At 41.1% G+C, this 72,089-nt stretch overlaps 1 non-coding gene and 2 pseudogenes across 1 annotated transcript; all 3 read left to right on the forward strand.

Moving 5' to 3' along the window:
• Positions 1 to 24,262: 24,262 nt before the first annotated feature.
• Positions 24,263 to 25,934, forward strand: LOC110141949 (chromodomain Y-like protein pseudogene; annotated as a pseudogene).
• A 23,079-nt stretch (positions 25,935 to 49,013) lies between these two features.
• On the forward strand, positions 49,014 to 50,630 carry LOC110141947 (chromodomain Y-like protein pseudogene; annotated as a pseudogene).
• Positions 50,631 to 71,459: 20,829 nt separating this feature from the next.
• On the forward strand, positions 71,460 to 71,566 carry LOC139034216 (U6 spliceosomal RNA). Its single transcript, XR_011486640.1, has one exon. It is a non-coding gene; the product is annotated as a U6 spliceosomal RNA (small nuclear RNA).
• The last annotated feature ends 523 nt before the right edge of the window (positions 71,567 to 72,089 follow it).

Genomic DNA, 72,089 nt, shown 5'->3' on the forward strand with positions numbered 1-72,089 from the left:
AGTCCCTGACACACCATCAGTCATACTTATCACATTGTGTCCCCTGTTGTCTCTGAGAGTTTTATCTGTATTCCCCATTGGAGGGTTTGTGTCTGACCACTACTGGTTTGTGTCTGGCATGTGGGTCCTGAGTAGTTGCTTAAAATCTTGCTTAAAACCTCAGGATCTGCAGTCCATTCTGAATTCCTTTGGCATGCGTAAGTGTGTGTTTTTGTGTTTTAGCAAGAGATTTCTTGGTCTTTGATCTGCTCCCTAGCTTCACAAGGGGTGTCATGGATGTTTTGGAGTGATCTGGCACTAACTTCCTAGGAGGACCCCGACCCTTCCACCTCCACCTGGCGTGTGGACAGTCTCCTGCTTTTACACTGCGCCAAAGGGAACAACCACTGGGGATCAGACTGACTGGGATGGGTTATGGGACTCTGGAAATCTCTGCCACTGTTCCAGATAACCCATAATGTTAATAATAACTATCATGGAATGCTACTGTGGCACATCTCTGGTCACATGTGATATACAGTTCCTGTCCCCAGGTACAGCTTCTGTTCATGCAAGCCATAAGGAGTCACATGAAGCAATTTGCTGACACCCATACAGGTGTAGCTAAGCCCAGGCTCTGCTGGTACTGTGTCCTTGTAGCCTGTGAGTCTCCATGCCCACCCACTCATTTGCCCCCCCATCCTCCCTGGGCCCTTGCCAAGCAGGTGCACTCACAGCCACTCCTCTTTCTGTTCCTGTTCCTTCTCCTCCTCCTCAGCTTCTTTAAGTAGCATAATCATTTCAGAACTATAAAATGTTATAGTGTGTATAAAAGCATTGTACATTTGATGGCCGAATAATATTTCATTGCATGATTTATTTATTGCATCACCTGTTGATGGATAATTCTGTCATTTCAGGTTTTTTTCCCCCCATTTTTTGTTTAGTTCCTTTTAAGCATTCATTTTAATATAACATTTTACATATTTAAATGTAATGTTTCTTTTCTGCCTGTATTTTGGGTATCATACACTTTTTACCTTTCATTTGGTAAATATGAACTACCATATTGATTGATCTGTATATATTGAAGAATGCTAGCATCCCTGGAATAAACCAAACTTGATCATGGTGTATGTGTTTTGATGTGTTTTTGAGTTCTGTTTGATAAAATTTTGTTGAAGGTTTTGCCCTCTATGTTCATCAGAGATATTGGTGGCTGCTGTCTTTCTCTGATTTTGGTATCAGGGTAAGGTTGGCATTGCAGAATTAGTTTGGAATTATTCTTTCCTCTGCAATGTCTTGAAAGAGTTTCCAACGGATTAGCACTATATCATCTTTAAATGTTTGATACAACTCACCTGTGAATTTCTCTGCTCCAAGGCTTTTGACTTTTGAGAAATTTTTCATCACAGCTGTGATTTAGAGCTTCTAACTGGCTTCTTTGTAATTTCTATTTCTTCCTGGTTCAGTCAGAAGATTGAGCTTTTCTATCCTCTCTCCTTTTGGGGGGCTCCAAAATCACTGCCTGTGGTGATTGCAGCCACGAAATTAAAAGATGCTTGCTCCTTGGAAGGAGCGTTCTGACCAACCTAGATAGCACATTTAAAAGCAGAGACATGACTTTGCCAAGAAAAGTCCATCTGGTCAAGGCTATGGCTTTCCCCAGTGGTCATGTATGGATGTGAGTGTTGGACTGTGAAGAAAGCTGAGCAGCACAAAATGGATGCTTTTGAAATATGGTATTGGAGAAGACTCTTGAGAGAACCTTGGACTGCAGAGGAATCCAACAGTCTATCCTAAAGGAGATCAGTTTTCGTGGGAAGGACTGACGCTGAAGCTGAAACTCCAATACTTTGGCCCTCCTCATGAGAAGAGTTGACTCACTGGAAAAGACCCTGATGCTGGGAGGGGTTGGGGAAAGGAGGAGAAGGGGATGACAGAGGATGAGATGGCTGGATGGCATCGCAGACACGATGGGCATGAGTCTGAGTAAATTCCAGGAGTTGGTGATGGACGGGGACGCCTGGAGTGCTGGGATACATGGGATCGCAAAGAGTTGGATACGACTGAATGACTGAACTGAACTGAAGCATCTCTCCATTCCCTCCAGGTTATCCATTTTGTTTTCATAAAGTTGTTCATATCAGTCTCCTGTAATTCTTTGTATTTCTGCACTGTCTCTTGTAACCTCTCCTTTTTCATTTCTACTTTGCTGATTTTATTCTTCTCTCTTTTCATCTTGGTGACTCTAACTAAAGGTTTGTGAAGTGTGCTTATCTTCTCAAAACACCAATTTTTTATTTTATTAACCTTTACAATTGTTTCTTTTATATAATTTACTTTTATTCTGCCCACATCTTTATAATTTATTTCATTTATTAAACTAGTGTTTATTATTATTATTATTTCTCTTTGTTGTTGCTGTTCTTGTGCTTTATCCAGTTGTTTCAGGTGTCAAGTTAGATCATCTATTCAATACCTTTTTGTTTGTTTCTTGAGGTAGGCTTGTGTTGCTATAAATGTCCCTCTTAAAGATGCTTTTGATGGATACCATATGTTATGAGATGTTTTATTTTCATTGTCATTTGCTTCAAGGACATTTTCACTTCCCTTTTGATGTCCTCAGTAACCAGTTGCTTATTTAGACATGTGTTTTTTAATCTCCATATGTTTGTGTTCCTTAAAATGTTTTTCTTATAACTGATATCTAGGTTCATAGTATTGTGGTCTGAGAAGATGTTTGATAGGATTTAAGTGTTCTGAAATTTACTGAGCCTTGATTTATGGCCAAGGTGTGGTCTATCCTGGAGAATGCTCCATGTGCACTTGAGAAGAAGGTGCATTCTTCTGCATTTGGATGAAACGTCCTGAAGGTATCAATGAGATACATCTCATCTAATGTATCATTTAAGACACACATTCTCTTCTTAAATTTTCAGTGTTGATGATCTGCCAATTCATCTGAGTGGGGTTTTATAGCCTGCTACTATGATTGTGTTACTAACAGCTCCTCTTTTTATGTCTGTAGTGTTTGTCTCATGTATTGATGTGCTACTATGTTGGGTGGATAATTATTTACAATTGTTAGGTCTTCAACGTTTTTGGACATGCTTACTATTGTTTTTCTAAATTCTTTTGCAGGTGGTTTTCCTATTTCCTTTTCATGTCCATGGACTTCTTTGTTTCTATTTTCTTACTCTATTCATGTAGTATTTCTCTGCATTTTCATTATTATTATTATTGTTTACTTACTGTGTTTGAAATCTATTTTTTTCAAACTTAAATTGGATTTTTCTTTTTCCTTTTTGGGTTTTACCCTGCTAAGTTTTGTCCAGTATTTGTTGTGTGGTTCGTATAGGGTGAGATTTTTAGTGAGTTTTTGTTTATTTGCTTTTCCTCTGAAGGCCACGGCTGAGTGAGGTTGTAACCCTGTATGCTGAAGACTGGATTTTTTTTTCCTTTTGTTTATTTTGTCCATGAGTTGTACAACACAGGATGCTTCTGGGGGCTGCGTGATGCTAGGTATATTCAAAGATTTCCTTTGTATGAATTATCAATATTTTACACTCCATTGGCTTAATTCTCCAGTAGTCTAGGATCTTGGAGTCAGCGGCCTCACTCCAAAGGCTCAGGGCTGAACCTCTGGTGAGGAATGATGATTTCACGACTGGTTGGTTATGGCATTAATTGAGATTATAGGAAATATGCAAACATGAGAAACCAAAGATAATCCAGATGAATGGCAGTTAAAAGTAGGCTAAAATAATGAAAATAATGGAATATATACATATACATATACACAGACACTCATGCCAAAATGAAAAGAGTCCAACAAAAGCAAATAATGTAGATTGAGCCAGTGAAGAATGTAAATTAAACATTGCATTTACCAGTTAAATGCAAAATTAACTATAGCACAACATGGAAACAAAAGTAAGTACTATTTAGGAAATAAAGCAATGAAAACAATATGACAAATAAGTGGAGAGGAACCCAACGAAAGAAAACAAAAGAAAGAATAGACAGAGGTCAATGAAGAAGATTTATATACATCAAAGATAAGCTTCAAGGGGAAAAGAAGAGTAGGAGAGACAAACCAAGGGATTCATGTAGAAAAATAGAATAGCTCCCCATTCACTCACTCCCTCTGGGCTGTCCCAGAGTACCACCTAAGGTGTCCTGAGGCCTGGACCAAAATTGCACTGGTCATTTAGTTTATATGAGCATGGTAATGCATACGTTCCCGTGTTCTTCTCTCAAATCATCCTATTCTTGCCTTATCCCGCTCAGTCCAGAAGTCTGTTTTTTACATCTATGTGTTTTTTTGATACCCTGCATGTAGGATTGTCAGTACTGTCTTTTAAAAAGCCATATACATGAGTTAGTCTTCAAAATTTGTCTTTCTCTTTCTGAGATTACACGGTAGAAGAGGCTCCATGGTCATCCGCCTCGTGTGAGTTGTCACATGCATACATTTTTGGAGCTCAGTGATAAATCTAGATTGTGTATAGACACCACATATTCAATCTCCATTCATCTGCAACTCTGTGCAGGTATTATTATGTGAAGATGTGGAATCCTGTGGAAACTCGTGGCACCCATTTTCCTCCATTAAATAGGAAATTCTCAGTCCTTTCAAGATCTAGCACTGTACCCAGACACTTTCACATGTGAGATGCTGTTATTTTTATTCCTCCTTTTACAGTCCCTGTACAGATTCTTTCCACATGAAATATGGAACCTCATAAGTCATTCAGGAAATGGTGCAGATCATCTTCCCGCAATTTGGCCAACGTCTTCGTTTCACATGAAATGTCAAGGCACACATTTCTCTGGCATGAAATGCGGTATGTTTGGTGTGCCATATTTCTCATCTAGATGTGCATGCTTCCAACGGAGATATGGACTCCTCTGTATCTCACATGCTTTTATCTGCAAGCTGACTTTCCTACATGCAATGTGGAATTCTCGGTATTGCACATATTCTCTTCCATGTACCTGATAAGGAATTTGTGATCAGGGAAATGGGTTCTTTTGCTCGTTTCTCACATGGAAACCAGGTGACAGAATATGTAAGAGGACATATGGAATATACATATTTCAAATATAAATATTTGAGTGCAACCTTGATTCATGAAATATGCAATTGTATATATTTCAAATGGGGACATCTTACCACAGATAGTCTTCTATGAAACACAGAATCCTTACATTACATAGAAGCAATCTAGACACTGGGTTTTGTCCATATGACAAGCCAGGTACTACGTGTCCCATATGAATAGCTGGGTGTAGATCTTCCTACATGAAATGTGGAATTTGCTGTATTCCCCTTATGAAAATATAAGTACGGGTTTAATTTCTGAGATATGCAATGCTTTATAGTCTATACTTGAAAATTTAGGTTCTGTCATTTCTACATTGAATGTATAATGAGACGGAATACCCTATAAATGTTATTGGAAAACCTAGGCACAGTTTTCCTGCATGCAATATGTTATTCAACATACACAGAAACAAATCGTAAATTCTTTCTGTTACCTTTATGAAATTCTGTGTACACACTCTCTTTCAAAATATATGGAAGCCCCGTATGTCAGATTTGAAGATATGGGCATTCGTTTGTCTCTATCAGTGCAGTGCAGTTAGGTCACTCAGTCCTGTCCAACTCTTTGAGAACCCATGGACTGCCACATGCCAGGCCTCCCTGTCCATCATCGACTTCCAGAGTTCAGTCATGTCCACTGAGCCAGAAATGCTGTCCAACTATCTCATCCTCTGTCACCCCCTTTTCCTCCTGCCTTCAATGTTTCCCAGCATCAGGGACTTTTCTCATGAGTCAGTTTTTCACTGCAAGTGGCCAAATTAGTGGACTTTCAGCTTCAGCCTGAGTCCTTCCAAACCATCGTTAGCACTGATTTCCTTTAGTATGGACCACTTGGATCTTCTCACTTTCCCAGGGACTCTCAACAGTCTTCTCCAACAGGATAGTTCAAAAGCATCAACTTTCTTCCAATGCTCAGCTTCCTTTCAAGTCAACTCTCATATTTGCACATGACTCCCGGGAACACAATAGCTTTGGCGAGATTGACGTTTCCTGGAAACGTATTGCTCCTGCTCTTTCAGCCTCCATCTAGGTTGCTTATAACTTTTCTGCTGAGGAGCCAGAGTCTTTTTATATCCTGGCGGTAGCCACCAACTACACTGAATTTTGCCGTTCCCCAAAGGAAAGTCTGCCACTGTTACCACTGCTTCCCTATTCATTTGCCATGAAGTCAAGGTGCAAGCTCAAATTTTCAATGTGTCCCCTATGAAAGCATAAGGAAGGGTTTTCTAGGCAGAGATTTTCCAATGTGATGTATGGAATTCTCCATGTTTCATATTTGGAAATCATAGAATCGATTGTCCTAAGTGAAATACAGAATGATGTGTATCTTACAGTTGAGAATATGAGGGTATATTTTTTCTGCATGCGTTTTGAAATTCTGGATATTTCATACGAGAAAATCCATATGATGGCTTCCTGAAGAAAATATGTAATATGCAAGAATAGTCATAAAGACCAATGAAAACAGATTTTCCTACATCTTATTTTCATGTTTCATGTATAGAAAAACTGATCCAGATAATGCTATGGAAAGTATTGAATTCCTTTTTACTCTGGATTCCATGTATAATTCCAGTGCCAATTTTCTCATACCACGTAGGCATCATCTATATTTCACAGTTGAACTCTGGCCAATCATTTTCTACATGAACAGAAAATATTCTAGTCACATATAAACATCTCTGCTCACATTTTCACACATGAAGCATTGGATCTTCTGTACAACACATAAGAAATTCCATCCACACTGAGATCTCAATTCCGTATCATCAGATACGAAAGGCTGTGCAATGAATTTATCCATTGAAATATGAAAACTATATAGGTCACTCAGCAAAATAGCGTGCCAAGTTTACTCAATGAAGTAGCGAATTCTTAGCATTTTACCTATGAACATTTTTGTGCGGACTTGCCGTTAAGATATGCTGACTTCTTGTATTTTGTGCTACAGAAATCTAGAGGCTTATTTACTTCCAGGTAATGTGAAATTCCCTATATGTCTAATGTGAAAATTTGGGTGGGGATTCCCTTGCCTGAAACTCGGAATTCACCACATTTCATATATGACCATTTGCTATTGGTTACCCTAAGGCACAGATAAACAATATGGAGCAGGAATTATCTCTGTTACATGAGGGTAAATCTGGGTACCATTGCTTCTTCATGAAATGTGGAATTATTTGTCATTCTCTTACGTATATCTAGACAGATATTTTTCTGCCTGAAAGTATGGAATTCTCTGTGTCTCCTGTATGTGGGTGAAAATGTTCTCTCAGGCAGGGTGTATTTCAATGTATGACAAAAACCACTGCAATGTTGTAAAGTAATTAGCCTCCAACTAATAAAAATAAATGGAAAAAAAAAAGAAAGAAAAGCCAATGGGGATATTTCTGGAAAAAGCCTGGTAATCTCTGCATTGCATAAGAACTAGTGGTCCTTCAGGTACTGAAACAGTTGTGTTCCATCTTTATTGTTTGTCTGTTTGTTTGTTTGTTTATTGTCTGTATGACCTGAAAGAGTGTTTGTATATGAGTGTTCTAGTGAGGCTTGTGTTTGTGTATGTCTCTGTATGGGAGGGTGGTGGTCTCTGGCGCACCATAGACAGAGAAATGAAGGCAAGAGGAAATGAGACATGCAGCAAACGGAGGAGGAATCAGGAGGTGTGCAGAGAATGGGGGAGTCTAACTGAGACTTTGGCATAGTGCCCCTGTCCAGGACAAAACAGAGGAAAGAAAGGCTACTAAATCTCAGGATAGTGGGTCCACTAATATGGAATGACATTGAGAGAATGAACATGGTCAAAATTACAGGTGTGCTGTTGCCTGTGTTTTTACCTGGAAGCAGGGATAGGTGCTTGAGGCATTGGCAGCTGTAAATCAGGAGTTGTGGGTTTTTTAAATGATGGCCTTCATGTCTTATCAGACTGTGGCAGGTGAGTTAACCTGTGGAAATGGTGGAGGAAGCAAGGACACGACCCGGGAAAGTGGTGAGGACTGTATACCTGAAACCAGCACAACATTAACTATTAAGTTAACTATGTTGTTGTTGAGCCAACATGTTTCGTCTGATGTTGAGATCCCATGGACTGCAGCATGCCAGGATTCCCAGTCATTCACCACCTATCAGAGTTTGCTCAAACTCATGTCCATTGAGTTGGTGATGCCATGCAACAATCTCATCCTCTGTTGTCCCCTTCTCCTCCCACCTTCAGTCTTTCCCAGCATCATGGTCATTTCCAGTGAGTCAGCCGTTTGCATCAGATGGCCAAAGGAATGAAAATTTAACTAAGTTAACCATACTCCAACATAAAATTTTTAAAAAATAATAATCTTTAAATTTGTGAGGTTGGATTCATCCTTGGCCAAGAGATGAATCACTCTCGTACTTCATAAGTGTACACACTCACACACATAGGACAGTTTCAGAAGGTAGAACTTCCTAAAACAATGCATCACCTATAATGCCTTAGCCATGAATTGGTTGGCTCTTTTGTCTCATGCCCACAGAGGCTTGCATGAAGACTTTCTCAAAGTGCTGTCATTAACAACTGGCTAAGTGACTTGCCAGCTCGTCCAGTGGCTAAGACTCTGGGCACCTGAATTTAGGGTCCCTGGGGGTCAACCCCTGGTCAGGGAATATGATCCCACATGACATAGCTTAATATTCTGACTGCTTCAGTGGAGATGAAACATCATCAAAGATCTGTCTTGGCCAAATATATTTTTAAAAATATAATAAATAAATAAATAAATAAAGGTCTGGCTTTACCCTGAAGCCCAGTTTATATCATGTTACTTCCTTTCATCTGCAAAGAATTCTGAACTCCTCAAAGACTGCCACAAAAATTTCCTTTCAAGTCTGCCTACCTGCCTTACACAAAACACACTTTACCTACACTCAGAGCAAAAATTGCTCCACACTTTTTGTACAGAGTAGCAGGGCATCTCTGCTCATCTTGGCTTTCTTGCCAAAACAAAGCATGTGTCCAATGCTTTTCTCACTCATGGTGAAGAAAGCTGCAAATGAGGCAGGTCTGAAGACCTCTGGCTGTACTCTTGACCCCATCATGCTTGTCCCATGAGGAAGTCTTTATTAGACTTGAACCTGGTGAGGCACAGATCTGAAGCAGGTCCTAGTGACCAGGATTATTACTATTCATGGCAGCTGTGTATCATGAATAATGTGTTACACATGATGAGTTGTGCCTTGAAAGCATTGTACATTCGAGATATTTATACTCGCTTTATCACCATCATCTGTTTAACCGTCAAGAGAGTTTTAGGAATTGCCTGCTGCAGAGATCACTGTCTGCAGGAGCCAAAAGTGGAGCAGTCCTGTCCTACATCCCTCAGGCAAAGTCCTCAACATTGCTTTCTCTAGCTCAGAAAAGAAACAACAAAACAAAACAAAACAAAAACACCTCCCTGTTCAAAAAGGAAAGCAGGTAAGGATAAAGGAATCTCTACCGATCTACAATACCTGTCAATGTGCACTGGTCAGAAGGAAAGACCCAAGTTCACTCGCCAGGTTCAATATTGTCATTTGTATTATTCACTGGGATTCTGTTTGCTAAACTCCTCTTGCGGTCCCCAGGAGTGTCCAAAAATGAGCAGACTGTCTTGCTATCCCCAGAGAAACACTTACTCTGGAAACAGCAAGAGGGAGGGAAGAAGAAGAAGAAGAAGGAAGAGGAGGAGGAGGAGGAGGAGGGGAGGGGAGGTGGGGGGGAGGAGGAGGGGAGGAGGAGGTGGAGGAGGAGGAGGAGGAGGAGAAGTCGTCATTGGTGGTCTCGTTTAAAGCAAACTTTTGTGTTTAATTCAATGGAATTTACAGATGATGAAAGATGTTCACCCACCAAGCCCAGAGGACCCTGATTCTCTTGGGAGTCAGTACATATTCGGGAAGTGACTGAGTCAAGGCAATGGGGGTGAGAGGGCCAAGGATCAGGGTGGAGATGAAAGACCATCCCTGGACAGCAACTTGAAAGGTCCAGCACAAGTGGGGGTGGACATTCCATGGGAGGTGGTTGAGACCCAGGCCCTGTTGGAAGAATGGCAGCCTGGTGAGTCAGCGCCATGGCAGGGGAGCTATTCAAAGTAAGTCCAGAAAGAGGAAGATGAGGAATTTGACCTTGAGTTTCAGAAGCCTAAAGGACACTCTGGAGGCAGCGGTGGGTTGGACATGGGGTTTCCCAGAAGGCTGGACATGGAAACAGGGGAGTGACCCAGTAACATGTGGGCAGATGCATCTAGCAGCTTCATCCTTTAGGTAGGAAGGAAAAATTAAAGGTATCTCTCCTACAAAGAGCAGATCACCAATTGGTAGTGCCCCAAAGCAATGTAAGAAAGGACTCAGCTAGGAAGGCAGATCAAGGGACATACTCGATGGATATCAAGAATGACCACAGGAAAGGGGTGTGCAGTGCAGCTCAGAGGTGGAGCTTTGTTGGATGTGGAAATTCGAAACCACCGGGAATCAGAATGGGAGGAGAAGGAATATTTCTGTGCGGGATCAGATTGCAAAGGCCATGAATCACATCCAAGACTTATCAGCTATGACAAGTAAGCCATCCAGAGAAAAGCATAAAAGAGCACTGGCTTCTGAAAGCCAGGGCATGCACTGATGACATCTGCCTGGGCACATGTGTGAGTTCTCTTGTTTCTGAAGAGAAAGCTGAGACATCCAGGAAAAGCATGCAATCGCCAAGCAATCGGAGAGCACATCTATGGTAAGAGAGAAGCCTGTTGAAAAAAAAAAAAAACAACAAAACTCGACCAAAACGTGTCTAGACTTGCATGTTCTCTCGTCATTTGTCTCCATCTCCTTGCACAATCCCAGGCAGTATCGTATCACTGATCTGTGGAATCCGGAGCTCCAAGTTCACTTCTGCTGGTCAGTTGAGTCCAACCAGTTGCAACCTCAAGGACTGCAGCATGCCAGGCCTTGCAGTCCATCACCAATCCCCAGAGATTGCACAAACTCATGTCTGTTGAGTCAGTGATGCAATCCTACCAACTCATCCTCTGTCAACCCCTTCTTCTCAAGGCTTCAATCTTTCTCAGCATCAGGGTCTTTTCCAATGAGTCACTTCTTTGCATCTCGTGGCCAAAGTATTCAAATTTCAGCTTCAGCATCAGTCTTTCTAATGAATATTAAGGACTGATATCTTGTAGGATGGACTGGTTAGATTTCCTTGCAGTCCAAGGGACTCTCCAGAATCATCTCCAACAACACAGTTCAAATGAATCCATTCCTCGCATTCCAACCTCCTTTATAGTCCAACCCTCTCCACCACACATGACTACTGGAAAAACCGTTGCTTTTACTAGACGGACCTTTGTGGGCAAACAGATATTGTTCTCTGCTTTTCAGTACTCTGGAAAGGCTTGTCACAGCTTTTCTTCCAAGGACCAGTAGCTCTAGAAACATCTTTAAGAAGTAAGTTCCATATAATTCCAATTTTGAAGTGTACTCTTTTTTTAATGTTATGATTATTAATTTATTTTCTTAAAGAGATGAAACTGTTCACTGGTTATTGTCAAGTACAACCAGAAAAGAGAAGAGTAATCAATTTGATATGGCTGACCTGGGCTTGCCAGGTGGCACTAGTATTAAGGAACATGCCTGCCAAAGCAGGATACATAAGAGACATGGGTTTGATCCCTGAACTGGGATGATGCCCTGGAAAAGGACACAGCAACCCATTCCAATATTCTCGACAGTAGAACCCCATGGACAGAAGAATCTAGTCATCTAAAGTCCACAGGACCACATAAATGGTACACAACTGAAGCAACTTAGCACAGCATACATGTCCTGAGTGTCAGGCGACTATTTCACGGTAAGAGTGTCATTTTTTAACCCAACTACACAAGTCATACACAATGACAATTTGAGTTACAACTGTGCACGATATATGTCTTGGACATTTAAAATGACCTCGAAACCCAGGTGTGATTTTAGAATAACATTCTAAAGAAAAGCACTCCTTGATCTTGGCTCTTTTTTGTCCCTCGTCATGACATCCCAGTTTCCTATATTGTGCCTTCAACATGCTATGAGAAAGTGCAAATCAAGCATGCAGTGGTTACCATATTAAACAATGAGCTAATGGGACGTATGATGGTAGAACCTATCAATATTTAATATCCCCTTAGGAAAAGTAGGTTCCACATTTAAGTCTGGAAAAATCACTGGAATATCTCTTTAGAAAGGAAATTATGTGGTTATTTTTTATCTTAATACATTCGTTAAGAAGATTATACTTCTTAACTGTCTACAAATTGTGAAAACAATTAACAAAACATCAATTAGAGAGGAAATTTACTTTCTTTGTGCTTGATAAAAAGCATCTTGAGAAACATAAAATGTGGTAACCACCTCCACACTAAAAATAATAATAATAATAATAAAGGCAAAGAAGAAACCCCTAACCCACCACATATATTTCTGATTCAAATGTGAAAGTAAGTACTTAGTCCTGCACATAGGAAAATAAGGGTGTCCTCTGAAGACTCTAACACCCTCCTTCCACTCATCACCTATGTGAGGACTACATCACATGTGACCCCAAGACCAAGAAAGGCAGATGTGGCCTGGACATGGGGACAGAGCCAGGCTGATGAGTAGAGCAGGTCAATGAGATTTCTGAAATACATGGAGGTAGCAGAGGCTGCAGCTAGCAACCAGAAATCCACAGGGAAACAGGAAAGAACCTGTCTGCTCTAGGAGATCTTTTAAGAAATAGAGTGTGTGGTCTTCCTGGTAGTCTAGTGGATTGGAATTGCCTGCCAATGCATGCGAGACAGGTTCAAGTCCCGATCTTGGAGGATCCCACATGCTGCAGAGTAACTAGTCCCGGAGTCACTACGATTGTACCAGTGGTCTAGATCCTGGGAGCCCTAAACACTGAGACCACATGTGGAAAGTATGGAAGTCCTAGCACCCTAAAGCACGGACTCTGCAACAAGAGAAGCTACCACAATGAGAAGCCTGTGCACCACAACTGAGAATGGACACTGTTAGTCACTCAGTCATCTCCGACTCATTGGGACCCCATGGTCACATTGTGGCTCAGCAGGCTCCTCTATCCATGGGACTGTCCAGGCACGAATACTGGAATGGATTGTAATGCCCTCCTCCAGGGAATCTTGCCAATCCAGAGATTGAACTCGGTTCTCCTGAATTGCGGACAGATTCTTAAATGTTTGAGCCACCAGGGAATTCCACCACAACTATTGGGTAGCCCACCACAACTACTTGGTAGATCGTACTTGCTGTGACCAGAGAAAGCACCTGTGCAACAAGGAAGACCCAACACAACCAAAAACAAGTACATTAATTGCTCAGTCACTCACTCATGTCCCACTCTTAGCAGCCCTATGGACTGCACCCCACAATTCTTCCCTGGCCTTCACCAACTCCCGAAGCTTACTGAGACTCATATCCATTACTTCAGTGATGCCATCCAACCATCTCATCCTCTGTTGCCTCCTTCTCCTTCTGCATTCGATCTTTCTCAGCATCAGGGTCTGTCCCAAAGAGTTAGCTCTTCCCATTAGGATGAAAAAGTATTGGAGCTTCGGGTTCAGCATCAATCCTCCCAATGAATATTCAGGATTGATTGCCTTGAGGACGGACTTTTTTGACATCCTTGCACTTCAGGAGACTCTTCAGAGTCTTTGTCAGTAGCACAGTTCAAAAACATATACACTTTTTTTAAAAGTACAATTAAAAAAAATAAAGAAACTACAAAGGGAAAGGCATCTTCATCATGGCCTCACTGGTTTCAATTCAGAACCCAAGTAAGAATTGAGAGGAAACACCAACAGGAGTGTTCAAGTCTGATTGCAGAGCCCATGGCATCCCCAGTGGAAGACAAAGCCCAAGATACATGCCAGCTCTCCAGGAGGGGTGAATATCCAGAACAATAAGATTTTGCAGATTCCTTACCTCAGTGGCAGAACAGCACTCCAGAAAACACAGGGAAGCCTATGGAGGTGATGATGCCTGGAGTGCCATGATCAGGGTTCGCTTTCTGAACATCCATGCCAGGCGAGGGGAAATCACAATCCAGGAAAAAGGTGTGCAGTGAACACCCATTCCACTGTCATGCCAGTTAGCAATGCAGGGTGTTTTAAGTTCAAGGCACCCGTCACCAGCTGATGGGAAACTGGGCTGAACAAGTGGACCAAAATACAGGTCTTGGATGCAGTCTCAACGATGGCAGCATGATCTCTGTTCATGTCCAAGGCAAACCAGTCAATATCACTATCTATTCCAAGTCTAGGCCCTGGCCAGTGAAGCTGAAGAAAATGAAGTGGAACAGTTCTAATAAGACCTACAAGACCTTTTACAACTAATGCCGCAAAAATATGTCATTCATTTTAGGGAACAGGGATGCAAAATGGAAGGTCAAGACAAACCCTGACATAACAGGAAAATTTGGCTTTGGAGTAACAGAATGAAACAGACCAAAGATTAATAGAGTTTTGCCAAGAGAACGCACTAGTCAGAGCAAAAACCAATTACCAAGAACACAAAAGAAGATGTTCCACATGGACATCACCAGATGGCCGACACCAGAATCAGACTGTTTATGTTCTTTGCAGCAAAAGATGGAGAAGTACTCTACAGTCAGCAAAAGCAAGACTGAGGACTGATTGTGGCTCAGATCATGAACTCCATATTGCCAAATTCAGACTGAAATTGAAGAAAGTAGGGAAAACCACTAGATCGTTCAGTTATTACCTAATAAAATCCCTTAGGATTATACAGTGACAGTGAGAAATAGATTCAGGGGACTATTTCTGATACAGAGAATGGCCAATGGACTATGGATGGAAGTTCATGAAAATCTAGAGAAGACAGGGAGTATGATCATCTCAAAGAAAAGAAATACAAAAAAAGCAAATTGGTTTTCTGAGGAGACCTTACAAATATTTCTGAAAAGAAGAGAATTGAACAGCAAAGGAGAAAGGGAAAGATATACCCATTTGAATGTAGAGTCCCAAAAAATAGCAAAGAAAGATAAGAAAGCCGTCCTCAGTGAACAATGCGGAGAAATAGAGGAAGACAATAGAATGGGAAAGACTAGAGATCTCCTCAAAAAATTAGAATTGCCTAGGGAATATCTTATTCAAGGATGGGCACAATAAAAGACAGATTCCTTATGGACCTAATAGAAGCAGAAGGCATTAAGAAGAGGTGGCATGACTATACAGAAGAATTTTACAAATGATCATCATGGGCCACATAATCATGATGGTGTGATCACTCACCTAGAGCCAGACATCCTGGAATGTGAAGTCAAGTAGGCTTGAGTAATCATTACTCTGAACAAGGGTAGTGGATGTTAAGAATTCCAGTGAAGCTATTTCAAATCCTAAAAGATGAGGCTGTGGAAATGCATTCGATAGGTCAGCAAATTTGGAAAACTCAGCACTGGCCACAGGACTGGAAAAGATCAGTTTTCATCCCAATCCCAAAGAAAGGCAATTCCAAAGAATGCTCAAACTAACACAAAGATGCACTCATCTCAAATGCTAGCAAACAAATGCTCAATCTTCTCCAAGCCAGGTTTCAAAAGGACATAAACTGTGAACTGTGACATGTTCAAAATGGCTTTAGGAAAGGCAGAGGAAACAAAGGTTAATTTTCCTACATGATAAATGTCAACAAAGTAAGAGGGTTTCAGAGAAACAACTATTTCTACATCATTGACTATGCCAAAGCCTTTCACAGTGTCGATCACATTAAGCTGTGAAGAATTCTGAAAGAGATGGAAATACCAGACCACCTGACCTGCCTCTTGAGAAACCTGTATGCAGGTCAGGAAGCAACAGTTAGAACTGGGCATGGAACAACAGACTGGTTTCCAAGAGGAAAAGGGGTACATCACAAATGAATATCCTCACCCATGTTATATAATTATATGCACAGCATATCTTGAGAAATGGGGGGTGGATGGAGGACAAGCTGGAATCAAGATTGCCAGGAGAAGTATCAATAACCTCTGATATGCAGAATACATCATCCTTAGAGCAGAAAGTGAAGAAGAACTAAGGAGCCTGGTGCTTAAAATGAAAGTGGAGAGTGAAAAAGTTGGCTTAGAGCTCATCATTCAGAAAATGAAGATCACGGCATCTGTTCCCATCAGTTCATGGCAAATAGATGGGAAAACTTGAAACACCTGTAACTTTTTTTTTTCTCTGTTCTTTTGGTCTCCAAAATCACTAGAGATGGTGATTGCAGCCATGAAACTAAAAGACGTTTACTCCTTGAAAGGCAAGCTATGGTCAACACAGAGAACATATTAAAAAGCAGAGACATTACACTGGCAACAAGATCCATCTAGTCAAGGCTATCATTTTTTTTCAAGTAGTCATATGCACATGTTTTTGTTGAAGTATGAAGAAAGCTGAGCACTGAAGAACTGATGGTTTTGAACTGTGGTGTTGAAAAAGACTCTGGTGTGTCCCTTTGACTGCAAGGAGATCCAACCAGTCCATCCTAAAAGAGATCAGTGCTAGGTTTTCATTGAAAGACTGATATTGAAGCTGAAATTCCAGTATTTTAACCATCTGATGTGCAGAGCTTACTCATTTGAAAAGTTCCCAATACTGTTAAAGATTGAGGGCAGGAGGAGAAGGGGACGACAGAGGATGAGATGGTTGGATGGCATTACCAACTAAATGGAGATGAATTTGGGTAAAAGCCAGGAGTTTGCGATAGACAGGGATGCTTCTGGGGTCCAGCCTCAGCAGGATCCAGGGGTATCCTCAGGATAAACAGCACTGGCGAGACAGAGAGAGAGACAGAGACAGAGACAGTGAGACAGAGACAGAGAGACCAGGCTGGGGGTATGCAGCAGAGTCTGGCAAATATGTATTTTTTACTGTAGCTTTTATATTTTAAGTTAGTACATTTTTAAGGGGAGAATAGTTTAATATTATATCAGCTTGTCCTTCACAAAACCAGGGTGTTTCTGCATACTTGTTTGTTAAAGTCTTTTACATCATCTTCTGGCTTTGTGGCCTACTGACATTTTATGAACTAGGAGAATGCAAAGTTGTTTTCTCTAATCTATTCTTTATTGAACACAAAGGTCAGTCTTTTCGCAGAAATTATCAGTTAACTTTTCTAAGTTTTACCACACTAAGACTCTGCAGCTCCAGTGAGGCAGCCCCTCTTTAGCATTCATGGTAAAAATGAACAATTCTAAACTCTCATATTTCTAAATATTTAACTATAACCATGTTTATAATAATATTTTTGTGTTCTCCAATAGGGCTTCCTCAACCCCTGAAGGTCTCTCTGCCTATAAGGGCCTTTTGTGTGATAAGGTTATTTATTCTGTTCATGATTAAGTTGTTGTGAGCAGTCATGTGCATTAGTATGCATTTGCCAAACAGGCTAGAATGCCAGCAAAGGGGTCTAAATTGAATCACTCCTTTCATCCTGGATAACCTTATAGGATCCCACCATCCAGTGGACATATTGGCTAAAGTTCTAAGTTGATTCTGGTTGGAAAGAGATTGGGGAAGGCCTTTGACCTCTGTCACAGAAATTAGGGAGTACTGTCACATAGCATGCATCAAAAAGACGTATCATCTCTAAGGTGAGCACTGGGGCAACTTTTTGAAATCCCTGAAGTCCTGATATGCCTTGCTTGACAGGTATGCTCCTCATGACCTTGTCATGGGTGGGATCTTGTGTGCTTGCTCCTGGTAGGAGGCTTTTTGTGCTGTAGTTCATGTGGTCACAAAGAGTTGGACACAACTGAGTGACTGGCGCGTGACCCACATTCTGACTGAACTGAAATGAATTGTCATTTTGTTAAGTGATTTGGGTGGATTATGCTGATTTTTCTTTTCACTTGTATTGTTGACTATATAAGTCGCTTTCACATTTTTTCTAAAGATCTCATTTGCTTCTGAGTTGTCTTATGTTTTTGCTTCTCTGAATGGCTTTTGATTTCTCCATCAATTTTGAAAGAGATAATTCTCAGGTCCAGTAATCTTGGTGGTACAGGTTTCCCACTCAGTACTCGAAATGTATTCTTTCATTCCCTTCTGGCCTGCAGACTTTCTTGTGAAAGAAAGAGCAACTCTCAAGATATGGGGTTTCCTTTGCATGTGGCATATTGCTTCTCCCTTATTGCTTTTGATATTCTTTCTCTGTGTTTAACTTTTGCTACTTTGATTAGTATGTGTCTTGAAATATTTCTCCTTAGGTTTGTCTGTTATGGGGCTGTTTGTGCCTCTTGAACTTGTTTGAATATTTCCTTTTCCTCATTGGGGAAAATTTCAACTCTAGTCCCTTCAAAAATTGTTCCCATACCATTTCTTCCTCTCTTCTTTTTCTGGGGCTCCTATAATTGGAATATTGATGCATTTAATATTGTCCCAGGTATCTCTGAGAGTATTCTCTGTTTTTTTTTTTTCTTTCTTTTTACGTTATTCTGCTCTTTAGCAGTTATTTCCTCCATTCTACCTTCCATCTTACTGATTCATTCTTCTGCTTCAGATATTCTGCTATAGATTTATTTTATATTGTCTCTGATTTCAGTAGTTATGTTTTTTGTCTCTAAGTTTATTCTTCAATTCATCTAGGGATTTCTTCATTCATTCTTGCACTTTCTCCATTTTATTTTCAAATTGTTGATCATATTTACTATCATATTTTTTTCTGAATCCTTCTTCAGAAATATATATCTCATCTTCATTTTTTTGAACTTGTGTGTTTCTAGCTTGTTCCTCATTTGTGTAGTATTTTTCTGACTTTTCATTATCTTTTTAACTTCTTTTGTTTCAGCACTCTTTACCCAGGCTTTAAGGTTTAATTCTTTCTTCCTTTCTTACTAAGGTCCATCCAGTGTTTAGCATATGGTGTTTCTTGGTGAGATATGTGGTGAGTTATTGTTTGTTTGTTTTTCCTATAAAGGACAAGCCTGCATAATGTGGCAGTCCTGTCCACTGATGAGTGGATTTTTATTTTTGATTTGTTTGTTTTTTGGCTTAGGTGTACCTCAAGGGGTGAAACTCGTGGTTGGGTGATCCTGGGTATTGTGTTCAAGTGGTTTTCTATGTGGGTCTTCACAGTATTTGATATTTTCATGGGTTAGTTCTCTGGTAGTCTTGAATAGTGGAGTGAGTGCTCAGGGCTTGATCTCCTGTCAGGAATGAAGATTCCACAAGAGGTTTTTTGTTTCATTCAGACCATGACAAAAGATCAAATACGGGACACCAAAGATAGACTCCAGCCAAATGGCAGTTACAAAATCAGGCTAGTAATAATGAAAATGATCCAACATGCATATATGCATGATATATTGGAGTATATATGTTTATATACATTTGTATATATAAACAAACAAAAAGACACACACCCATTACCAAAGGGAAAGGAGTCCAATAAACATAAAATGTATATATATTTATATATATTGTATATATAAATACATATGTTCATATATATGTATATATATACACCTATATATGTGTGTATATATATGAGTGTATATGTATATATATATACATATATATATATATATACACTCACACTAACACAGCCATTAGCAAACTGCCTCCAACTAATAAAAATAAATGAATAAAAAAGAAAAATAACATAGTAATTGAAACAACAAATAAAGCAAATTCATAATATATTTCCATGTTAAGAAAAAAACTATTGCCTACACTTGAAATCAAAACTAAATCATCATGCCAAGGGCGATTAAACTAATGAAAACAAAACTAACAATCATATTGATAGGAACATAAATAAGAGAAAGAAAGTATTGATATGCATATTGAAAGAGAGGGAACTGAAGAAGACTTCTATATATTAGACATTAACTGCAAGGGGAAAAGAAAGGTAGGATAGGCAAACAAAGGAATAAATGGGAAAACATATAATAGGTTGAAAAATTTTTAAACGAAAATTATGAAAAAGAGAAAAAAAGTGGAAGAAGAAGAAAACAAACAAACCAATGAACAAAGAATAAAAAAAAAAAACTTCAGCCAAACTGTACAGTGTACAGAGGTTTATAGCAACAATAAAATTAATGACTGAAATTACAGATATACACATACAGCCACAAAGAAAATCAAGAATCCAACAAAACAGGATAAAATAGTTCGACCTGTCACACACAGAAAATCAAAAATTACATCTACAGGAAGAATAGTAATTAAGGACAAACAGGAAAACAAGACTAGGGAATATGGCCAATTGAGTAAAGCAAAGAAAATAAACCTAAAAATACGTTTGTGGGAAAGGAAATAAAGAAAAAATAGATATGCCAAGGTAAAGGAGGTAGAGGAATGATATTATATACATTACAGATTAACCAAAAGGGGAAAAGAAGAGGAGGCTAGGCAAAGAAATGAATCAATGTAGAAAACAATAAAAAATATTAAAAATATTAAAGATATTTAAAGTTCAAATGGGGGAACAAATGGAAAAAGATAATAAAAATGAGAAAAGAAAACAAAATTCCAGAGAGCAGCAAAAGATCAATCTAGAGACAGAGGTGTATAACAAAAATAAAAAGTGTGACCGTAAGGAACATACACATACACCCGTAAGGAACATCAAAACATTCCAAGAAAAATAAAATGCATTAAACTGAGCCAGCGAACAAAGGAAACCAATAGTCGATCTACAATAACAAAATGAACTAAAGAACAAGCTGGAAAACGAAGCTACAGCAAGGTCCTTATCGGGAAATAAAGCAATTAAAAGAGAACTAACAAATATATTGAGAGAATGGAAAGAGAGATTAGATATGCCATCTTAAACAGAGGTAGATAAAGATGATTAATATATGAAAAGGTTGACTAGAAGTGATAAAGAAGATTAGGAAAAACAAAGAATAAATGTAGAAAAAAATTAAGAGGTTTAAAAATTTAAAGATTAAAATTAGAAGAAGACTGAAGAAACAATAAAAGGAAGATTCTACAGAACTTCAACAGGCCAATATAGAAAGAGAGATTCATAACAGGAATAAAAATGTCACAGATGATATTAAAAAAAATTGCTCAAAATCTTCATTTGTTTTCATAGTGTCAATAAAATTGACAACTACAACAGTGGGGATGAGGGCGGGAAGAAAGACAGAAAAAATCCAAAAGAATCTACAGAGCAAGTTAAAAGAGAAGAACAATACATGTTTATCTTGAGTCATTGCTGCCAGAGTCCTTTCCCTCGCTTGGATTCACAGTCCACCTCACCTCCTACGATACCATTCATCATTGTGCTGATCTCTGGACCTACTGTGCAGGCAGCTCACAATCTAATCTGGTTCCACTCCTGTGTGCTCTTGCCTCCAATATGCACAGGAATCAGAACTAGAGCCTTTTCTTTTGTTTTTGTTGTTTGTTTGTCTGTTTGTTTGGAGGAGCTGTCAATGACCTTCTATATATTCCATAGATACAGTCTTTCTAGTTGATAGTGTGGATTTAATCGGCAGTTTGGACAAAGAGTTGGAAGGTTCTGGGTCTTCTTCCTTAGCTACACTGCCACTGGGTTTCAACTGTGGTTTTATTTCCATCTCTGAATGTTGTTTGTCTACATGGATTTGCTCCTGAGTTGGCCCTGGAGGCTTTGGTTTGCTCATGTGAGGGCCAGGTGTGGAGGTGGTGTGGCTGCTTGGGTCACAGGGGTTCTGACATCGCCAGCTACTCAGGGGTTTGACAATTAGGACAAGAGTTAATATAGTGCTCTAGAAGGGTATGGCGATCAGTATTGGCCAACACGCTCCAGTATTCTTGCATGGAGAACCCCCTCCCAGATAGAGAGTCCTGCCACAGTCTACAGGGTAGAAAAGTGTCTGACACTACTGAAGACGCCCTGAGAGCAAAGATGCAAGTCTTTAGCTGTGGCAGCTCTGCCCGAGTGAGAGTTGAGCATGAAGGCGACACAGCTGCTTGGCTTGTGGGGACCCTGGCAGTGCCACATGTACAGGGACTTGGACTGCCTCCACTGCAGGAATTATGGCCCTGTCAGAATCTTTCTTTGAGCCTGTTGTAGCTGGCAATCAGAAGGCTTCTTTGGCTAGTATTTCTCCATAGTTACATGCATTCAGGCACTTCAAGAGTTCTCTTGTCTGGGGTCCTTCTCTGTTGTTGAGCATGCCAGAAAAATATAGGGTGGACCCATAGGCTGGGGCCCTATTCTATAGTTTGGATCATCAGTCACTTAAAGAAGCACATTGGGTGGACTCTTACTCAGTATTCCAGTGATTCAAGTCCTTGATGAGCCAGCCTCTCTATTTTTCAGTTGTGATGAAGGCATGTGGGGAGCAAGAGGCTGGGGTAATGGCTCTACCCTACACATGACTCAGTGGTGTCACCTTCTTTCCATGGCTTCCTGGCTTACCTCCACAAGCTTTTCCCACACAATCTCCTCATTTGAAAACTCCATCAATTTGTCTATAACCAGTAGGCAGCAGACCACGGCCAGGGATTTCTCCACAATCCCTATGAACCATCTGCTTCCTGCTGCACCTTCTACAGGACCTGTGACCCTCTCTGGGGTGTGAATGGCTGTGGAAAGGACTGTCTCATTCTCATCCCCTCTAGGCTGCCACAGATCAGCTGTTTCCCTCTCAGCCTTAAGTGTTTCTCCTCTGATGCAGACAGTTGCTCCCATATGGAGATCAGACACCTACTTCGGGTCTCCCATGCCCTGAGGGCAGGTCCTGTCCTAATAACACTCATGCTTTCCCCCTAGTTCTTTCAACCTACTGATTTTTTTTTGTGGTCCCATATATTATTTCCTCTGTTCAGGCAGACCTCAGGCGCTCAGCTGAGGTTCTTCAAGCACTTGTGTCTGAAGGTGTATTCCTGATGGACTCTTGGACAGAGATGTATTCCCTGTACACCTCCACCTCCACCATCTCCGTTTCTCAAATTTTGACTATTAGAAATAAGACTGCTATGAACATTCATGTGTGTCCTAGGTGAGTAAGCAACCAGGAGACACCAGGAAGAGAGCACTTCATGAAAACCAACGGAAATCCCACAAAGTCAATAAAGACTGTCTCCCAGGGGTACATCTCATGCTGGCTGAACCTGCTAGTCAACTAGGAACACAGGGACTGTGGTGAAGCACACAACTCTTCCCCCTATCCTCCAGAGCCAACAGCCTCAAAGAGAGAACTTAGGAGCTATATGGGTGGGCATGATTACTCAGTGTTTCCTCCAAGAAGCTGGAAGCTTGTGGTAGCTATTCATGGAAATTGCATTCCACCATGGCATCAATTGTGAGGTAAAACCCAAAGGAGGTTCTGGCAGGAAAACAGGATGAGAAATTTGTGAGGGTGCATGTTGAGAAGACCTTTGCTCTTGAGGCTCACACACCACTGGGCAAGCACCACCCCTTCCTTCCTGGGAATACTAATCAGCCACAGGTGGTGATTTCCTTCTCGGGGTCATCCAGCACAACCCAAAGCATGCATTTATCTCCCTCATCCACAACACCATGTTAAAACAAAGCCTGGCTATTGCCCCTAGGGATTTGACCATTAGTCCTCAAGTTGAAACAAGAACGTGCCAAGTGGTGCAAGAGAAAGTGGATGTACTCAGTGCATTCTCACAGCTTGAGGACAGGGGTTTCAGATTGGAGACTAGAAAACTGAGAGCTAGATGAAGACTGAGTAAAGGAGGTGGGATGGAAAACGTTTCTCAAAAGTGGCCCAGAATTGAATGGTCTTCAAAGTGCATTAACACCAGTTGTAGGAGGAAAGTGAAATCATTCTCACTTGTTATCATGGAGGGATTTGTGGCAAGATAACCAAAAGTATATAATATTGTAACATGAGAGACAATTGAATGAAAGGCTGAAAACCAGCTGGGAAGCTTGGTTTGGAGGAGACACACTCTCCCTGCCATGTGAACAATCTGTGTTGACTTAGAGAGATGAGGATAGCAGTTGAGACTGGCAGGCTCTTTAGGATCATAAAAAATGCCTCATTTCTGCTACCAAATCATCTCAGCTTCTCCCCATCCACCCTCAGAGTTTTCAGGATGAGGCTTTGTGATGCCAAGGCCGGTGGAGGGCTGCCATTGGCTGGGGAATGGACATCCTGACGTCATAATCATAAGGGTGTGGTCCCCTAGGTATAGGGGTGTTCAGGGGCTCTGGAGCAGACCACTGGGAGTCTTCAAAATGAATAACGTGGTCTGGGTGGCCCTGCCCCATGCCACAACCATAGCCTCTGAGGATCTGTATGAGGTTGAAAGGATCCTTGATAAGAGGAAAAGCAACAAAGGGAAGACAGAGGATTTAGTTCAGTGGAAAGGCTACAACAGCCAGGATGATACCTGGGAGCCAGAGCAGCACCTTGTGAACTGCAAGGAGTGCATGCCCAACTTCAACGGCTGCACAGTGAGAAGCAGAAGGAGGGCACCTTCTCCAGAGTCAACCGGACCTCTGCAAACAAAGGCCAGAAGTGGATTTCCAGATCCACCAACAGCAGCTTCTCCAAGGCTGCCCCCAAGGCCCTAGTGGTGGGCAAGGAGCAGGAGGACAAGGGCAGCCTGCTGGTAGCCAGAAGTTCAAGAAGAACCCTACGCCCATCCTGGCCACCTGCAAGGACACGGACCTTGCCCAGTCTGACATCAAGATCCTCGTGCCCAAGAGTCCCATCAAGGGAGCACCACGGTGCACGGCTTTCAGGAGGAGAGCTGCTAGAAGCTGGACCCTGTGGATCAGGGGTCGGAGAACACACAGGCCACAGAGGCCACAGCCAAGAAGCCAGCTGGGGCCCTTCAGGGCCCGGTGGTGGTACGGGCGTGGATGGGGAGCTTGCAGCGGATACACCTGCTGGTGCAACAGGTGCCTTGCATTGGAGGCCACGAACACGGGGCTGGCCGTTAACATGAAAGGCACCTCCCCATTCATGGATGACCTGATGGCTAATGGGATGACCTCCCTGCAAACGTCAGTCATGGGCAACGGCCTCGAAGAGGAAGTTCATCAAGGACAGGCTAGACCAACCCTTTGACAAGCTGCTGCGCTTGCACTTGTGGCAGACCGACAGTGCCTCCAGCTACCGTAACATCGTGGTCCGGAAGCAGGACGGCTTCACCCACATCCTGCTGTCCACCAAGTCGTCCGAGAACAACTCGCTGAACCCGGAGGTGATGAAGGAGCTGCAGAGCGCACTGAGCATGGCTGGGGCCGACGACAGCAAGCTGGTGCTTCTCAGTGCCATTCTGCTGTGGCCTGGACTTCATTTACTTCATCTGGCGCCTGACCGACGACCTCAAGAGGGAGAGTGCCAGGATGGTTGAGGCCATCAGAAGCTTCGTGAACACCTTCATCCGGTTCAAAAAAAAAAAAAAGCCTATTATCGTAGCCATGAATGGCCCGGCCACTAGGCTAGGAGCATCCATCCTGCCTCTTTGTGACCTGGTCTGGGCCAATGAAAAGGCGTGGTTCCAGATGCCCTATACCACCTTCAGACAGAGTCCAGATGGCTGTTCCACGGTTATGTTCCCCAAGATTATGGGAAGAGCATCTGACAGTGAAATGCTGCTCTGCGGGCGGGAGCTAATGGCACAGGAGGTGTGCGGAAAAGGACTGGTGTCCCGGGTGTTCTGGCCTGGGAATTTCACCCAAGACATCATGGACCGAATCAAGGAGCTTGTCTCTTGCAACCCTGTCTTACTGGAGGAATCCAAGTCCCTTGTGTGCTGCAACATGAGGTTGGAACTGGAGGAGGCCAACGAGCGGGAGTGCAAGGTGCTGAAGAAGATCTGGGGCTCGGCGCAGGGCATGAACTCCATGCTCAAGTACCTGCAGAGGAAGATCGATGAGTTCTGATGGCCGGGCCGCCCGACCTACCAGGCTTCACTGGGCTGGACCTCACAGCCCAGGCCAGGGTTGCCTGGAACTCCCACTGGGAAGCAGGACTTGAGACAGCCAAGCTATTTATTGCCAAGGAGTTTTGAAGTCCTGTAACTTCAAAATAAATAACTGCAAAACTCCTTAGTCCAAATGTCATTATTTTATGCTTAATACACACACAAGTGTAAAAGTATAATGGTGCGCTCTGGGCTGCTCTTTGAGGCTCTAATTTTTATATCTTCAGCTAGTACTGTTTAAAAAAAAAATTGTGTTTTCTTGGTTCGGGTGCCAGCAAAGTCTGAAAGAATGTTTGTTTTCCCTTGTTTTTTCCTTCTGGAAGCTAATAAAGAGGTGTTAGCCAGCCTCACCATCCCCACCCCAAGTCGAAAAATGGAAAGATCTGAGATGTACCCTTATCTCCAAGAGGTCCTAAGCCTCAGTGATCACAAATTCTAAATCAAATGGAAGGCTTATATTTTAGGATGAGTACTTCTGGTTAAACACCCACTGATGGAAATACCCTGGAAGTAAAATACACCTGCGATCCATGCTGAGATATCAGTTGATTGTTCCCTCTTTTTAAATGTTTGATTTTGTGCAGTTAACCATGAAGTCAAGGTGCAAGCTCAAATTTTCAATGTGTCCCCTACGAAAGCATTAGCAAGGGTTTTCCAGACAGAGATTTTCCAATGTTAAGTATGGAATTCTCCATGTTTCATAATTGGACAGAATAGAACCGACTGTCCTAAGAAATATGGAATGATGTGTATCTTACAGTTGAGAATATGAGGGTATATTTTTTCTGCATGCATTTTGAAATTCTGGATATTTCATATGAGAAAATCCATATGATGGTTTTCTGAAGAAAATATGTAATATGCAAGAATAGCCATCGAGACCAGTGGAAACAGATTTTCCTATATGTTATTTTTATGTTTCATGTATAGAAAAACTGATCCAGATAATGTTACGGGAATTATTGAATTCCTTTTTACTCTGAATTCCATGTATGATGCCGATGTCAATTTTCTAATGCCACGTAGGTATCGTCTATGTTTCACATTTGAACTCTGGCCACTCATTTTGTACATGAACAGAAAATACTCTATAGGTCACAGATAAACATCTCTGTCCACATTTTCACACATGAAGCACTGGATCTTCCGTACAACACATAAGAAATTCCATCCACACTGAGATCTCAATTCCATATCATTCAGATACGAAAGGCTGTACAATGAATTTATCCATACAAATCTGAAAACTATATAGCTCACTCAGGAAAATAGGGTGCTGAGTTTACTCAATGAAGTAGGAATTCTTAGCATTTTCCCTATGAACATTTTGGTGGTGGCTTGTTGTCAAGATATGCTGAGTTGTATTTTGTGCTACCAAAATCTAGAGGCTGATTTACTTTCAGGTAATGTGAAATTCCCTATACGTCCAAAGTGAAAATTTGGACAGGGATTCCCTTATCTCAAACTCGGAATTTGCCACATTTCATATATGACCATTTGCTATTGGTCGCCCTAAGGCACAGATAAACAATACAGAACAGGATTTATCTCTATTACGTGAGGGAAAATCTGGGCACCATTGTTTCTTCATGAAATATGGAAGTATAGGTCATTCTCTTATATATATCAAGACAGATATTTTTTTCTGCCTGAAAGTACAGAATTCTCTGTATCTCCTCTATCTGGGTGAAAATATTCTCCCAGGCAAGGTGTAACCTCTATATTTCACTGATAAAAACCCAGTGGGGATATTTCTGGAAGAGGCATGGTAATCTCTGCATTGCATAAGAACTAGTGGTCCTTCAGCTACTGAAACAGTTGTGTTCCCTCTTTGTTTTGTTTGTTTGTTTGCTTTTGCTTTTTTGTCTGTATGACTTGAAAGAGTGTGTCTTTATATGAATGTCTAGTGAGGCCTATGTTTGTGTGTGTTTCTGTATGGGAGGATGGTATTCTCTGGCACACCATAGACAGAGAAATGAAGGCAAGAGTAATGAGACATGCAGCAAACAGAGGAGGAATCAGGAGGTGTGCAGAAAATGGGGAGTCTAACTGACAGGGCACAGTGTCCCTTCCAGGACAAAACAGAGGAAAGGAAGGCTACTAACAACTCAGGATAGTGGGTCCACTAATCTGGAATGACATTGAGAGAATGAACATGGTCAAAATTCCACTGTGCTGTTGCCTGTGTTTTTATCTGGAAGCAGGGATACGTGCGTGAGGCATTGGTGGCTGTAAATCAGGAGTTGTGGGTCTTTGAAATGATGGCCTTCAGTCTCATCAGACTGGCAGGTGAGTTAACCTGTGCAAATGGTGGATGAAGCAAGGACACGACCGGGGAAAGTGGTGAGGTCTGTATATATGAAACTAGCACAACATTAACTAATAAGTTAACTATGTTGTTGTTCAGCCTACAAGTTGTGTCTGATGTTGAGATCCCATGGACTGCAGCATGCCATGCTTACCAGTCCTTCGCCACCTATCAGAGTTTGCTCAAACTCATGTCCATTGAGTTGGTGATGCCATGCAACCATCTCATCTTCTGTTTCCCCCTTCTCCTCCCACCTTCAGTCTTTCCCAGCATCACGGTCATTTCCAGTGAGTCAGCCATTTGCGTCAGATGGCCAAAGGATTGAAGATTTAACTAAGTTAACCATACTCCAACATAAAATTTAAAAAAAATAATAATAATCATTTAAATTTGTGATGTTGGATTCATCCTTGGCCAAGAGATGAATCACTCTTTTACTTCCTAAGTGTACACACTCACACACATATGCCCAGACACACACACACACACACACACACACACACACACACACACACACATACACACACACATCTATATTGGGACAGCCACAGCTGACTCAGGGCAGCCAACAAACTTCTCGCTTTGCTGTCTTGCTCATCACTCTATGTAAAGAAGGCTTGACACCCAGGTCTTACCTTTTCCCTACCAGCTTCACGATCTTATGCGATCCTTTCACCAGGCAGTTGGCCTCTTTTCTAAACCCAGACCGACAGATGTCTTTGACGCGCCCAATGTCTTCTCCAGCCAGCAGGTGTCCTACAATCCCAGGTTGCTCTTTTCTTTGACCAAGTCAGAAAGAGGGTCCGTGAGCCTCCCCTCAGCCCAAAAAAGCAAACCAGTCCCCAGGACACAGACAGGAGGATGTGACAGTGACAGCTCTGTGCCGCCCACCAGTCCTCAGACTGGCTTCAGAACAACCCAGGAGTGAAGGCATCCAGCTTGGGCCCCGATTCCCTGTGGGAGACCAGGGATGCACCCTTCCCCTGGTCTATACCCCTCCTCAGGTCGGTATCTGCAAGGCCTAACATTTACGGAAGGGACAGCAGAGTTCAAAATCACTGGAGAATACACCAGAAACAGGGGATCCAGATGGATCCCACCGCTTTCTGGACCTCCATCCCCTTCAAAAAGAAAAAAAAGAAAAAAGAAGAAAAGAAAAAATATTGTGTTTTAAATGTTTTGACAAGTTATTTCTGATACATCAACCCTGCACCTAGAGCTTCCCTGGGGGAACCATGATAAAGAATCTGCCTTCCAATGCAGCAGATATGGGTTAGTTCCCTGGTCAGGGAAGAATCCACATGCCACAGTACAAGTAAGCCTGTGCATGACAAACACTGAGCCTGGGCTCCAGAGTCTGGGGGGTACAACTACTGAGCCCACATGTCACAACGACTGAAACCTGTGTGCCCTACAACCCATGCTCCACACCAAGAGAATCCATCGCAATGAGAATGGCACATACCTCAAGTGGACAGGAGCCCTTGCTCACAATAATTGGAGAAAGCCCACATGCACCACCAACGACAGACCAGAGTAACAAGAAAAAATATATATGTCCTGCACCTAACGGTTTCTGTAACAACTTTCTTTTAATAATTTCTTCGCTTTTTTTTTCTGTATCAGCTTTATTTGCCATCTGCCGTTGTACACACGAATGAATGCATGAGTGAATGAATGAATGAATGAACTGTTAGTTGTATTCAGTGTGGTCCAACCTTCAACATCCACCCTGTTGAAAACAGGCTTCCTAAGCCCATAAGAAACCTCAGGTCTGTCAGCAGTCACTCTTCAGCCCTCCAGGGCCATGCAAACCATGTATGTGTCTTGGATGTCCTACTCTGGATACTTGTTATACACAGAATCATACATGTAGCCTTTAATGTCTGGCTTCTTTTACTCAAGATGTGTTGACCAGCTGCATCCATGTTGCCCCTTGTGTGGAAATTCCATTCCTTTCCATGACTGAGTGATATTCCATTATACCAATCGGCCACACTTGACTTATCTGTTCATCAGGGATGTATATATTTGCATTCTTTCTTCTTTGGTTATTGATCCAGTCCACTTGAGTTGCAGAGGCCTGTCTGACTCTTTGCAACCCCATGGATTGCAGGACGCCAAGCCTCCCTGTTCATCATCAACTCCCAGAGATTACTCATACTTATCTCCACTGAGTTAGTGATGTCATCCAATCATCTCATCCTCTGGCATCCCCTTCTCTTCCCACCTTCCATCTTTCGCAGCTTTTCCCAGAGTTTTGCCCAGTGAGTCATTTCTTTGCATAAGGTGGTCAAAGTATTGGAGTTTCAGCTTCAGTATTAGTCTTCCCAATGAATATTCAGGAATGAGTTCCTTCAGGATGGACTGCTTGGATCCCCTTGCAGTCCAAGGGTCTCTTAAGAGTCTTCTCCATCACCTTCTCCAACACAAAATATTTATATGTCAAAAGCATCAATTCTTTAGCATGCAGCTTTCTTTATAGTTCAAATCTAATATCCATTCATTTTGCTTTCAGTACTTCATTAACACTTGTATACATATGTTTGTGTGTAAATACGTGTCCTCATTTCCCTTGGGTGTACAGCTAAGAGTAGAATGATGGGGTCATATGGTAACTGGAATAAACATTTTCAGGACTTACTCGACTGCTTTTATATATATATGTGTGTATACATGTATATATGTATACATGTATATATGTATATATGTGTGTAAATATATATTTCACTGTGCTGTGTCTCAGTTACAGCAAGTGCCATCTTCAGTCTTCATCATAGAGTAGGGTCTTAGCTTTGAAAAATGGGATCTAGTTCCCTGACCAAAGGAATGAACCCATGAATGTAAAATATTCCCTACTCAGAGTTATGCATAGTATGTATACAGTGTACTGACAGACTCCTTTGAAGGATTTTATGACTTTATGCTGAGAATTTTCAATCTGTAAGTATTGATACCAAATTTTCACATATAGTAATAATCCAGGTAGACATCGAGTAAGCCATCAATTAAACAACCAAGTTTCTGTACCAGTGCCCTGCAAACTGTGTATTGTGCTTAGAGTCTCAGTCAACTCTGACTCTTTGTGACACCATGGACTGCAGTCTGAAAGATCCCTCTACCCATGCAGTTCTCCAGACAAAATTACTGAAGTGGGTAGCCATTTCCTTGTCCAGGGGATCTTCCAAACCCAGGAATAGAGCCTGCACTGCAAGCAGGTTCTTTACACTCTGAGCTTCAAGGAAACCCGCCCAATACCACAGTGGGTAGGCTATCCCTTCTCCAGCAGTCCTTCCCGACCCAGGAATTGAGCCAGTGTCTCCTGCACTGCAGGGAAATTCTTTACCAGTTGAACTACCAGGGAAGTCCTATGACCCATGAATGAAATCCAGCCAGCTTGGACTTCTTTGGTGGTTCAGTGGTGAAGACTCCATTCTCTCAATGTAGGGGGCCTGGGTCCCATCTCTGGCCATGGTAGACCCCACATGCTAGATGGTGTGTAAAAGCTTCCACCTGCAAATAAACCAGCAAGCTGTCTTTTGTGTGTGTGTTTGGGGGGGTGGGGTGGGGTTAAATAAATTTTTACTGAAATGCAATCACAGATTTTTGTTTATTCACTGCTACCAAAGAGAGTGGAATAGTTTAGGCCCCATAAAGCAAAAAATACTGACAAATTGTCTTGTTACTAAACAAATAAACAAGCAAACAACAAGAACAAAAACAAAAACAAATTACCAACCCCTTTTCCATACCAGAAAGCCATTCTTTTTACAAACTGCTGGGAAAACTAGCACAAAACAGATGAATATTTATATGCACACCAGGAAACAGTTTGGGGAGTTCACTGAGCTCTCAAAATATACCATTGACCTGAAAATCAATTTCAAAACTCACCAGGCCCTAGAGCAAGGAAACATTCCTCCTCTGGGAATTTCAGTACTGGAAACAAAGCCACTGACAGAATCATGGATGAAACCACATCATACCTGGACTTGTCTCTCTTCCTGGACCCAAGAACAACTCCCAAGAACATAGGTTAAGAGAGCCAATTATTGATTGTTAGTTGACACCATAAACGAAATGACTGTTCCTAACAGAACTATGAATCAATTTGTTGTCTAAAAACCAGTTTGAAATTCTAGACAATTTTCAACCCATCATAATGACAGTTCCCAACATTAATAAGCTCCCACCTGGCCAAGATTACACACTCACCCAGAAACAACCAAGGTGAAAGATATGGGGTCGAGAGTTTAGGTTTTAACATGCCCAGCTGGGAGGCCCAAGGGCTGTTTCCGATTGGAGGGTTGTCAGGCATGTAGCTGGGGTGGGTGGGAGGTTGGAGTCCTGTTACAAAATGGAGTGAATAGCAGGTGAAAGAACTTAAAGACTGGAGAGGCGGTGATGGAGACTGGCCACAAAGCAATCAGACCCATGGACAGCAGAGCATGTTGTTGTCCGGGAAGAAGAGGATGAAGAAGCAGGTTCAGTGCACTCACTCATTCATGTCTAACAATGTGCGACCCCATGAACCGTAGCATACCAGGCCTCCTGGTCCATCACCAACTCCCAGAGTCCAACCAAACCCGTGTCCATTGTGTCGGTGATGCCAACTAACCACCTCATCTACTGTTTTCCCTTCTCCTCCTGCCCTCAATCTTTCCAAGCATCAGGATCTTTTGAAATAAGTCAGCTCTCTACATCAGGTGGCCAAAGTATTGGAGTTTCAGCTTCAACCTCACAGAAGAGAAAGGAGGGGTGGGTGTCCCAAATGACACAACTCGCAGACACACACAGAGCTTTTGCATCTTAGCATCACATGAAAGCCTTTAGGTGAAACCACGATGATGGAGGAACCTGAAGGATCTTAGGATAGTTTCTGAAGGTAGCACTTCCTAAAGCAATGCATCACCTATAATGATGCAGCCATGAATTGGTTGGCTCTTCTGTCTCATGCCCACAAAGACTTGCATGAAGACTCTCTCAAAGGGCTGTTATTAACAACTGGCTAAGGGACTTGCCTGTTGGTCCAGTGGCTAAGAATCTGGGCTCTCTAATTCAGGGTCCCTGGGGGTCAGTCCCTGGTCAGGGAACATGATCCCACATGCCATAGCTCAAGATTTTGAATGCTACAATGGAGATAGAAGATCATCAAAGATCTGTCTGATTTTGAATGCTACAATGGAGATGGAAGATCATCAAAGATCTGTCTGATTTTGAATGCTACAATGGAGATGGAAGATCATCAAAGATCTGTCTAGGCCAAATATATAAAAATAATAAATAAATAAATAAATAAATAAATGTCTGGCTTTACCCTGAAGGCCAGTTTATATCATGTTATTTCCTTTCATCTGCAAAGAATTCTCAGCTCCTCAAAGATTGCCACAAAAATTGCCTTTCAAGGCCATCTACCTGCCTTACACAAACCACACTTTACCTACACTCAGAGCAAAAATTGCTCCAGGTTTTGTGTACAGAGTAGAAGGGCATCTCTGCTCATCTTGGCTTTCTTGCCAAAACAAAGTATGCATATATTTATCTTATTCATGGTGAAGAAAGCTGCAAATGAGGCAGGTTTGGAGACCTCTGGTCTGTACTCTTAACCCCATCAAACTTGTCCCTTGAGGAAGTGCTCATTAGGCTTGGACCTGGTGAAGCTCAGACCTGAAGCAGGTCTTAGTGACCCAGGATTATTGCTATGCATGCCAGCTTTGTATTATAAATAGTGCATTACACATGATGAGTTGTGCCTTGAAAGCATTGTGCATTCGAGATATTTGCACTCCTTTTATCACCGTCATCTGTTTAACCATCAAGAGGGTGTTGGGCATTGCCTGTTGCAGAGATCACTGTGTGCAGGAGCCAAAATTGGAGCAGTACTGTCCTACACCCCTCAGGCAAAGTTCTCAACATTGCTTGCTCTAGCTTAGAAAAGAAAACAACAAACAAACAAAACAAAACAAAGCACCTCCCTGCTCAAAAAGGAAAGCACACAAGGATAAATGAATCTACACCGACCTACAATGCCTCTCAATGTGCGCTGGTCAAAAGGAAAGACCCAAGCTCACTTGCCAGGTTCTATATTGTGGTTTGGATTATTCACTGGGATTCTGTTTGCTAAACTCCTCTTCCAATCCCCAGGAGTGTCCAAAAATGAGCAGACTCTCTTGCTGTCCCTGGAAAATATTTACTCTGGAAACAGCAAGAGGGAGGGAAGAAGAATAAGAAGAAAGAAAGAAAGAAAGAAAAAAACAACAGTCATTGGCGGTCTCATTTAAAGAAAACTTTTGTAATTCCAATGGAATTTACAAATGATGAAATATGTTCATCCACCAAGTCCAGGGCACCCTGATTATCCTGGGAGTCAGTACCTTCTTGGAAGTGACTGAGTCAGGGCAGTGGGGGTGAGAGGTCCAAGGCTTGGGGTGGAGATGAAAGACCATCCCTGGATGGCAACTTGAAAGTTCGGGCACAAGTTGGGGTGGACATTCCATGGGAGGTGGTCCAGACCCAGGGCCCGTTGGAAGAATGGCAGCCTGGTGAGGCAGCGCCCTGGCAGGGGAGCTGCTCAAAATAAGTCCAGAAAGAGGAAGATGAGGAATTTGACCTTGAGTTTCAGGAGCCTGAAGGATACCCTGGAGGCAGCGGTGGGTTGGGCATGGGGGTTCCCAGAAGGCCAGATTTGGAAACAGCGGAGTCACCCTGTATCATGAGGGCAGATGCATCTAGCAGCTTCCTCCTTTAGGTAGGCAGGAAAAAAAAAATCTCCCACAAAGAGGAGATCAACAGTTGGTAGTGCCTCAAAACAATGTAAGGAAGGACTTAGCTGGGAAGGCAGGTCAAGGGACATACTTGATGTATATCAAGAACGATTACATGAAAGGAGTGTGCAGTACTGATCAGAGGTGGAGCTTTGTCAGATGTGGAAATTCAAAACCACAGGGAATCAGAATGGAAGGAGAAGGAATATTTCTGTGTGGATCAGATTGCAAAGGCCATAAATCACACCCATGATTATCAGCTATGGCAAGGAAGCCATCCAGAGAAGAGCATAAAATAGCACTGGCTTCTGAAAGCCAGGCCATACATTGATGATATATGACTGGGCACATGTGTGAATTCTCTTGTTTCTGAAGAGAAAGCTGAGACATCCAGGAAAAGTATGCAATTGACAAGCAATCAGAGAGCACATCTATGGTAACAGAGAAGCCTGTCAAAAAGAAAACAAACAAAAAAAAACTTACCAGAATGTGTCTAGACTGGCATGTTCTCTCATCATTTGTCTCCATCTCCTCGCACAATCCCAGGCAGTAACGTATCACTGATCTGTGGAATTCAAGCTTCCCAGGAACTCTGATTTCAGTTCTGCCAGTCAGTTGAGTCCAACCGTTTGTGACCCCAAGGACTGCAGCATGCCAGGCCTTGCAGTCCATCACCAATTCCAGGAGATTGCTCAAAATCATGTCCATTGAGCTAGTGATAAAATCCAACCATCTCATCCTCTGTCACCCCTTTCTTCTCAAGACTTCAATCTTTCCCAGCATCAGGGTCTTTTCCAATGAGTCACTTCTTTGTATCACATAGCCAAAGTATTCAAGTTTCAGCTTCAGCATCGGTCTTTCTAATGAATATTAAGGACTGATCTCTTGAGGATGGACTGGTTGGATTTCCTTGCAGTCCAAGGGACTCTCAAGAATCATCTCCAACAACACAGTTCAAATGAATCCATTCTTCTGGTCCCAGCCTTCTTTATGGTCCATCCCTTTCAACCACACATGACTATCGGTAAAACCATAGCCTTTACTAGATGGACATTTGTGGGCAAACATATATCGTTCTCTGCTTTTCAGTACTCTGGATAGGCTTGTTACAGTTTTCCTTCCAAGGACCAGTAGCTCTAGAAACATCTTTAAGAAGTAAGTTCCATGTAATTACAATTTTGAAGTGTACTCTTTTTCAATTTTATTGTTATTATTATTTTATTTTCTTAAAGAGATGAAACTGTTCACTGGTTATTGTCCAGTGCAACCAGAAAAGAAAAGGGTAATCAATTTGCCATGGCTGACATGGGCTTGCCATATGGGACTAGTAGTAAGGAGCCTGCCTGCTAATGCAGGATAGGTAAGAGACATGAGTTTGATCCCTGAATTGGAATGATACCCTGGAAAAGGACGCAGCAACCCATTTCAATATTCTTGACAGTAGAACCCCATGGACAGAAGATTCTAGTCGTCTAAGGTCCACAGGGTCACATAAAATTGTACACAACTGAAGCAACTTAGCACAGCATACATGTCCTGAGTGTCAGGTGACTATTTCATGGGTGAGGGTGTCAATTTTTAACCCAAGTATGCAAAGCATACTCAATGACATTTTGAGTTACAACTGTGCATGATATATGTCTTGGACATTTAAAACGACCTCAAAACACAGGTGTGATTTTAGAATCACATTCTAAAGAAAAACACACCTTGATCTTGGCTCTTTCTTGTCCCTCATCATGACATTCCAGTTTCACAAAATGTGCCTTCAACATGCCATGAGAAAGTGCAAATCAAGCATGCAGTGGTTGTGGTATTAAACAATGAGTTAATGGGACATATGATGGCACAGTGCATCAATATTTGATATCCCTTAGGAAAAGTAGGTTCCACATTTTAGCCTGGAAATTCACTGGAATATCTCTTTAGAAAGGAAACTATGTGGTTATTTTCAATCTTTAGGATGGTTATACAAATTAAACTGTCTACAAATCCTGAAAACAACAAATAAAACATCAATTAGACAGGAAATTTACTTTCTTTGTGCTTGTAAAAAGCATCTTGAGAAACATAAAATGTGGTAACCACCTCCACATTCAAAAAAAAAAAAAAAAGCAAGGAAGAAACCCGCTAACATACCTCATATATTTCTGATTCAGATGAGAAAGTAAGTACTTAGTCCTGCACAAAAGAAAAGAAGGGTGTTCTCTGAAGACTCTAATACCTTCCTTCCACTCATCACCTATGTGAGGACTACATCACATGTGACCCCAAGACCAAGAAAGGCAGATGTGGCCCGGACATGGGGACAGAGCCAGGCTGATGAGTAGAGCAGGCCAATGAGATTTCTGAAATACATGGAGGTATCAAGGTTGTAGCTAGCAACCAGAAATCCACAGGGAAACGGGAAATAATCTGTGTGCTCAAGGAGATCTTTTAAGAAATAGAGTGTGTGGTCTTCCTGGTAGTATAGTGGATTAGAGTTCCCCACCAATGCATGGGAGACAGGTTCAAGTCCTGATCTGGGAGGATCCCACATGCTGCACAGTAACTAGTCCCAGAGCCAATACGATTGCACCAGTGGTCTAGATCCTGAGAGACCTAATCACTGAGATTACATGAGGAAAGTATGGAAGTCCTAACATCCTAGAGCCTGAACTCTGCAACAAGAGAATCTACCACAATAAATCTGTGCACCACAACTGAGAATGAACAGTGTTAGTGGCTCAGTCATTTCCGACTCATTGGTACCCCATGGATGCATTGTATCCCAGCAGGCTCCTCTGTCCACGGGATTGTCCAAGCAAGAACTCTCGAATGGATTGTCATGCTCTCCTCCAGGGAATCTTGCCAACCCAGAGATTGAAATCAGTTCTCCTGAATTGCAGACAGATTCTTAACCATTTGAGCCACCAGGGAATCCCACCACAACTACTGGGTAGCCCACCACAACTACTAGGTAGACCGTACTTGCTGTGACCAGAGAAAGCACTTGTGCAACAAGGAAGACCCAACACAGCGAAAAACAAATACATTAATTGTTGTTCAGTCACTCACTCATGTCCCACTCTTGGCAGCCCTATGGACTGCACCCCACAATTCTTCCCTGTCCTTCACCAACTCCTGAAGTTTACTGAGACTCACATCCATTACTTCAGGATGCCATCCAACCATCTCATCCTCTGTTGCCTCCTTCTCCTTCTGCATTCAATCTTTCTCAGCATCAAGGTCTTTCCCAAAAAGTTGGCTCTTCCCATTCAGTAGAAAAATTATTGGAGCTTCAGGTTCAGCATCAATGCTTCCAATGAATATTCAGGGTTGATTGCCTTGATGATGTACTTGTTTGACATCCTTGCACTTCAAGGGACTCTTCATCAATAGCACAGTTCAAAAACATCATATACATAAAAAAAAACTGCAATTTTTTTTTAATTTTCCATTTATTTTTATTAGTTCGAGGCTAATTACTTTACATCATTACAGTAGTTTTTGTTATACATTGAAATGAATTAGCCATGGGTTTACATGTATTCCCCATCCCAGTCCCCCCTTGATGTTTCAAGAGAAAAACTGCAATTTTTTAAAAAGAATGAAATGCACAGGGAAAGACATGTTCATCAGGGCGTCAGTGATTTTAATTCAGAACCCAAGCAATAATTGATAGGAAACACTTACAGCAGTGTTCAAGTCTGAGCCCAGAGCCCATGGCATCCCCAGTGGAAGACAAAGCCCAAGATACATGCCAGATCTCCAGGAGGGGTGAATGTCCAGAACAACATGGCTTTGCAGATTCCTGACCTCAGTGGCAGGACAGCACTCCAAAGAACACAGGGCAGCCTATGGAGGCAATGCTGTCTGGAGTGCCATGCTCAGGGTTCACTTTCTGAACATCCATGCCAGGCGAAGGGAAGTCACAATCCAGGAAAAAGGTGTGCAGTGAACACCCATTCCACTGCCACACCAGTTAGCAATGCAGGGTGTCTTAAGTTCAAGGCACCCGTCACCAGCTGACTGGGAACTGGTGCTGAAGAAGTGGGCCGAAATACAGGTCTTGGATGCAGTCTCAACAATGGCAGCATGATCACTGTTCATGTCCAAGGCAAACCAGTCAATATCACTATCTATTCCAAGTCTAGGTCCTGGCCAGTGAAGCTGAAGAAAATGAAGTGGAACAGTTCCAATCAGACCTACAAGACCTTCTACAACTAAAACCCCCCCAAAATATCATTCATTTTAGGCAACTGGGATGCAAAATAGAAAGTCAGTAAACACCTGGCATAACAGGAAAATTTGGCCTTGGAGTAACAGAATGAAACAGGCCAAAGGTTAATAGAGTTTTGACAAGAGAACACACCGTCAGAGCAAAAACCAATTACCAAGAACACAAGAGAAGATGTTCAACATGGACATCACCAGATAGCTGACACCAGAAGCAGATTGATTATGTTCTTTGCAGCCAAAGATGGAGAATTATTTTACAGTCAGCAAAAACAAGACTGAGGACTGACTGTGGCTCATATCATGAACTCCATATTGCCAAATTCAGACTGAAATTGAAGAAAGTAGGGAAAACCACTAGATCATTAAGTTAGTACCTAATGAAATCCTTTAGGATTATACAGTGACAGTGAGAAATAGATTCAGGGGACTATTTCTGATACTCAGAGTGGCCGATGGACTGTGGATGGAAGTTCGTGATAATCTACAGGAGACAGGGAGTAAGACCATATCAAAGAAAAAGCAATACAAAAAAAGCAAATTGGCTGTTTGAGGAGACCTTACAAATATTTCTGAAAAGAAGAGAAGTGAACAGCAAAGGAGAAAAGGAAAAATATACCCATTTGAATGTAGAGTTCCAAAGAAAAGCAAGGAAAGATAAGAAAGCCATTCTCAGTGATCAATGCAAAGAAATAGAGCAAGACAATAGAGTGGGAAAGACTAGAGATCTCCTCAAGAAAATTAGAATTGCCTAGGGAAAATTTTATACAAGGATGGGCACAATAAAGGACAGAATCCCTATGGACCTAACAGAAGCAGAAGGCATTAAGAAGAGGTGGCATGACTATACAGAAGAATTTTACAAATGATCACCACAAGCCACAAAATCATGATGATGTGATCACTCACCTAGAGCCAGACATCCTGGAATGTGAAGTCAAGTAGGCTTTAAATCATCACTCTGAACAAAGGTAGTGGATGTGTAAGAATACCAGTGAAGCCATTTCAAATCCTAAAAGATGATGCTGTGGAAATGCATTCGATAGGTCAGCAAATTTGGAAAACTCAGCCATGGCCACAGGACTGGAAAAGATCAGTTTTCATCCCAATCCCAAAGAAAGGCAATTCCAAAGAATGCTCAAACTACCACAAAGATGCACTCATCTCAAATGCTTGCAAACTAATGCTCAATCTTCTCCAAGCCAGGTTTCAAAAATACATAAACTATGAACTACCACATGTTCAAACTGGCTTTAGGAAAGTCAGAGGAAAGAAAGGTCAAATTTCTTACATGATAAAGTACCAATAAAGCAAGAGGGTTTCAGAAAAGCAGCTATTTCTACTTTATTGACGATGCCCAAGCCTTTCACAATGTGGATAACATTAAGCTGTAAAGAATTCTGAATGAGATGGAAATAGCAGAACACCTGATCTGCCTTTTGAGAAAACTGTACGCAGGTCAGGAAAAAAAGAACTGGGCATGAAACAACAGACTGGTTTCCAAGAGGAAAAGGGGTACATCACAACTGAATATCATCACCCGTGTTATTGTAATTATATGCAGAGTATATCTTGAGAAATGCAGGCTGGTTGGAGGACAAGCTGGAATCAAGATTGTCAGGAGAACTATCAATAACCTCAGATATGCAGATTATATCGTCCTTACAGAAGAATGTGAAGAAGAACTAAAGAGCCCCTTTCTTGAAATGAAAGTGGAGAGTGAAAAAGTTGGCTTAGAGCTCAGCATTCAGAAAATGAAGATCACAGCATCTATTCCCGTCAGTTCATGACAAATAGATGCAAAACTGGAAACACCTGCAGACTTTTTTTTTCTCTGTTCTTTTGGTCTGCAAAATCACTAGATATGGTGATTGTAGCCATGAAATTAAAAGACATTTACTCCTGGAAGGCAAGCTATGTCCAACATACAGAACATATTAAAAAGTAGAGACATTACTTTGGCAACAAGATCCATCTAGTCAAGGCTATGATTTTTTCAAGTAGTCATATGCACATGTTTTAGTTGAAGTATGAAGAAAGCTGAGCACTGAAGAATTAATGGTTTTGAACTGTGGTGTTGAAAAAACCTCTGGTGAGTCCCTTAGACTGCAAGGAGATCCAACCAGATCATTCAAAAAGACATCAGTGCTAGGTTTTCATTGAAAGACTGATATTAAAGCTGAAATTCCAGTATTTTAACCATCTGATGTGAAGAGCTTACTCATTGAAAATTTCCTGATACTATGGATGATTGAGGGCAGGAGGAGAAGGGGAAGACAGAGGATGAGATGGTTGGATGGCATCACCAACTAAATGGAAATGAATTTGGGTAAAATCCAGGAGTTGGTGATGGACAGGGATGCTTCCGGGGTCCAGCCTCAGCAGGATCCAGGGGTATCCTCAGGATAAATGGCATTGGCGGGACAGAGAGAGAGAGACAGAGATAGAGAGACAGACAGAGACAGAGAGACCAGGCTGGGGTTGTGCAGCAGAGTCTGGCAAATATTTATTTTTTACTGTAGCTTTTATATTTTAAGTTAGTACATTTTAAGGGGAAAATAGTTTAATATTACATCAGCTTGTCCTTCACAAAACCAGGGTGTTTCTGCATACTTTTTTGTGAGAGTCTTTTGCATCATCTTCTGGCCTTGTGTCCTATTGACATTTTAAGAACTAGGTGAATGCAAGGTTGTTTTCTGTAATATATTCTTTATTGAACACAAATGTCAGTCTTTTTGCAGAAATTATCAGTTAAATTTTCTAAGTTTTACCACACTAAGACTCTGCAGCTCCAGTGAGGCAGCCCCTCTTTAGCACTCATGGTAAAAAGAACAATTCTAAACTCATATTTCTAAATCTATAACTATAACCACCTTTAGAATAATATTGTTTTTGTGTTCTCCAATAGGGCTTCCTCAATCGCTGAAGGTCTCTCTGCCTATTAGGGCCTGTTGTGTGATCAAGTTATTTATTCTGTTCATGATTAAGCTGTTGTGAGCAGTCATGTGCATTAGTATGCATTTGCCAAACAGGCTAGAATGCCAGCAAAGGGGTCTAAATTGAATCACTCCTTTCATCCTGGATAACCTTATAGGATCCCACCGTCCAGTGGACATATTGGCTAAAGTTCTAAGTTGATTCTGGTTGGAAAGAGATTGGAGAAGGCCTTCGACCTCTGTCACAGAAATTAGGGAGTACTGTCATATAGTATGCATCAAAAAGACATATCATCTTTAAGGTGAGCACTGGGGCAGCTTTTTGAAATCCCTGAAGTCCTGATCTGCCTTGCTTGTCAGGTCTTCTGCTCATGGCCTTGTCATGGGTGGGATCTTGTGTGCTGGCTCCCAGTAGGTGGTTTTTTGTGCTATGGTTCATGTGGTCGCAACGAGTTGGACACAACTGAGTGACTGACATGTGACCCTCGTTCCAACTGAACTGAGATAAATTGTCATTTTGTTAAGTGATTTGGGTTGATTATGCTGATTTTTTTTTCACTTGTATTGTTGACTATGTAAGTCACTTTCACATTTTTTCTGAAGATCCCTTTTGCTTCTGAGTTTTCTTATGTTTTTACTTCTCTGAACAGCTTTTGATTTCTCCATCAATTTTGAAAGAGATACTTCTCAGGTCCAGTAATCTTGGTGGTACAGGTTTCCCACTCAGTACTCAAAATGTATTCTTCCACTCCTTTCGGGCCTGCAGACTTTCTCGTGAAAGAGCAACTCTCAAGATATGGGGTTTCCTTTGTATGTGGCATGTTGCTTCTCCCTTATTGCTTTTGATATTCTTTCTCTGTTTAACTTTTGCTACTTTGATTAGTATGTGTCTTGAAATATTTCTCCTTGGGTTTGTCCAGTATGAGGCTGTTTGTGCTTCTTGAAATTGTATATTTCCTTTTCCTCATTGGGGAAAATTTCAACTCTAGTCCCTTCAAAAATTGTTCCCATACCGTTTCTTCCTCTCTTCTTTTTCTGGGGCTCCTATAATTGGAATATTGGTGCATTTAATATTGTCGCAGATATCTCTGAGAGTATGCTGTGTTCTTCTCCTTCTTTTTACTTTATTGTGCTCTTTAGCAGTTATTTCATCCATTTTACCTTCCATCTTACTGATTCATTCTTCTGCTTCAGATAGTCTGCTATTGATTTATTTTAGTGTCTCTTATTTCAGTAGTTATGTTGTTTGTCTCTAAGTTTATTCTTCAATTCATCTAGGGATTTTTTCATTGATTCTTGCACTTTCTCCGTTTTGTTTTCAAATTGTTGATCATATTTACTATCATTTTTTTTCTGAATCCTTCTTCAGAAATATATTTCTTTTTCATTTTTTGAACTTCTGTGTTTCTAGCTTGTTCCTCATTTGTGTAGTATTTTTCTGACTTTTCATTGTCTTTTTAAACTTCTTTTGTTTCAGCTCTCTTAACCCAGGCTTCAAGGTTTAATTCTTTCTTCCTTTCTTACTAAGGTCCATCCAGTGTTTTGCATATGGTGCTTCTGGGTGAGATATGTGATAAGTTATTCTTTGTTTGTTTTTCCTCTGATGGGCAAGGCTAAGTAAGTTGGCAGTTCCGTCCGCTGATGATTGGCTTTTTATTTTTGTTTTGTTTGTTTGTTTTCCAGCTTAGGTGTCCCTCACGGGATGCAACTCATGGTTGGGTGATGTTGGATCTTGTGTTCAAGTGGTTTCCTATCTGTGTCTTCACAGTATTTGATATCCTCGAGAGTTAGTTCTCTGGTAGTCTTGGATAGTGGAGTGAGTGCTCAGGGCTTGATCTCCTGTCAGGAATGAAGATTCCACAAGAGGTTTGTTGTGGCATTAACCATGAGAAAAGTTCAAATATGGGACATCAAAGATAGACTCCAGCCAAATGGCAGTTACAAAATCAGGCTAGTAATAATGAAAATAATCCAACCTGCATATATGTGTTTATATACATTGTATTTATGTGTACATATATATATATACACACACACACAAAGACACACACCCATTACCAAAGTGAAAGGAGTCCAATGAACATAAAATATATATTTATGTATATTGTGTGTGTATATATATACATATATATACGTATGCCCATATATGTGTATATATATGCCTATATATGTATGTATATATATACTCACCCACACAACCATTATCCAACTGAAAAGAGTTTGGTAAACAATAAAACACAGTAATCAAAACACAAAATAAAACAATTCCATATTATATTTACGTGTTAAGAAAAAAACTATTGTCTACACTTGAAATCAAAACTAAATCATCGTGCCAAGGGATTTACACTGATGAAAACAAAACTAACAAATATATTGATAGGAAAGTAAAGAAGATAAAGAAAATATTGATATTCAGATTTAAATAGAGGGAATTGAAGAGGGCTTGTATATGTTAGATATTAACTGCAAAGGGAAAAGAAATGTAGGATAGGCAAACAAAGGAATAAATGGGAAAACAGATTATAGGTTAAAAATTATTTCAATTAAAATTATAAAAAAGAGAAAAAAGTGGAAGAAGAAGAAATCAAAGAAACAATAACAAAAGAAAGATAAAAAAATCTTAAGCCATACTGCACAGTGTAGAGCCAGAATTTTATAGCAAGAATAAAATGAGTGACTGAAATTACACATATACATATACAGCCATAAGGAAAATCAAGAGTCCAACAAAATAGGGTAAAATAGTTCGACCTGTCACACACAGAAAATCAGATATTACATCTACCAGAAGAATAGTAATTAAGGACAAAGAAGAAAACAAAACTAGGGAATAAGGCCAATAAGGCCAATTGAGGAGTAAAGCAAAGAAAATAAAACTAAAACGTTGATAGGAAAGGAAATAAAAAAGAGAAAGAATGGATATGCAAAGGTAAAAGAGGTAGAGGAATGATATTTATATACATTACAGATTAACCAAAAGGGGAAAAGAAGAGGAGGATAGGCAAAGAAACGAATCAATGTAGAAAACAATAAAAAATATTAAAAATATTAAAGATATTTAAAGTTCAAAGTGGGTAACAAATGGAAGAAGATAATGAAAATGAGAAAGCAAAACAAAATTCCAGAGAGCAGCAAAAGACCAACGTAGAGGCAGAGGTGTATAACAAAAATAAAAAGTGTGACCGGATATGCACATACACATATACACCCGTAAGGAACATCAAAACATTTCAAGAAAAATAAAATGCATTAAACTGATCCAGCGAACAAAGGAAACCAAAAGTTGATCTACAATAACAAAATGAATAAACAACAAGATGGAAAACAGAATGACAGAGAGGTCCTTGTTGGGGAATAAAGCAATTAAATTAGAACTAACAAATATATTGAGAGAATGGAAAGAGAGAAAAATATGCCATCTTGAACAGAGGTAGAAGAAGATAATTAATATATGAAAAGCCTAACTACAAGTGGAAAAGCAGATTAGGAAAAACAAACAAAGAATAAATGTAGAAAAAAATTAAAAGGATTAAAAATTTAAAGATTAAAATTAGAAGAAGACTGAAGAAACAATAAAAGGAAAATACTACAAACTGCAACAGACCAGCATAGAAGCAGAGGTTTATAACAGGAATGAAAATGTGACAGAGAAAAATTTTTAAAAAATTGCTCAAAAGCTTCATTTGATTTCAGAGTGCCAATAAAATTGACAGCTACAACAGTGGGGGTGAGGGCAGGAAGAAAGATAGAAAAAATCCAAAAGAATCTTCAGAGCAAGTCAAAAGAGAAGAACAATACATGTTTATCTTGAGCCATTGCTGCCAGAGTCGTTTCCCTCACTTGGATTCACAGTCCACCTCACCTCCCTAAGATACCCTTCATCATTCTGCTGATCACTGGACCTACTGTGTGGGCAGCTCACAATCTAATCTGGTTCCACTCCTGTGTGTTCTTGCCTCCAGTGTCCACAGCTGTCAGCACTAGTGCGTTTTCTTTTCTTGTTGTTTGTTTGTAGGAACTGTCAATGACCTTTAAATATATTCCATAGATACAGTCTTCCTAGTTGATAGTGTGGATTTAATCTGAAGTTTGTATACCTGGTTGAAAAGTTTTGGGGCTTCTCCTTAGCTATACTGCTGCTGGGTTTGAATTGTGGTTTTCTTCCATCTCTGCATGTGGTTTGTCCATTGGGATTTGCTCCTGAGGTGGCCCTGGAGGCTTTGGGTTTGCCCGAGTGAGGGCCAGGTGTGGAGGTGTTGCGGCTGCTTCCACAGGGGTTCTGACATGACCAGCGACTCAGGGGTTTGGCGATTAGGACAGTAGGTAATATAGTGCTCTAGAAGGGTATGGCGATTAGTATTGGCCAACACACTCCAGTATTCTCGAATTGAGAAGCCCCTCCCAGATAGAGAGTCCTGCCACAGTCTACAGGGTAGAAAAGTGTCTGACACTACCGAAGAGGCCCTGAGAGCAAAGATGCAAGAGTCTTTAGCTGTGGCAGCTCTGCCCGAGTGAGAGTGGAGCATGAAGGTGACACAGCTGCTTGGCTGGTGGGGACCCTGGAAGTGCCAAGTGTCCTGCTTTCACTGCAGGAATTATGGTGCTATCAGAATCTTTGAGCCTATTGTAGCTGGAAATCAGAAGGCCTCTTTGGCTAGTATTTCTCCATAGTTCCATGCATTCAGGCACTTCAAGAGTTCTCTTGTCTGGGGTCCTTCTCTGTTGTTGAGCATGCCAGAAAAAATAGAGGGTGGCGCCCCAGGATGGGGCCCTATTCTGTAGTTTGGAGTGTCAGTCACTTAAAGGAGCACCCTGGGTGGAGTCTTACCTGATCAGTAGTTCAGTGATTCAAGTCCTTGATGAGCCAGCCTCTCTATTATTCAGTTGTGATGAAGGCATGTGGGGAGCAAGAGGCTAGGGTGATGGCTCCACCCCCTATACATGACTCAGCGGTGTCACCTTCCTTCCGTGGCGGCCTGGCTTACCTCCACAAGCTTTTCCCACACAATCTCATCTGAACACTCCATCAATTTGTCTCTAACCAGTAGACAGCAGACCATGGGCAGGGATTTCTCCACAATCTCTATGAACAATCTGCTACCTGCTGCACCTTCTGCAGGACCTGTGTCCCTCTCTGGGGTGTGAATGGCTGTGGAAAGGACTGTCTCATTCTCATCCCCTCTAGGCTGCCACAGATCAGCTGTTTCCCTCTCAGCCTTAAGTGTTTCTCCTCTGATGCAGACAGTTGCTCCCATGTGGAGATCGGACAGCTACTTCAGGTCTCCCACTCCCTGAGGGAAGTCCAGTCCTACTAACACTCATGTTTCCCCCCAGTTCCACGATCCTCCTGATTTTTTGTGGTTCCATATATTATTTCCTCTGTTTATGTAGTCCTGTCTGCTCTCAGCTGAGGTTCTTCAAGCACTTGTGTCTGAAGGTGTATTCCTGATGCACTCTTGAGCAGAGATGTACTCCCTGCACACCTCCACATCCACCATCTCCATCTTCTCAAATTTTGACTATTAGAAATAAAGCTGCTATGAACATTCAGGTGTGTCCTAGGTGAGTAAGCAACCAGTGGATACCAGGAAGAGAGCACTTCACGGAAACGAATGGCAATCCCACAAAGTCAATAAAGACTGTCTCCCAGGGGTACATCTCATGCTGGCTGAACCTGCTAGTCAATTAGGAACACAGAGACTGTGGTGAAGCACACAACTCATCCCCCTATCCTCCAGAGCCAACAACCTCAAAGAGAGAACTTAGGAGCTAGATGGGTAGGCATGATTTACTCAGTGTTTCCTCCAAGAAGCTGGAAGCTTGTGGTAGCTATTCATGGAAATGAATTCCACCATGGTCTCAATTGTGAGGTAAAACACAAAGGAGGTTCTGGCAGGAGCACAGGATGAGAAATTTGTGAGGGTGCATGTTGAGAAGACCTTTGCACACGAGGCTCACACACCACTGGGCAAGCTCCACCCCTTCCTTCCTGGGAATGCTAATCAGCCACAGGTGGTCATTTCCTTCTTGGGGTCATCCAGCACAACTCAAAGCATACATTTATCTGCCTCATCCACATTACCATGTTAAAACCAAAGCCTGGCAATTATACCTAGGGAAGTGACCATTAGTCCTCAAGTTAAAACAAGACATTGCCAAGTGGATCAAGAGCAAGTGGATGTATTCAGTGCATTCTCACAGCTTGAGGACAGGGGTTTCAGACTGGAGACTAGAAAACTGAGGAGAGCTAGATGAAGACTGAGAAAAGGAGGTGGGATGGAAAAGGTTTCTCATAAGTGGCCCAGAATTGAATGGCCTTCAAGGTGCATTAAGACCAGTTGTAGGAGGAAAGTGAAATCATTCTCATTTCCACAGTTAGTAATCATGGAGGGATTTGAGACAAAATAACTAAAAGTAGACAATAATGTTAAGTGAGAGAGAATCGAATGAAAGGCTGAAACATGGCTGTGAGGCTCAGTTTGGAAGAGACACACTCTCCCTGACGTGTAACCAATCTGTGTTGACTTAGAAACGAAGAAGGCAGGTGAGATTGGCGGGCTCTTTAGGATCATAAAAAATGCATCATTTCTCCCACTAAATCATCTGAGTTGATCCCCATCCATCCTCAGAGTTTTCAGGATGAGGCTTTGTGATGCCAAGTCTTGTGGAGGGTTGCCATCGGCTGGGGTAGTGACTGACTGACGACATAGTCATAATGGTGTGTCCCCCTATGTATAGGCATGCTCAGTGGCTCTGGAGCAGACTACTGGGAGTCTGAAATGACTAGGGTGGCCTTGCTGCTCCTGCACAGTGTGGCGCACCATGATCTCCATGGAACTGTGCAAGGTTGAAAGGATCATTGACAAAAGACAAAACAAGAAACGGGAGACATAGTATTTGGTACAGTGGAAAGGGTACAGCAGGGAGGACGTCACCTGGGAGACAGAGCAGCAGCTGGTGAACTGCCAAAAGCACACCCACGACTTCATCCAGCATCACACCGAGACACAGAAGGAGGGCACCTTCACCAGAGCCAACCAGACCTCCCTGAACAATGGCCAGAAGCAGATCTCCAGATCCACCAGCAGCAGCTTCTCCAAGGCTGCCCCCAAGGCCCTAGTGGTGAGCAAGGAGCAGGAGGCCAAGAGCAGCCTGCTGGTTACCACCAGCCAGAAGTTCGGGAAGAGCCCCAAAACAGGCTTGGCCACCCGCAAGAATACGGACCTGGCCCAGTCTGACATCAGGATCCTCATGCCCAAGAGCCCCATCAAGGGCAGTATCACGGTGGATGGCTTTCAGGACAATAGCTCCAAGAGGCTGGACCCCATGGAGCAGGGGCCAGAAGACACAGCGGACACGGAGGCCGCAGCCCAGAAGCCAGATAGGGGCCCTTCTATGCTGGTGTGGATGGGGAGTCGGGAACAGATACACCTGCTGGTGCAACAGGCAATGGCCCCGTGATGGCGGCCACAGCAACTGGGCTGGCCGTGAATGGGAAAGGCACCTCCCCATTCATGGACGCCCTGATGGCCTATGGGACTACCTCCCTACAAACGACATTCACGACCGTGACGTCTGGGAAGAAGTTCATCGAGGACAGGCGAGAACAGCCTTTGACAAGCTGCTTAGCATCCACGTGCGGCAGACGGAGAGTTCCTCCAGGTTCTGGGATATCACGGTCCAGAAGCAGGACGGCTTCACCATCATCCTGCTGTCCACCGAGTCATCCGAGAACAACTCGTGAACCCGGTGGTGATGAAGGAGCTGCAGAGTGTGCTGAGCATGGCCGGGGCCAATGGCAGAAAGCTAGTGCTTCTCAGCGCCGGGGGCAGCATCTTCTGCTGAGGCCTGGACTTAGTTTACTTCATCCGGCGCCTGACAGACGACCGCAAGAGGGAGAGTGCCAGGATGGCTGAGGCCATCAGAAGCTTCGTGAACACCTTCATCCAGTTCACGAAGCCTATTATCGTAGCTGTGAATGGCCCGGCCATTGGGCTAGGAGCATCCATCCTGCCTCTCTGTGATGTGGTCTGGGCCAATGAAAAGGCATGGTTCCAGACGCCCTATACCACCTTTGGACAGAGTCCAGACGGCTGTTCCACCGTCATGTTCCCCAAGATTATGGGAGGAGCATCTGCCAACGAAATGCTGCTGAGCGGGCGGAAGCTAACGGCACAGGAGGCGTGCAGCAAAGGGCTGGTCTCCCGGGTGTTCTGGCCTGGGACTTTCACCCAAGACGTCATGGACTGCATCAAGGAGCTCGCCTCTTGCAACCCCGTCGTGCTGGAAGAATCCAAGGCCCTTATGCGCTTCAACATGAGGCTGGAGCTGGAGCAGGCCAATGAGCGGGAGTGTGAGGTGCTCAAGAAGATATGGGGCTCTGCACAGGGCATGGACTCCATGCTCAAGTACCTGCAGAATTAGATCGACGAGTTTTGACAACTGGGCCTCCCGACCTCACCAGGCTGGTTCGCGTGGGACCTCGCAGCCCAGGCCTCTCATTTGGAAGCATGACTTGAGATAGCCAGGCTATGTATTTCCAAGGAGTTTTTAAGTACTGTAACTTTAAAATAAATAATTGCAAAAGTCCTTTGTCGATGGGCACCTGGGTTGCTTCCATGTCCTGGCTATTATAAACAGTGCTGCGATGAACATTGGAGCCCATTATACAGAGCGAAGTAAGCCAGAAAGATAAAGACCATTGCAGTATACTAACACATATATATGGACTTTAGAAAGATGGTAACGATAACCCTATATGCAAAACAGAAAAAGAGACTCAGATGTATAGAACAGACTTGTGGACTCTGGCAGAAGGCGAGGGTGGGATGTTTCAAGAGAACAGCATTGAAACATGTATATTATCTAGGGTGAAACAGATCACCAGCCCAGGTTGGGTGCATGAGACAAGTGCTCAGGCCTGGTGCACTGGGAAGACCCAGAGGGATGGGGTGGAGAGGGAGGTGGGAGGGGGGACCGGGATGGGGAATACATGTAAATCCATAGCTAATTCATTTCAATGTATGACAAAAACTACTGTAATGATGTAAAGTAATTAGCCTCCAACTAATAAAAATAAATGGAAAAACAAAAACAAAAAAACATTAAAAAAAATAAATAGGGGACTGGGATGGGGAGTACATGTAAATCCATGGCTAATTCATATCAATGTATAACAAAAACTACTGTAATGATGTAAAGTAATTAGCCTCCAACTAATAAAAATTTAAAAAAAAATAAAATAAAATAAATTTTAATCAAAAAAATAAATTAATAAATAAATAAATAAATAAAGTGTAGGTGGTTTAACAACAACAACAAAAAAAAGTCCTTTGTCCAAATGTCATTATTTTATGCTTAATACATACACAAGTGCAAATGTATAATGGTGAGCTCTGGGCTGCTGTTTGAGGCTCTAATTTTTGTATCTTCAGCTAGAACTGTATATATATACACATATAAAAAGTGTGTTTTCTTGGTTGAGATGCCAGAAAAGTCTGAATAAATGTTTATTTTTCCTTGTTTTTCTCCTTCTGGAAGCAAAAAGAGAGGTTTTAGCCAGCCTCACCATCCCCCTCTCCCCCAATCGAAATATGGAAAGACCTGAGATGTGCCCTTATCTCTAAGAGGTCCAAATCCTCAGAGATCGAAAATTAAATGGAAGACTTATCTTTTAGGATGAGTACTTCTGGTTAAACAACCACTGATGGGCATACACCCGAAGTAAAATGTGCCTGGGATCCATGCTGAGGTATCAATTGATTGTTCCCTATTTTTAAATGTCTGATTCTTACCCAGTTAACAGGAAGAAACCACTCTTGCTAGAAGAAAGCATGTTTTGCAGTATTAGTGAATCACTGACTAGCTTCAGTATGGTATCTTAAGGTATAAGTTACTCTTAGCAGGTTTATAATTATTTTTTCAACCTTCTGAAAAATAACTACATGAGTGCTTTTTGATGTTCGGTGAGAGCTATGACTTTATATACAGTTTTGGTTATCTATTTGCAGATACACCAAAAATAAAAAGTATTTTTATGCTTCTAAAGTGTAATTTTTAGGTTCAATTAGAATATATTTTATTTAATAACTTAAAATTCTTTTGGCACACTATTAAATGCAGAAACTCCTTTTTAAGAGAACTACCTTATTATATCGACGTTTCATGTTCTTGGTCTCTGCTTTTACGTCTACACAATATACCAAGTACAGGATGCTGTCCGAGAGTGCCCTGTGTAAATAGACGTCCGCATTCCTGCCAGGGGTGGGGACGATTCCAGAAGCCTGTCCCCCGGTAGGCTTCTGAGCTTGCAATCATATGGAATGTATGGAGAGTGAAATAAAATCAAAGCCTTACTGTTGGACAGTTTTGAAGTTTCTACTTAGAACTGACCACTTTGCAGCCTTTCAGAGAGCTGACAGAGTGTAAATCTGCTTTTACTTGGATTGCTTGGTGCAGTATATTTTATCTGTGGAACCTACCTTATTTGTTCTGTAGTTTGGACTATATATAAACTGTACAATCTGTAAAGTTTTTATGGAATAAATATTCAGCTGTGAAAACCAGTGAAATAAAACATATTTCTACACACACAAACACACACATACACACACACACACACACACACACACCCAAAGGACTAAATGCCTAAAGTGACGGGGAAGCCAAAAGGCTCTAGCACAATTAGGAAATAGCCATTTCCTTATCCAGGATGAAAAGATGAAGAACTCCTATCATCTGAGGTCCAAAAGAAGTGTCAAGTTGAGTGAACCCACGCACACTCAACTTGCCCATTGACACCGCCCCATAGACACACTCCTCTTTCCTTGTCTTGCACATGCCCCCTCTTGGTCACACTCCCTCTGCTGAAGCCATCAGTTCAAAACATAACTACCCTCTTCCCCAAAGTAATGTCATTCTTTGCTCCTTCTCTTGTTTTCTCCAGGCCACCAGGGTAAGCATGAGGGTAAATATAAATAAGCACATTCAGTCAAAGCTGAACAAGAAAGCTTCTCAAAAAGCTCCCACCTCAGAGAATCTTAAGAAAATCAGAGGCTCAAAGCTCTGTAGCCAGTATTCCATGGTGAATGAAGAGCTGAATCACTACAAACTGGAAGAGGCCCCAGAGATCCTGGAGACCCCTGCCATTCCTGCTGGACAAATGCATAGCCAGTGACTTCAGAACATGGTTAGAGAACTCAGAATTCTTTGGGGTTTCACTGCTGAAAAGTGGCCAACAGGACAGACATTAAATCTTATACCAACAGCATACATTAATAATTGCATTTGAATAAAATCAACCTGATGTGAAATCATGTGTGTCTCTGAGTTTTCTGTGTCAGGCAGAAAGGGCAGAGAAAGGATAAGTGTGAGAAGAGGGAGGGAGATGGTTCCTGTGCAGTTGGAGAGAGAAATAGAAGGTCCAGTGAGCTAGAAAGTATGGGGCAGAACTGTGTCCAGACTGAGCACTAAGATACACTTCCCAATGGGAGAAGAGGAAGAGGATGTGGTTTTTCTGTATGTGAGTGCAGGGTTGGGAAGGTAGCTGGAGTGCTGTGTCATGGGGTGGGGGCAGCAATGCCATCAAAGAAGTCAAAGCAATGCCATCAAAGCATCAAAGAAGTTCCTCCTAGGATACCTACCTCATAGCAGTGTTTATTATACCTCAAGATAGGATGTCAACAACTGACAGCGTTAAAAACTCAAGCTTGCTTACTAAAAGACTGTCTGTAGGAATGAAACAATGGTGATTTTTTTGTATAGCGATTTCTCAAAAAGATAAGATGGAACAACACATGACCTAACACTTTCATTATTGTATATATATAAAACCACCCCCACAACTTTAATCAAAAAGGCACATGTATCCCAAAGTTTCCTGAAGCACACCATTCACCAACATGGAAACAACCTCACTGTCCATTAGATGAGAGACAGATGAGTGGATAAAGATGTGGTATATGTGTGCAAAGGAACACTTGTTTTATGCAGTCACTAAGTCATTTCTCACTCTTGGGGACCTTACAGACTCTACCCTCTCAGACTCCTCTGTCTATGGAATTTTCCAGGAAAGAACACCCCAGTGGGTTGCCATTTTCTTTTCCAAGGGATCTTCCATACCTAGGTTTTGAACCCACATCACCTCCTTGACAGGCAGATTCTTTCCCACTCAGCCACCAAGGAAGACCTGTGGAATATTACTCAGCCATACAAAGAATGATATTAATACCATTTGCAGCAACATGAGAGGTATAATACTAAGTAAAATAAGAAAGACAAGTACTGTGTGGTATCACTTGCAGAATCATAAAACCCCACAAGATGGAGAATATAATGAAAATAGAGGTTCACAGATACATAGAACATTGACTATTTACCAGCGGATGGGGAGAGGCGATGGGGAAATACAGAGGTGGTGGAGTGTAAGGCACAAACTTAGGTGTAATCTGAGTTCAAGGATGTAGTTTACAACATGGGGAATGTTGCCAGTATTTTGTAATAACTCTAATTGGAAAGCAAATTGTATCAGTTGTATAATAAGAAAGAACAGGACAGAAAAGGGGAGGTAGCAGGGAAGAAAGGAAGGAAAGTAATGGCGGCTTTTGGAAGTCACAAAGGCATTCTTGCTTAGGCCCTTTTAAGCTAAGGACTTTAGAATGGAGCAGTGGCCATCCACAGATTCGGGGGAGCGGCTCACATCCAGTGCAGGCAATGCTGGGGGGAGGGGGGGGGCGGTGGGCATTGCCCACAAGGAGTTTTCTTACAAGAATAAAACCAAGTAAAACCTGGTTCTGTTTGTATTAACATCTCCATACTCCAGTATTCTAAAATAATGTCAGTAATTATGTTTCCTCTCAAATTCAAATTTCATTGTCTTAGTCTTTAAAAGTGTGTTGTCATTTATGTAAGATTTTAATATTTTATTTATTATTCACAAGGAACAAAATTTTTGTATATAAATATACATATAAATTAGTATACAGGCACACATATGTGTATATTTATGTGTGTGTGTGTGTGCATGCATGTGTGTGACATCAGTTTTAGCACTTATCTTTAAAACGTCTTTGTCTCCTATGAGGGAGGTAATTAAGAGAAGACCCTGTTAAACAGTTGTTGCCATCACAAGCTGCCATGGTTACCCCTGCTCCATTCTACATAGCGTCCTTAAAGGGTTGGAACGCCTTGAGGCCACTTTCTGCATAGCCTGCAGTCTCTGAGGGAGTGTACTAATAACATACTCCTCGTTCAAGGCACTGATTCGAAACACACAGTGATACCACAAAGATTGTCAAGGTAAACACACACAATGTGCTTTTATTTACCACTGAATCAGTGAAAGTAGTAACTGCTGGGTACAAATTTTTTAGCTTGAAAAGAGCAAACTTTACATTGGAACATTAAGTATTCTGTTGAATTTGAAAAATATGTTTTAAAGTGATATTCATGCTTAATTGTCAATTACTTCCAGACTATGGGAAAAGTAAAACAAGACGAAAAACAAAGTTATCTTTATTGGGGCTGCTTAAACTGTATTTTTGCAGATTTTTTGTTTAATTCCTTTTTAATTTTACAGTCTTAATTACATATACAATGATTAATAGATTTTATACTATGTTTATTTTCTGGACATTTTATTTCATTAGTTTATTAATGTAACTAGAAAGGTTTTCTACTGAGTGAGTATTAAAACTTTTTCCTCTCCCTTGTGTGGAACACACTGTTTGCAACACTGTTGGGAAACATTTTATTGCCTAAAACATTTTATAATTCAGCTCTAGTGTCTACTTTTTAAAATAATTCAGCTCTACTGTCTAGGCATTTTCTATCACTTTATCTAGGCTGAGAATTTTCTCATGAATTTCTGGTATCTTCAGACTTTCTGTCAGGAATGTGTCTCTGTTGCTGATTAGTTGCTCTGTTGTCTCCAACTCGTTGCCACCTGATGAACTGTAAGCCCACCAGTCTCCTCTGGCCTTGGGGATTCCCCAGGCAAGAATACTGAAGTAGGTTGCCATGCTCTCCTATGAGGGATCTTTCTGACCCAAAGATGGAATTCGTGTCTGCTATGGCTCCTGTATTGGCAGGCAGATTCTTTACCGTGGAGCCAAAATATATCTTGATAAATGACACACACTATAAATTTGAAGATTCTTAATCGGTGTAAAGTAAAGATGGTGAAGACCAAACATTTATATTTACCAACTAATAATAAGAAAAAGCCTTCATTTCAATTTGCTTTTGTTTATTTTGTAATTTATTTTTTCATTGAAGCATAATTGCTGTCCAGAATTTTCTTATTTTGTAGCAAAACCCAACATGACAGTCTTTCTTAACTCACATTTTCTCTTCAGTATCATCTTATCCTATTTAAACAACTCTTTCAATGTTTCTAACAAACCAGATATCTGCTCAAAATAGATTCCCGAATTTTGTGTTCATATGAGAATGCATATTTCTCTGTTTTAGAAGGATAATATTCTTGGACATAGTGGTCAGTTCATCACAGCTGTGATTTAGTGCTTCTAATTGGCTTCTTTGTAATTTCTATTTCTTCCTGGTTCAGTCAGAAGATTGAGCTTTTCTATCCTCTCTCATTTTGGGGGGTTCCCAAATCACTGCAGATGGTGACTGCAGCCATGAAATTAAAAGACGCTTGCTCCTTGGAAGGAAAGTTATGACCAACCTAGATAGCATATTAAGAAGCAAATACATTACTTTTCCAAGAAAGTTCTGTCTGGTCAAGCCTATGGCTTTCCCCAGTAGTCATGTATGGATGTGAGCGTTGGAGTGTGAAGAAAGCTGAGCCCCACAAAATGGATGTTTTTGAGCTATGGTGTTGGAGAAGACACTTGAGAGTCACTTGGACTGCAGAGAGATCCAACCAGTCTACCCTAAGGAGATCAGTGTTCATTGGAAAGACTGATGCTGAAGCTGAAACTCCAACACTTTGGCCCCCTCATGAGAAGAGTTGACTCACTGGAAAAGACCCTTATACTGGAAGGGATTGGGGACAGGAGGAGAAGGGGATCACAGAGGATGAGGTGGCTGGATGGCATCACTGACTCGATGGGCATGAGTCTGCATACATTCCAGGAGTTGGTGATGGACAGGGAGGCCTGGCGTGCTGTGATTCGTGGGACCAAAAAGAGGTGGATACGACTGATCGACTGAACAGAACTGAGCATCTCTCCATTCCTTCCAGGTTATCCATTATATTGCCATAGAGCTGTTCATATTTGTCTCTTGTAATCCTTTGTATTTCTGCACTGTCTGTTGTAACCTCTCCATTTTCATTTCTAATTTGCTGAATTTACTCTTCTCTCTTTTCATTTTGGTGACTCTAGCAAAAGGTTTTTGAAGTTTGCTTATCTTTCCAAAACCCCAATTTTTGGTTTTATTAAACTTTACAATTGTTTCTTTTATATAATTTACTTTTATTCTGCCCACATCTTTATGATTTCTTTCCTTCTACTAAACTAGTTTTATTTTTAGTTTATTATTATTTTTTCTCTTTGTTGTTGTTGTTCTGCTTTCTAGTTCTTTTAGGTGTCAAGTTAGATGATCTATTGAATACTCTTTTTGTTTGTTTGTTTCTTGAGGTGGGCTTGTGTTGCTACAAATGTCCCTCTTAAAGCTGCTTTTAATGTATACCACATGTTTTGAAATGTTTTATTTTCATTGTCATTTGTTTCAAGGACATTTTTACTTCCCTTTTGATTTCTTCAGTAACCTTTTTGCTTATTTAGACATTGTTTTTTAACCTCCATATGTTTGTGTTTTCTACAATGTATTTCTTGTAATTGATATCTAGTTTCATAGTATTATGGTCTGAGAAGATGCTTGATATGATTTCAGTTTTCTGAAATTTAGTGAGGTTTGGTTTATAGCCAAGGTGAATGTTCCATATGCACTTGAGAAGAAGCTGTATTCTTCTGCATTTGGATGAAACGTCCTGAAGGTATCAATGAGCTACATCTCATCTAATATATCATTTAAGACACATGTTCCCTTCTTAAATTTTCAGTGCTGATGATCTGCCTATTCATCTGAGTGGGATTTTATAGTCTGCTACTATGATTGTGTTAGTACCAGTTCCTCTTTTTATGTCTGTTAGTGTTTGTCTCATGTATTGAGGTGCTAATACGTTGGGTGCATAGTTATTTACAATTGTTATGTCTTCATCTATGATTGATCCCTTGATCATGATGTAGTGTCCTCCTTTATCTCTTGCAATCTTCCTTAGTTTCAGGTCTATTTTGCCTGATATAAGGATTACTACTCCAGCTTTCTTTGGGTTCCCATTTGAATGGAGTATCTTTCTCCATCCTCTCACTTTTAGAGGGTATGTGTCTTTATGTCTGAAGTGTGTTTCTTGTAAACAGTACTTATATGGGTCTTGTTTTGTATCCATTCATTCAGTCTGTGTCTTTTGGTCAGAATATTTAATCACTTTGTATTTAAGTAATTATTGATATATATATATATTCAAACTGTCATTTTCTTAACTGTTTGGAGTTAATTTTCCATCTCTTATATGTCTTGACTATATCAGTGCCTTTAACATTTGTTGTAAAGCTGGTTTAGTGGTACTGACTTGTCTTAACTGTTGCTTGTCTGAACTGCTTGCTTTCGTTTTCTCCATCAATTATGAATGAGATGCTTGCTGTCTACATTAATATGGGTGGTATTTTTTTTTCCCCTCTCCGTATTTTAAATACATTATGCCAATCCCCTCGGGCCTGCAGAGTTTCTGCTGAAAGAAGAGATGTTAAGCATATGGGGTTTCCCTTCTAAGTTACTTGTTGCTTCTCCCTGGCTGTTTTTAAATATTCTTTCTTGGTGTTTCAGCTCAGTTCAGTTGCTCAGTCATCTCCAACTCTTTGCGACCCCCATGAATCACAGCACCTCAGGCCTCATCCATCACCACCTCCTGGAGTTTACTCAAACTCACATCCATCAAGTCGGGGATGCCACCCAGCCATCTCATCTTCTGTCGTCCCCTTCTCCTCCTGCCCCCATCCCTCCCAACATCAGGGTCTTTTCCAATGAGTCAACGCTTCACATGAGGTGGCCACAGTATTGGAGTTTCAGCTTCAGCATCAGTACTTCAATGAAAACCCGGGACTGATGTGCTTTAGGATGGATTGCTTGGATCTCCTTGCAGTCCAAGGGACTCTCAAAAGTCTTCTCCAACACCACAGTCCAAAAGGCTCAATTCTTCAATGCTCAGCTTTCTTCAGAGTTCAACTCTCACATCCATACATGAATACTGGAAAAAAAACCAAGCCTTGACCAGATTGACCTTTGTTTGCAAAGTAATGTCTCTGCTTTTATTTTTTTTCCATTTATTTTTATTAGTTGGAGGCTAATTACTTTACATCATTGCAGTGGTTTTTGTCATTAATTGAAATTAATTAGCCATGGATTTACATGTATTCCCCATCCCGGTCCCCCCTCCCACCTCCCTCTCCACCCGATCCCTCTGGGTCTTCCCAGTGCACTAGGCCCGAGCACTTGTCTCATGCACCCAACCTGGGCTGGTGATCTGTTTCACCCTAGATAATATACATGTTTCAAACAGCATGTCTCTGATTTTTAATATGCTCTCTTTGTTGGTCATAATGTTCTTTTCAAGCATTAATTGTCTTTAATTTCAGTGCTGCAATCAACAGCTGCAGAGATTTTGTAGCCCCCAATAATAAAATCAGTCACTGTTTCCCCATGTATGTCCCATGAAGTGATGGGACTAGCTGCCATGATCTTAGTTTCCTGAATGTTGAGCTTTAAGCCAACTTTTTCACTCTCCTCTTACAATTTCATCAAGAGGCATTTTAGTTCCACCTCACTTTCTGCCACAAGGGTGGTGTCATCTGCACATCTGAGGTTATTGTTATTTCTCCCAGCAATCTTGATTCCAGCTTGTGTGTCTTCCAGCCCAGCATTTCTCATAATGTACTCTGCATATATGTCAAATAAACAGGGTGACAATACACAGCCTTGATGTACTGCTTTTCCTATTTGGAACCAGTCTGTTGTTCCATGTTCACTTCTAACTTTTGCTCCCTGGTTTGCATACAGGTTTCTGAAGATGTTTAGTCTTTGTTAACTTGGTTAGTATGTGTATTGCCGTATGTCTCCTGAAGTTATTCTGTAAGGTGTTCTTTGTGCCTCTGGGACCTGATTGATTATTTCCATTTCCTTTGAAGGAAGATTTTCAACTATAATCTCTTCAAAAATTTCTCATATCATATTTCCTTTTCTTCTTCTTCTGGGACCCAGATACTTTGATTCTTAGTGAGTTTGATTTTGTTCCTGAAATCTCTGAGATTATCCTCCATTCTTTTCCTACTTTTTATGTTATATTGCTCTTCAGCAATTATTTCCAACATTTTTTCTTCCAGCTCACAAATTTATTCTTCTGCTTCCAATATTCTGAGATGGATCCCTTTTAGAGTATTTTCAATTTCAGTAGTTGTGTTGTTTGTCTCTTTATTTTTATGTGTATTTTCTCTTCTGTGTATTTGTTATGTGTCTTATTTTCTTTCATGTGTCTAGTTTGTTCATTGATTCTTGCATTTTCTCAATTTTCTTTTCAACCATTTTTGGTCATGCTTACTATTGTTATTCTGAATTCTTCTACAGGTGGTTTTCCTATTTCCTCTTCATTTCCTTGGACTTCTGTGTTTCTAGTTTCTTCCTCCATTTGTGTAGTTTTCTCTGCATTTTCATTATTCATTATTCATTATTGTTTACTTACTGTGTTTGAGATCTCCTTTTTTCAAGCTTTTAGTTTGACTTTTTTTTTTTTTTTTCCAATTGGGCTCTACCCTCCTAAGTTTGTTCCAGTACATCGTGTATGGTTCCTATAGGGTGAGATGTGTGGTGAGTTTTTGTTTATTCATTTTTCCGCTGAAGGCCAAGGCTGAGTGTGGTGGTAATCCTGTATGCTGATGATTTCATTTTTGTTTTTCCTTTGTTTTGTTGATGAGATGTCCAACACAGGATACTTCTGGGGGCTGGGTGATGCCAGGTATATTCAAAGATTTCCTTTGTGTGAATTATCAATATTTGATACTCCCTTGGATAAGTTCTCTGGTAGTCTAGGATCGTGGAGTCAGTGGTCTCACTCCAAAGGCTCAGGGCTAAACCTCTGGTGAGGAATGAAAATTTTACAACTGGTTTGCTATGGTATTAATTGAAATAATAGGAAATATGCAAACATGAGAAACCAAAGATAAATTCCAGACAAATGGCAGTTAAAATCAGGCTAATAATAATGAAAATAGTGTAATATATACATATACATATACATATACATATACACAGACACCCATGCCAAAGTGCAAACAGTCCAACAAGGCAAATAATGTAGACTGAGCCAGTGAAGAATGTAAATTAAATATTGTCTTTACCAGTTAAATGCAAAACTAACTATAGCACAAAATGGAAACAAAAGTAAAGTAAGGTACTAATTAGGAAATAAAGCAATGAAAACAAATTACAAGTATGTGGATAGGAACCCAAAGAAATAAAAGAAAAGAAAGAATAGACAGAGGTCGATGAAGAAGATTTATATACATCAAAGTTAAGCTGCAAGGGGTAAAGAAGAGTAGGAGAGGCAAACCAAGAGATTCATGTAGAAAAATAGAATAAGTTCTTACCCACTCACTTCCTATGGGCTGTCCCAGAGTACCACCTAGGGTGTCCTGAGGCCTGGACCAAAATCGCACTGGTCATTTAGTTTATATAGGCATGGTAATGGATATGTTTCAGTCTTCTTATCTCAAATCATCTTATTTTTGCCTTATCCAGCTCAGTCAGAAGTCTGTTTTTTACATCCGTGTTTTTTTGTTTGTTTTTTTTTTTGTTTGTTTCTTTTCTTAATTATTTTTTTTATACCCTGCATGTATGATTGTCACCACTGTCTTTTAAATGCCATATACATGAGTTAGTCTTCAAAATTTGTCTTTCTCTTTCTGAGATTACATGGTAGAAGAGGCTCCATGGTCATCCACCTCGTGTGAGTTGAGTCACATGCATACTCTTTTGGAGCTGAATGATACATCTAGATTGTGTATAGACACCACAGATTCCATTTCCATTCATCTGCATCTCTGTGAAGGTAATACTATGTGAAGATGTGTAATCCTGTGCAAACTCATGGTACCGGTTTTCCTCCGTTAAATAGGAAATTCTCAGTTCTTTCAAGATCTAGCACTGTGCCCAGACTCTTTCACATATTAGATGTCATTATTTTTATTTCCCTTTTTACAATCGTTGTACAGGTCCTTCCCACATGAAATATGGAACCTCTGTAATTTATCCAGGAAATGGTGCAGATCATCTTCCCACAATTTGGCCAACATCTTCGTTTCACATGAAATATCAAGGCACACATTTCTCTTGTATGAAATACGGTATGCTTGGTGTGCCATATTTCTCATCTAGATGTGCATGCTTCCAACAGAGATATGAAATCCTCTGTATCTCACATGCTTGTATCTGCAAGCTGACTTTCCTACATGCAATGTGGAATTCTCTGTATTTCACATATTCTCTTTCATTCACCTGATAAGGAATTTGTGATCAGGGAAATGGGTACTTTTGTTCATTTCTCACATGGAAACAAGGCAACAGAATATGTAAAAGGGCAAACGGAGTATCCATATTTCAGATATAAACATTTGAGTGTAAACTTGATGCATGAAATATGCAATTGTCTATATTTCAAATGGGGACATCTTACCACAGATAGTCTTCTATGAAATACAGAATCCTTACATTACATATAAGCAATCTAGACACCAGGTTTTCTTCATATGACAAGCCAGGTGCTATGTGTCCAATATGAATAGCTGGGGGTAGATCTTCCTACATGAAATGTGGAATTTGCTGTATTCTCCTTACTAAAATATGAGTCCAGGTTTAATTTCTGAGATATGCAATGCTTTATAGTCTACACTTGAGAATATGGGTTCCGTCACTGCTACATTAAATACATAATGAGATGGACAAACCTATAAATGTCATTGCAAAACCTAGGCACAGCTTTTCCTGCATGCAATATGGTATTCCACATACACGGGAAACAAATCGTGAATTCTTTCTGTTACCTTTATGAATTTCTGTGTACACACACTCTCTCACAATATATGGAACCCCTGTATGTCAGGTTTGAAAATATGGGCATTCGTTTGTCCTCCATTCAATATGAGTTTCTCTATCAGTGTAGTGCAGTTCCATCACTCAATCTTGTCCAGTTCTTTGAGAACTCATGGACTGCCACATGCGAGGCCTCCCTGTCCATCATCAACTTCCAGAGTTCACTCATGTCCACTGAGTCAGAGATTCTGTCCATCCATCTCATCCTCTGTTGCCCCCTTATGCTCCTGCCTTCAATGTTTTCCAGCATCGGGAACTTTTCCCATGAGTCAGTTCTTCACTGCAAGTGGCCAAATTAGTGGACTTTCAGCTTCAGCCTGAGTCCTTCCAAATGACTGTTAGGATTGATTTCCTTTAGTATGGACCACTTTGATCTCCTCACTGTCCCAGGGATTCTCAATGGTCTTCTCCAACAGGACAGTTCAAAAGCATCAACTTTCTTCCATGCTCAGCTTCCTTTCAAGTCAACCTCTCACACCTGCACATGACTCCCGGGGAAACAATAGCTTTGATGAGACGGATATTCCTGGAAACTTCTTGCTCCTGCTCTTTCACCCTCCGTGTAGGTTGCTCATAACTTCTCTGCTAAAGAGTCAGCATCTTTTAACATCTTGGCAGCAGCAACCAACTGCACTGAATTTTGCAGTCCCCCAAAGGAAAGTCTGCCACTGTTACCACTGCTTCCCCATCCATTTGCCATGAAGTTATGGAGCAAGCTCAAATTCTCAATGTGTCCCCTATGAAGGCATTAGCAAGGGTTTTCTTGGCAGAGATTTTCCAATGTGAAGTATGGAATTCTCCATGTTTCATATTTGGAAACCATAGAACCGATTGTCCTAAGTGAAATACGGAATGATGTGTATCTTACAGTTGAGAATAAGATGGTATATTTTTTCTTCATGCTATTTGAAATTCTGGATATTTCGTACTAGAAAATCCATTTGATGGTTTTCTCAAGAAAATATGTAACATGCAAGAATAGCTATAGAGACCAGTGGAAAAAGATTTTCCTATATGTTACTTTTATGTTTCATGTATAGAAAAATCGACTCAGATAATCCTACGGAAAGTATCAAATTCCTTTTTTTTTTTTAATTTGTTGGAGGTTAATTAATTTACAATATTGTAGTGGTTTTTGTCATACACTGACATGAAAGAGCCATGGATTTACATATATTCCCCATCCCGATCCCCCCTCCCACCTCCCTCTCCACCTGATCCCTCTAGGTCTTCCCAGTGCACCAAGCCTGAGCACTTGTCTCATGCATCCAACCTGGACTGGTGATCTGTTTAACTATAGATAATATGCATGTTTTTCGATGCTATTCTCTCGAACTGTCCCACCCCAAACTTCTCCCACAGAGTTCAAAAGTCTGCTCTGTACATCTGTGTCTCTTTTTCTGTTTTACATATAGGGTTATCATTCCTATCTTTCTAAATTCCTAATATATGTGTTAGTATGCTGTAATGTTCTTTATCTTTCTGGCTTACTTCACTCTGCATAATGGGCTCCAGTTTCATCCATCTCATTAGAACCGATTCAAATGAATTCTTTTTAATGGCTGAGTAATATTCCATGGTGTATATGTACCACAGCTTCCTTATCCATTCGTCTGCTGATGGGCATCTAGGTTGCTTCCATGTCCTGGCTATTATAAACAGTGCTGAGATGAACATTGGGGTGCATGTGTCTCTTTCAGATCTGGTTTCCTTGGTGTGTATGCTCAGAACTGGTATTGCTGGGTCATATGGCAGTTCTATTTCCAGTTTTTTAAGAAATCTCCACACTGTTCTCCATAGTGGCTGTACTAGTTTGCATTCCCACCAACAGTGTAACAGGGTTCCCTTTTCTCCACACTCTCTCCAGCATTTATTGCTAGTAGACTTTTGTGTAGCAGCCATCCTGACTGGCGTGTAATGGTACCTCATTGAGATTTTAATTTGCATTTCTCTGATAATGAGTGATGTTGAGCATCTTTTCATGTGTTTGTTAGCCATCTATATTTCTTCTTTGGAGAAATGTCTGTTTAGTTCTTTTGCCTATTTTTTGATTGGGTCATTTATTTTTCTGGAATTGAGCTGCAGGAGTTGCTTGTATATTTTTGAGATTAATCCTTTGTCTGTTTCTTCACTTTGTATTATTTTCTCCCAATCTGAGGGCTCTCTTTTCACCTTGCTTATAGTTTCCTTTGTTGTGCAAAAGCTTTTAAGTTTAATTAGGTCCCATTTGTCTATTTTGTTTTTATTTCCAATAATCTGGGAGGTGGGTCATAGAGGATCCTGCTGTTTTGCCTATGTTCTCTCTAGGAGTTTTATAGTTTCTGGTTTTACATTTAGATCTTTAATCCATTTTGAGTTTATTTTTGTGTATGGTGTTAAAAAGTGTTCTAGTTTCATTCTTTTACAAACGGTTGACCAGTTCTCCCAGCACCACTTGTTAAAAATGTTGTCTTTTTTCCATTGTATATCCTTGCTTCCTTTGTCAAAGATAAGGTGTCCATAGGTTCGTGGATTTATCTCTGGGCTATCTATTCTGTTCCATTGATCTATATTTCTGTCTTTATGCCAGTACCATACTGTCTTGATGACTTTGGCTTTGTAGTATAGTCTGAAGTTAGGTAGGTTGATTCCTCCAGTTCCATTCTTCTTTCTCAAGATTATTTGGAAAGAAAAAAAGATTACTTTGGCTATACGAGGTTTTTTGTATTTCCATCCAAATTTTGAAATTATTTGTTCTATTTCTGTGAAAAATAACATTGGTAGCTTAACGGGGATTGCATTGAATCTATAGATTGCTTTGTGTAGTATGTCCATTTTGACAATATTGATTCTTCCAATCCATGACCACGGTATGTTTCTCCATCTGTTTGTGTCCTCTTTGATTTCTTTCATCAGTGTTTTATAGTTTTCTATGTATAGGTCTTTTGTTTCTTTAGGTATATATACTCATAAGTATTTTATTCTTTCTGTTGCCATGGTGAATTGTATTGTTTTCTTAATTTCCCTTTCTGTTTTCTCATTGTTAGTGTATAGGGCTACAAGGGATTTCTGTGTGTTAATTTTATATCCTGCAACTTCACTATATTCATTGACTAGCTCTAGTAATTTTCTGGTAGAGTCTTTAGGGTTTTCTATGTAGAGGATCATGTCATCTGCAAACAGCAAGAGTTTCACTTCTTCTTTTCCTTTCTGGATTCCTTTTAATTCTTTTTCTGCTCTGATTACTGTGGCCAAAACTTCTCTGGATTCCTTGTGTGATGCCAGTGCCAATTTTTCCATGTCACATAGCCATCATCTACATTACACGTTTGCAATCTGGCCACTCATTTTCTAAATGAACAGAAAATACTCTATAGGTCACATATAAATGTCTCTGCTCACATTCTCACACATGAAACATTGAATCTTCGGTACAACACATAAGAAATTCCATCCCCACTGGGATTTCAATTCCATATCATTCAGATATGAAAGTCTCTGCAATGAATTTATCCATAGACATCTGAAAACTCTATAGCTCACTTAGGAAAATAGGGTGCCAAGTTTACTCAGTGAAGTATTGAATTCTTAGCATTTTACCTATGAACACTTTGGTGGTGACCTGACGTCAAGATACATTGAGTTGTTTTATTTTGTGCTACAGAAATCTAGAGGTTGATTTAATTCCAGGTAATGTGAAATTCCCTATACGTCCAATGTGAAAATTTGGGTGGGGATTCCCTTACCTCAAACTCGGAATTCGCCACATTTCTTATATGACCATTTGCTATTGGTTGCCCTAAGACACAGAGAAACAGTGTGGAATTGGAATTTCTCTATTACATGAGGCAAAATCTGGACACCATTGCTTCTTCATGAAATATGGAAGTATATGTCATTCTCTTACATATATCAAAACAGATATTTTTCTGCCTGAAAGTATGAAATGCTCTGTATATCCTGTATACAGGATGAAAATGTTCTCTCATGCCAGGTTGAACCTCTGTATTTCATGGGTAAAACACCAACGGGGATATTTCTGGAAGAAGCATGGTAATCTCTATATTGCATAAGAACCAGTGGTCCTTCACCTACTGAAACAGTTTTTTTCGTTGGGTGTGTGTGTGTGTGTGTGTGTGTGTCTTTATGACTTGAATGAGTATGCCTGTATATGCGTGTTCTAGTGAGGCCTGTGTTTGTGTGTGTTTCTGTATGGGAGGGTGGTTGTCTCTGGCCCACACTAGACAAAGAAATGAAGGCAAGAGGAAATGAGACATGCAGCGAACAGAAGACGAATCAGGAGGTGTGCAGAGAATGGGGGAGTCTAACTGAGACTTTGGCACAGTGCCCCTGTCCAGGACCAAAAAGAGGAAAGGAAGGCTACTACAAACTCAGGATAGTGGATCCACTAATCTGGAATGACATTGAGAGAATGAACATGGTCAAAATTGCAGATGTGCTGTTGCCTGTGTTTTTACCTGGAAGCAGGGATAGGTGCTTGAGGCATTGGCGGTTGTAAATCAGGAGTTGTGGGTCTTTTAAATGATGGCCTGCAGTCTTATCAGACAGTTGCAGGTGAGTGAACCTGTGGAAATGGTGGATGAAGCAAGGATACGACCCGGGAAAGTGGTGAGGGCTGTATACCTGAAACCAGCACAACACTAACTATTAAGTTAACTGTGTTGTTGTTCATCCGACAAGTTGTATCTGACTCTCTGCGATCCCATGTACTGCAGCATGCCAGGCTTCCCAGTCCTTCACCATCTCCCAGAGCTTGCTCAAATTCATGTTCATTGAGTTGGTGATGCTAGGCCACCATCTCATCTTCTGTTGTCCTCTTCTCCTCCCACTTTCAGTCTTTCCCAGCATCAGGGTCATTTCCAATGAGTCAGCCATTTGCATCAGATGGGCAAAGGATTAGAGTTTTAACTAAGTTAACCATACTCCAACATAAAAAAAAAAAATCAGGTAATCTTTTAAATTTGTGATGATGGATTCATCCTTGGCCAAGAGATGAATCACTCTTGTACTTCCTAAGTGTACACACTCACACACATATGATCAAACAGACACACAGACACACATGTCTATATTGGGACAGCCACAGTTGACAGAGGGCAGCCAACAAACTCCAGCTTTGCTGTCCTGCTCATCTCTGTCTGTAAAGAAGGCTTGACACCCAGGTCTTACCTTTTCCCCACCAGCTTTAGGGTCTAATGCGACTGCTTCACCAGGCAGATGGCCTCCTTTCTAGATCCGAACAGACAAATGTCATTGAAGCGCCCAATCTCTTCTCCAGCCAAAAGTTTGTCAACAGCTGCATGTTGCTCTTTTCTTTGACCTGCGACTCAGAAAGATGGTCCATGTGCCTCCACTCAGCCCCAAAGAGCAAACCAGTCCCCAGGATGCAGACAGGAGGACGTGACAGTGACAGCTCTGTGCCGCACACTGGTTCTCAGACTGGCTTCAGGACAAGCCAGGAGTGAAGGTATCTTGCTTGGGCCCCAATTCCCTGTGGGAGACCAGGGATGCATCCTTCCCCCGGTCTGTACCCCTCCTCAAGGTCTGTATCTTCAAGGCCAAACTTTTATGGAGGGGGCAGCAGAGTCCACGAACACTCGAGAATACACCAGAAACAGGGGATCCAGATGGACCCCATCACTTTCTGGATCTCCATCCCTTTCAAAAACAAGAAAAAAAAAAAAGGGTGTTTTAAAAGTATTGACTAGTTATTTCTGACACATCAGTCCTGCACCTAGCGCTTCCCTGGGGGCCCCATGGTTAAGAATCTGCCTTCCAATGCAGCAGATATTGGTTAGTTCCCTGGTCAGGGAAGAATCCACATGCCATAGAACAAGTAAGTCCGTGCATGACAACCACTGAGCCTGGGGTCCAGAGTCTGGGTGCTACAACTACTGAGCCCACGTGTCACAACTACTGAAACCTGTGTGCCCAACAACCCATGCTACGCACCAAGAGAATCCATCACAATGAAATTGTCACACACCTCAAGTGGACAGGGGCCATTGCTCACCACAATTGGAGAAAGCCCACATGCACCAACAAAGACACACCAGTAAAAAGAAAAAAGTAAAAAGAAAAAAAAAGTAAAAATAAAAAAAATTGTTACATATATTTATAATAGGCTCTCATCTAGGACTGTTTCTATATCAGCTTTATTTTAATACTTTCTTTGCTATTATTTTTTTCCTTTCCTGTAGCAGCTTTATTTAGATATAAGCCAAATAACCACCAGTCCCCCCTTGTACACATGAATGAATGAACAAATGAATGAATTGACTGTTAGTTGTACTCCGAATGGCCCAACCTTTACCAACCACCCAGAAGAGAATAGCTTTCCTAAGCCGAACCTGTCAGCAGTCATTCTCAAGCCCTCCAGGGCCATGAAAACCATGTATGTGTCTTGGATGTCCTACTGTGGATACTTGTTATACACAGAGGCATACAACATGTAGCCTTTTATGTCTGGCTTCTTTTACTCAAGATGTGTTGACCGGGTGCATCCATGTTGCCCCCTGTGTGGGAACTCCATTCCTTTCCATGGCTGAGTGATATTCCATTATACCATTTGGTCACATTTGATTTATCTGTTCATCAGGGTCGTATATATTTACATGGTTTGTTTTTTGGCTATTGAGCCAGTCCAGTTGAGTCACTCAGTCATGTCTGACTCTTCGCAACCCCATGGGCTGCAGCACTCCAGGCCTCCCTGTTCATCATTAACTCCCAGAGCTTACTCATACTCATGTCCATTGATTCAGTGATGCCATCCAATCATCTCATCCTCTGGCATCCCCTTCTCCTCCCACCTTCTGTCTATCCCAGCTTTTTCAGAGTTTTTCCCAGTGAGTCAGTTCTTTGCATCGGGTGGTAAAAGTATTGGAGTTTCAACTTCAATATTAGTCTTCCCAATGAATATTCAGGAATGAGTTCCTTTAGGATGAACTGCTTGGATCCCCTTGCAGTCCAAGGGACTCTTAAAAGCCTTCTCCAACACCTTCTCCAACACATAATATTTACAGGTCAAAAACATCAATTCTTCAGCACTCTCAGCTTTCTTTAGAGTCCAACTCTAACAGCATGCATTTGGCTGTCAGTACCCTGTGAACACTTCTATACATATGATTGTGTGTGAATATGAGTCCTCATTTCCCTTGGGTGTACAACTAGGAGTAGAATGGTGGGGTCATGTGGTAACTGGAGTAAACCTTTTCAGGACTTGCTAGACTGCTTTGCTTTATATATATTTCATATAATATATATAATAATACATATTAATTATGTATATTATTCATATTATATATATATTTCACTCTCCTGGGTCTCAGTTGCAGCATGTGCCATCTTCAGTCTTCATCATAGCATAGGGTCTTAGCTTTGGAAAATGGGATCTAGTTCCCAGACTAGGGGATTGAAGCCATGAATGTAAAATAGTCCCTGCTCAGAGTTATACACAGCATGTATACAAGTGTACTGACAGAATCCTTCAAAGGACTTTATGACTTTATGCTGAGAATTTTCAGTCTCTAAGTATTAAACCCAACTTTTTGCATATAGTAATAATACAGCTAAATATTGAGTAAGCCGTCAATTAACCATCATACTTTCTGTACAAGTGCCCTGCAAACTCTGTGTTGTGCTTATTCTCTCAGTCATTTCTGACCCTTTATTATTTTTTTGGCAGGGGTTTGGGTTAAATAAAATTTTACTGGAATACGATCACAGCCTTTTGTTTATACACTTCTACCAGAGAGAATGAAATAGTTTGGGGCCCATAAGCCCAGAAATGTTGACTACATGGCTTGTTACTAAATAAATAAACAAACAACAGCAACAACAACAACACACTGCCAACCCCTCTTCCATACCAGAAAGTAATTATTTTTACAAACTGCCAGGAAAACTAGCAAAAAACAGATGAATATTTATGTGCATACCAGGATACAGTTTTGGAAGTTCACTGAGCTCTCACTATATACCATTGTTGACCTGAAAATCAATTCAAAACCTCACCAGAACCTACAGCAAGGAATCACTCCTCCTCTGGGACTTACAGAACTGGAAAGGAAGCCACTGGCAGGCTCATGGATAAAACCACATGGTGTGCTCGCTTCGGCAGCACATATACTAAAATTGGAATGATACAGAGAAGATTAGCATGGCCCCTGTGCAAGGATGACATGCAAATTCATGAAGCATTCCATATTTTTAAAAAGGTAAAAAATAAATACATACATAAATAAATAAAAGTAAATTTAAAACAATAACAACAACAACACATGCTACTTGGACTTGTTTCTCCTCCTGGACCCAAAATCAACTCCCAAGAGTGTAGGGTAACAGAAACAATTATTTATTATTAGTTGACATCATAAACAAAATGACTATCCCTAATAGAACTATGAAGCAGTTCGTTTGTCTAGCAACCAGTTTGAAATTCCAGACAATTCTCATCCCGACTTAATGACAGTTCCAAACATTAATTAGCTTCCACCTGGCCAAGATTACACACTCACACAGAAACAGTCAAGGTGAAAGATACCGGCTGGAGAGTTTAGATTTTGACATGCCCCAGCTGGGAGGCCCAGGGGCTGTTTCCAATCGGAGGGTTAATGGCCATGTAGCTGGCGTGGGTGGGAGGTGGGAGTCCTGGTAAAAAGATGGTGTGAATAGCAATGGAAATAACTTAAAGACTAGTGAGGCGGTGATGAAGGCTTTCCACACAGAAACAGA

Source organism: Odocoileus virginianus, unplaced genomic scaffold (assembly GCF_023699985.2).
Source record: "Odocoileus virginianus isolate 20LAN1187 ecotype Illinois unplaced genomic scaffold, Ovbor_1.2 Unplaced_Contig_47, whole genome shotgun sequence".
In the NCBI taxonomy this organism is placed as follows: domain Eukaryota; kingdom Metazoa; phylum Chordata; class Mammalia; order Artiodactyla; family Cervidae; genus Odocoileus; species Odocoileus virginianus.